The sequence below is a fragment of the Lingula anatina genome, chromosome 10 (assembly GCF_051362555.1).
Source record: "Lingula anatina isolate TDL-2025a chromosome 10, LinAna3.0, whole genome shotgun sequence".
Taxonomy (NCBI): Eukaryota; Metazoa; Brachiopoda; class Lingulata; order Lingulida; family Lingulidae; genus Lingula; species Lingula anatina.
In genome coordinates this window covers 11,818,729-11,889,331 of record NC_141776.1, presented here as the reverse complement: position 1 = coordinate 11,889,331, position 70,603 = coordinate 11,818,729, and the positions used below count along the sequence as shown (strand labels likewise).

Below are 70,603 nucleotides of genomic sequence, written 5' to 3'. Positions count from 1 at the left end.
ATCCATTACTAATATATGGGAAAAAAATCAAAGAAAATGTTTGAAAAAAATCCATTTTAAATGTGAAGTCTGTACATTGCATCACATGAATTACTTGATTCAGCAAATCCGTCCACTGCATTAATAAGGTAATTTTTTTTTAAATCTAAGTAAAAGGGGCAGTTGTGTGATCCAATATGTTTACATCCCAATGGCAGCGCAGTATTTAATTGCAGAATTCAATTCAGATTCGAATAATTGCTACAGTGTGACAGTGTAGCACTCATTGCTGATTTGATTATAGTGAAAATGTCTTAATCACTTTCCCTAACGCTGAAAACATGGGTGTGGGCACTTCATATGTCATGTTTGCTTGCCTAGTTAACGTAAAAGCAGTTCTGAAGGCAGGTTCTAACTATCAGCAGATTGACTTGTGTTTGACAGATACAGGGAAGAAACAATAAAAGATGCTACTCGGACATGATTCACAAAGTCAGTGCTACCCATAAGACATCTGATTTATCACATTCCCTGACCCTGAGAACATAGGTGTAGATACTTCATTTGTCATGTTTGCTTTCCTAGTTACAGAGATACAGAAGTAAAACGGTTTTTCAGTAATGGCGATCCTAATTTGCATATTTAGGAAAATTGCGTAAATCTAATTCTAACAGAAACATCTTTTTTTTTTTTTTTTTTTATTGACATCACAAAACAAAACATACATTTTCACACTAAACACATATTACAACATATATGCAACAGACAAACTAGCATACAGTAGTCTCATTGGACATAAACAGCACAAGGGAGTGACAGAATACGTTGCACAAAATAACAGAAGTAATAGTATACAATACACATAACACAAACTGATTAACATCGTAACATATAAACAAAACAAACCAGATTATTATCATATATGAGTCACACCGGATTCTACATATTACTAACGTACCATTTATACCACAGTCACAATATATATTATTATACCGATTGTCGGGAATAACAGAAAGCATCTCTCACATGATCATACAGAACAAATAAGCGTACAATAGTCTCCACTTAGCTGTGAGCTCAGGTACACATAACAAGTTGCTACACATAACACGAACTGATTAACATATATGGTAACATATAAACAAACAAACCAGTTATTATCATATATAAGTCACACCAGATTCTACATATTACTAACGTACCATTTTTACCACAGTCACAACATATGTTATTATGCCGATTGTCGGGAATAACGGAAAGTATCACTCACTTACATGATCATACAGAACAAATAAGCGTACAATAATCTCCACTCAGCTGTGAACTCAGGTACACATAACAAGTTGCTACACATTACATAACCAACATATAACAAGTATCCATGAACAGTCTGGTGCAACACCAAAGACTGACAGTACAGACTATCGAGATGTGAACTTAGGTACGCAAAGATATTAGACATGCACAATTGGCTATGACTCCAAACAGTAAGAGATTGTCATACATTTACACTCGACACGTATTGTATCATTCTAAGCAAGTCTAAGTATTAAATTGTGCAAGCAAACGTACATGGCCTTAAGGTGGTCCAAATTCTGTACCGAGTCCAGATATTTTTTAGCAAATTCAACAAAAGAAATAAGTAATAATTGTTTGTTTCTGCACCTAAAGCTGTAGATATAGTATTTGATTAACATATTTAGGACATTATACGAATCTTTATTATTTTCATTTTTGTCAAGAATTCCAAATATAAATGTTTTTTTCTCTAAAGTCATATTCAGCTTGTCTTTGATTACATTTAAAAAGGTTTCAGTTACAGAACAATCCCAAAGTACATGAATAATTGTCTCCGTCTCTTTCTCGCACCTTTTACAAAGGGGGGTGTTAACTAAACCAGTTTTTGCAAGATAACTATTTGTCGGTAATATATGTTGATTTATTTTATACTGGAACCATTTAAATTTAGGACTGATAGGAAGGTTGAAAGGCAGTTTATTTATTAGAGACCACTCTTTGTCATTAATATCAAACAATTTATTCCAATTTATTTTGCCCTTTGAAATAGAAGCATTCTTACTAAGAATTTTATAAAAATCTTGGCAGCCCTTCTTACTTTTAAAGAAGATACTTAAATACTCTGGGAGTTTAGGGAGCATTACTTCAGATTCGTTTATATCATGCAATTTCAAGTATCGCTTAATAATGCTTACCACCCCTTGATATTCTAGGAAGTTGGTCTGAATGCCATATCGCTTATTTATTTCTTCTTGTGAAAAAAAGGTAATTGTTTTAGTGTCTTTTATAAAGTCCCTTATTGTAGATATACCTTTATTAAACCAGTGCTTATAGTATATTACCTTACTGTCTACTTTTAGGGCTTCGTTATACCAGACAGGGGTGTCCAAAACGGGCTTGTTTTTCCCCCTTAACTTGTCTTCCTTAACCCTGAGTTCTTTCCATGCAAGTAACACATCCCCCCAGAACCGGTTTCTGCAAACTTTTAGACATTTATTCAAATACTCATTACCACCCACTGACAAAAGTTCAAAATTTAGATATTTAGCTACGATAATTTGCCATTTTTTCCTTTTTGTATAAATACGTCTAATCCATGTTAATTTTAGTGATGATATCAGTGAAGGCAAGTGTGTCATTTTGATACCACCTTCATCGTAATTTTTAATAATTATATCCCGCTTAACTTTATCGATCTTTGAGTTCCACAAAAAGTGGAAGAGGTCACTCTGAAGGTCATTGATAAACCTTTGACTAGGATTCGGTAAGGATATAAACAAGTGATGTTCCTCGACCCTGAAAATATAGGTAAAGACACTTCATTTGTCATATTCCCCTGTCTAGTTCCAGAGGTATTGCAGAAAATAGGAAATCTGGCGGCCATTTTGTTTTTTTGCAAATTAGACCATTAAAAACGCAAAATTTCGCTTGGGAACCGGGTAAATCGGATTCAGCATCCCAAAATTATGCTAATAAGCCTGGTTCCCAACTTTTACCCCAAAATGCCCCTACTATTCATCTTTTGTGGAAATCCCACTAGACTAACATGCATTGTTATACACTGAACAACATTCAAGAAACTCATCAATGACAAGGAGAATAAAGTCCTTTTAATTACATTCATTTTTCTTTCAACATGCAGTCATAGAATAATGAAATTTATTTTACCAGTTTAATCAATTACCCCATTCCTAAATATCTGACATAAATTAATAACTTTAAGTTACTAAAAAGCTTTAAATGTATTCTTAAAGGTCCAGCTCTAATCTAGATTTTAATTTATGTACTAGTATTACCAGCCATTATACACCAGCATCTGCAAAAACATTTCTAAACATTGCAACAGGATATATTTCTTCAAGTTCAAGCCTCACTTCTGGAGCAATGTTATCGTTAAACTCCCTTTTGACTATGCCTTCTGTGTTAGATTCCCTCTGTTCCTTTGTCTCATGTGCTACATCTTCAACTTGAATTTCCTCTTTGAAAGACTGAACTGAAGCCTCAGTCCCATGTGGTTTTTCCTTTCCCAAAGAGTGAAGTGAATCCCCAGTGTGAATCAATTCATGGCGTTTACGCTGATCTTTTACAATAAAGCTCTTTTCACAATACTGGCATTGGTATGGTGTTTCTCCACTGTGAGACCTTCCGTGCTGTATACATCTAGGTTTAAACTGAACACCCTTTTCACAGAATTTGCATTTGAATGGTTTTCCTCTTCTGTGAATCATTTCATGTTGTGTACAGCTACTTCTGACACTAAAACTCATATCACAATACTGGCATTTGAAGGGGTTTTCTCCATGGTGAGTCCTTTCGTGTTGTATACAACTCAGTGCGATACTAAATCTCTTTTCACAATATTGGCATTTGAATGGTTTTTTTCTCATTTGGTTCACTTCAGGTTGCATATCACTCTGATTAACATTAAACATCTTTTCAAAATACTGATATTTGAACGGTCTTGCTCCATGTTGGGTTATTATTTCAAGAGGCATGGTATATCTCTTCTGGACTATCATTTCAGAATCTATTGTATTGTGAATCTGAAAAAAAAAATAATATCAAAATTTTACATCATGTAAATGTATGTTGTTGCTAGACAAATAAGCTGTATCAGAATTCTTACCATGATTGTTCCATCTGCATTACACACAAAAATGTTTGCAAAAATTTTGAGTGAATGCGTGTTTAGAATTAACAAATTTTCAAAAAATAAAATCTCTGTGCATGAGTTGACAGGTAATATGAACTTTAAACCAGTCTGGCTAAATTGAGCAATATGCCACAATACAGTGCAATACACTTGTATTAATTATTTATTTATTTATTTATTGCGGTTCAAGTACATTTTTTACAATGACTATGACCTAACAGTATACATTATATAATCATATAACTAAAATTACAATAATAAACTATAAGTCCAGTCACAAGAAAACACAGAAAACGGTCATTCTCAACAAAATAAGGTGATAAAAAAGCAAAATATTTGACTAGATTATTGATGTCATTGATATAACTAACACACTGGCGCTACTTCTAATATTGTCGGGTCGACAGCCATGTTGGCTTGTGGCTCTTCTTGACAATATTACAGGCCAAGAAAAGCCACTAACCAACTTGGCGTCTGACCCAATGATAAAGAAAATGTGCAAATTTGTTAAGTTTTTAACTTTTATCAAGGCTATAATTATTTTGTAATATATTTCGCTCTCATATCAGCCAATTTTGTTTAGAATGACAGTTTCCGGTGTTTTCTTGTGACTGGACTTGTTTTTTCAAGCGTATTGCACTGTATGGCGGCGTATTGCACAATTTAGCCAGACCCACTTTAGACCAAAGGCTTTAGGCGCTCGCTAGCAGTGCAATCTAAAAGAGATATACGCAATTGATTACTACTTGATCATTTATAAATTCAAATTTTTGAAGATAGATACACAAAAGAAGATGAATTATCTATGTGGTTATCATTTATAAACCAACAAAATACAACAAAACTCTATGTTTACAGTAAAGAATTTGAAGCAGAGCAGCTAACATAGTTTTTCACACATTCCTACCCATCGTGTCAGCTGAACGTTCTTAATTCCCACTGACAAGATAAAGTAACCTAACATTTGCAGGTGTGACAGCTGACATATTTTTTCACACCTGTGCAGTTTACCTGTGTCATTCTGGAAAAGCCAGGTATGTGGACAAAAGGGCAAAGATATTGGATTGATAGTACCGGCCACTACATTTCACACCTCTACAACTTACCTCACTACTTCCGCAGCTGTATTTCATTGTAAAAATTTGACACTACTATCATGTTAACATATTCAAGTTTTCACCCACAGGACCAAATAATTCGACAACGTACCTCTGCTACGAACTGTTTTTGGGCTCTAGCAGCTGCTCTCTTCTTCCTTTCGACGACCGCATCATGCACACGTCCTGCAGGTAAGTCTCTCGTCGGCAGCGCTCTGGCATTTACTGTTGCATTTTGGTACTCCGAAAAATCGAATATACTGGGTACAGCATCATCTCTTAGTTTTCTTCGTGCTTTTCCACCACACAATTCAGCTTGCAGGTCACGTAAGAAGCATTCGGGCTCGAAGTGTTCACTACAAACCCTTGCGTGTTTTGACACTGAGCTTGGATTTTTGAACTTCAGAGAATTGAGCCAAAGTTTACGTTTTGCGGCATTTGCAGGCAGGACAAAATAGCAGATGTCTTTCTTTTCGTAACCAACATTACGGCACCCGGGTGCAACACAACTTTGCGGCATTTTGTTTCACTGACACCTGGATGTTTAGTCACCTACAGTATCTACATATACTGTCGGAAGCTACTCCGCTGGTTACGTCACTAGAAACTGACAAATCAGAATTTCCTCATCTAAATCTCCTGTTTTCTCTCTAAAACTTAAAAAGAACAATTTTTGACGTTGATTTAAAGTTTTATATTGTAAAAAAGAATAAAAGCAGCGAACGTTCTTCAGTGTTCCTAGAGCAAGTGATCCTTTAAAACAGCGGCGTTTGAAAATTTTCAACAACGACCGGTGGATGGCTTCACCCCTGTGTAAGTCCTTTTGTGTATTACCCAGTTGTTTCTGTTGGTAAATCTATCACAAAACCTGCATTTGCATTGTTGATCTCCAGTACGTGTATGGAATTCTCTGTACGTCTACTCCTGGCTCCACGGTCATACTCCCACGCCGGAAGTACACGACCCCTTTTTCGCGTGTCGTAATCAAAACAAGTGGCGACCAATGTCGGAGGCACATTCGGCTATCACTTTGATTGGGTATAAACCTACAACCTATGATGGACCTCGGCGTTAGGTTCTTAGGCAATAACGTGGGTGTGCGATTGGCAGCTGGTAAACGATTGTCTTTTTTATGTGAGGCTTGTCTTGCAGTATTATCTTTTGGGTGTTAGGTGTATCGTTGTTTTCATTTTCAAATTGCGGCGAAATTTTGCTGTGCTGTGTATTATTTCCTTGCCAGTGCTTGTGTTGAGAGGAGTTTTAAGAGAGAAACACATCGGTTAGGTAGTATTTTCGGTTAAGGGTTTATGCTTTAGAGCCACTTCTCGTACAGCGAGCTATTTGCGTATACTCATGTAGCGATTTGGGGTGAGTGCAGAAAAATCACCAGCCAGACCAGGAATCGAACCCGGGACCCCTCGCTTACAGGGCGAGTGCTCTTACCTACAGAGCTACCCGGCCGGTTCTACCTGCCCCTGGCACTACACTCCTCCCCCTCAAATGCCGAAAGACGCGAGCCCTATCTCGCAACACCGCTGCCACCATTGTAGCGATTTGGGGTGAGTGCAGAAAAACCACCAGCCAGACCAGGAATCGAACCCGGGACCCCTCGCTTACAGGGCGAGTGCTCTTACCTACTAAGCTACCCGGCCGGTTCTACCTGCCCCTGGCACTACACTCAGATGGTGTTTGACTGTATTCCTGTTTTTCTTCCAGCTGGTAGTAGTAATGGTAGTGGTGGTGTTTGGGGGGGGGGGGGGGGGGGATCAGCTCAGTAAATACATTAAATCTCACGATTGATCAGCAACTGGTTCCGTATAGAAACTGGTTCCGAAAATACATTGCTTGAGGTCACTAGGCCTAATTTCAAGGGGATTGAACTCCCATTTTGAAAGTACATGCATCAAGTAGAGCCAGAGATTTTGACACTTTGCCTGTTTTACACCAGAACATCTTAAGCAATAACATGTGCACACGTATATCACATTTTAATATAAAATATAACACAGATGCTAAGCTAACTTATGTCCTGATTTTGGAAACCCCTCTGATTTGCACACACAAACGGGGCAAAAGTAATTCTAGGCTGAGAGTTGCATGCTCATGTATATCTCTCTTCTCAATGTATACACACATACTTTTGACTTGGGAGTTCAACCCCCCCCCCCCCCCCCCCCCCCTTCACATTTATCTACTTCTATTCCAGACTGGTATCATATTTATAAAAATAATTCTGGTTGGGAGTTCAACCCCTTCTTTTTATTCCACATCTATTTAAGCCTGGTATGATATTTATAAAAAATAACTCTGGCTTAAGAGTTTAATCCCCTTCACTTTCATCCACTTGTCTTCCAGACTGATATGGTGTAGTATATAATATAAACAGTGTTCCGGTATGGGAGTGCAGGGCCTGTGGCAGTTACTGCAGACTGCAGGGAGACCTGTGACACTAGAGTCTCTGGAGGGACAGGTCCTAGCAGTGGGTATCCTTGAAAATTAACACAGGGATATATGGTGATACTTTAAGTTATAAAACTTTGCATAGGTTAATTAACTGATATCTCATTTATGATTGTGAACAAACAGAAATTTTGAAAGTTGTTCAGTATTTGGTATACATGAGAACGTTGATCCTGAAAATCTAAAGCAGATGTCATTTTTGTTCTTCTTTATATTCTTTTCTGCACATTTTGTTTTATCTGTAATTTAATTAATGAATTTATTGATAGATTTATCTTCTGCAGCAGTATGACTACCCAATTTTTTATTTTAAATCCACAAGTCCTAACAACAACAACAACATCAATAATAATAATATTAATAATAATAATAGATATTAAACATGTTCCATAGGCTAAGTAATAAAGTTAAAGTAACAATTATCATGATCATTATGATAATTGTATAAAAAGCAATAGTAGCAGTACCATAAGGTGCCTTGACTGCAGTCCACAGATGTGAGTATTTGGTTAAACCAGAGTGTGAAGGGGATGAGGGACAAACATGGCAGTCCTCTCCCTAATGCCCACCTCATCACGCTCTTCAACAGGATCTGTAAGCTGCTCTACTACAGGATAAAGCCTGTCTTTGTGTTTGATGGGGGTGTGCCTGCCCTGAAGAAGCAAACCCTGGTAAGTGATATATATATATGAATTCTGAAATTTATCCTGAATGGTAAAAAAGTGAAATAAATAAAAGCCTATTCAGCCATTGTATATTATGTAATTTGAAATACATAAAACAGAAGTGCCACTTATCTTATGAGTTGAAGTAACTGTCAGATTTATATTTTCTTTATAGAATGTGACCTTTAAATGACATGACTTGAGATGTTTGAAATATTAAAAATTGAAAAAAAAATTTTATCCCCAGGCTGCCAGGAGACAAAGAAAAGAACAGGCAGAAAAAGAAACTGGGAAAACATCACAAAAAATCCTCACAAATTTCCTGAAGAGACAAGCAGTTCAGGCAGCTATGGGGAGGGGAGGAGAGAAAGCCACTGTGCCAGAAATCCCTGCTAAGCCTTCCACTTCAAAAGAAGCTGACATGTACCAATTGCCACCTTTACCTGAACAAGACAGGTAGATTTTTATGGACCCATCAAGCAAAATTGGCCCAATACTAATTTCAAGTTAATTTTCTCAGGCTAAATAATGTGTGTGAAGTGAATTTTTGCTGATTTAACATAATATTGTTACATTTAGTGACATATTACACCTGTGGTCAAAACAGGAATTATTGTAGAGTGTCCCTTTATTTTATTGTTCTTTTTTATGATTTTTTACACATTGTTCTTCATTATTGTTTTTTACCCATTAAACTGTATTATCTTTAAGGGGTCTACAAAAGGTTATAGATTTTCAGGAGAGACAATTGCCAGGAGTTCTTGATGAACTTCAAAGAACCGCACTTGATGACAGTATGACAGTGTTTACATCCCCCCTCCCACTCTCTCTCTCTCTCTCTCTCGCCCTGTCTGTTACATTTATTTTGACATGCGTTTTAGTTCAGAAGCAGTAGAAGAAGAAGAACCTGATCCATGGGAAGAAAGGATGCTTCAGAGGGACATAATAATGGTGAGTGCCTAACTCTTAGGCTGCATTCACAACTAAAGTTGATCCGTGAACTAACTGATCCAAGGACCAAATATGGCTGACACACTTGAAAGTAGTCGCATAATCCCCTTATAGGCAGTAAATAGATTCCCCGTGAAAATTGAGAGGTAACCTTTGAAGCGAGTCTGCCATATTTGATTCCTGGATCCACAGATCAACTTTGGTTGTAAATGAGTAACAAAATAAAGATGATCAGTGCCTTCCTTTATAAATTTGAAGTCTTGTTTCTGTTAAGTTCAGGCTATACTGTTAATAGCATTTGTGAAATCTGCTGGATTAAACATCAATAATCATCTGCATTTTTTGATTAATATTCAACATTACAGAGTGAATATCAAGACTTTGGTAATGTTGACATTGACAGTGAGGAGTTCAGAAGTTTTCCTCCTGAAGTCCAACACGAGATACTGACAGAGATTAAAGAGACTAAGAAAAGAGTGGGTTGGTCACAGTTTGATGAATTACCACAGGTAAGTAGTGAAAGTCTTTAATAAATGGTTTTTAGTCTGTTTCTCTAAAGAGACCCACAGCTTGATGAATTATCAAAAACGTTTTGGATGCCTTTTGAAAAGTTTCTCATTCCCATTCTGAGTTCTCATAACAATATTATATTATTGTAAGTGTCCTGATTTTACCTGGAAAGCAATATCAGTTTGTATTATTATAAATTGTAAATTTTGTTATGTCTCTGTCTAATTATTTAGATGCTTGTAGTCACATTCCATGGCAATCAGACATCAGAAAATGTCAGATTGACATCAAGATGTATCTTTATCTCACAAATGTAATTAGTTTCTGACAGATAAAAATTTGTGATATGAACAATATATCGTCAACAATCTGTCATTCTGATGAAGTTATTTGTACCACCAGCGTTAGCGCTGGCGGTACACATGGTTTCGGTCCCGTCCGGATCGTTCCGCCGGCTCCGCCGGCTCCGTTGGCTCCGCCGGCTCCGCCGGACGGCTACCGTTACCGCTTCTCCTCCTAGGCGGTAAGGCCCCCCGTACCCATCTCTTGGATTTAGGTCACCTATAATCTCAACTCGTTCCACGTAAAATTTGGGCTTTGTCGGTATTGGGGTCTGGGTGTGGCACTCATTGAAATGCACCCTTGTCCAAAAATGGCAAAATTAAATGCTAATTATCTACCCTACGGAAGGGGTTATGGGAAAAATTTCTACAGAAGGCTTTCCAAAAGTCATATGTGTAGATTTCAAATATGCCCTTGGATTTGACCTTTGACCTTTACTTCAAGGTCAAACGGGCCAAAATTTTCAAAAAAATTAAATTTTTTACGAAAAAAATTTTTTTTGCCCTGTTATTCAGACACCACACAGACTTAACCAATAATATTATTGGAAAGCGTTACCCTTCAGGTCATCCTTCATCTCCGTGAATTTGGGGTCAATCAGTGCATTTTCACCGGAGAAGCGGCCATAAGATGGCGAAACTGAAAACTGTCTCTAATTCGGGAACCGTTAATGCTAGAGACCCATTCTTTTTTGCATTTTGTAGAGCATGTAAAGCCCAACACTGGAGGTGGTCTCCGTTTTTTTGTATTCCGTACGGTTTTCAAGTTATGCTGTATCAGAAAGTTCATATTGGTGGTGAAAGCAAAATGTGCAGTACGGTAATGGATAATAAATTTTGAACTCTGGAAAAATAAAACATAAGGCTTGGCAAAGCAGACAACTTGTGGTCAAAAATGACATTATTTCATCAAATTTGAACTTCTGGAACTTCAGAGCACCTCCCATTTCAAGAATTTTGACCAAAATGACCTTTGCTTTATTTTAATTAATTTTTGCTGTAGGAAATTTATGGCACATTAAGGTAATTCCAAAATTATAACATTTAGTCCCTTATATCTCCAAAACTGGCAGAGATAGGTCCATAGTTACTATTGAAGTTGAATAGGAAGTCATATACTGGCAATCTTACTGTGACCTTGAAATTGACCTTTGACCTACTTTTCACCATGAACTTTGCAAATTTTGCAAATTTTGCTTCCCTTTTATCTCCAAAACTGGCAGAGATAGGTCCATAGTTACTATTGAAGTTGAATAGGAAGTCATATACTGGCAATCTAAATGTGACCTTGAAATTGACCTTTGACCTACTTTTCACCATGAATTGAACTTTGCAAATTTTGCTTCCCTTTTATCTCCAAAACTGGCAGAGATAGGTCCATAGTTACTATTGAAGTTGAATAGGAAGTCTTATACTGGCAATCTAAATGTGACCTTGAAATTGACCTTTGACCTACTTTTCACCATGAATTGAACTTTGCAAATTTTGCTTCCCTTTTATCTCCAAAACTGGCAGAGATAGGTCCATAGTTTCTATTGAACTTGAATATGAAGTCAAATACTGACAATCTAAATGTGACCTTGAAATTGACCTTTGACCTACTTTTCACCTTGAACTGAACTTTGCAAATTTTGCTTCCCTTTTATCTCCAAAACTGGCAGAGATAGGTCCATAATTACTATTGAACTTGAATAGGTCGTCATATACTGGCAATCTTACTGTGACCTTGAAATTGACCTTTGACCTACTTTTCATCATGAACTGAACTTTGCAAATTTTGCTTCCCTTTTATCTCCAAAACTGGCAGAGATAGGTCCATAGTTTCTATTGAAGTTGAATAGGAAGTCATATACTGGCAATCTTACTGTTACCTTCAAATTGACCATTGACCTACTTTTCACCATGAATTGAACTTTGCAAATTTTGCTTCCCTTTTATCTCCAAAACTGGCAGAGATAGGTCCATAGTTATTATTGAAGTTGAATAGGAAGTCATATACTGGCAATCTAAATGTGACCTTGAAATTGACCTTTGACCTACTTTTCACCATAAATTGAACTTTGCAAATTTTGCTTCCCTTTTATCTCCAAAACTGGCAGAGATAGGTCCATAGTTACTATTGTATTGAATAGGAAGTCATATACCGGCAATCTTACTGTGACCTTCAAATTGACCTTTAACCTACTTTTCACCATGAATTGAACTTTGCAAATTTTGCTTCCCTTTTATCTCCAAAACTGGCAGAGATAGGTCCATAGTTACTATTGAAGTTGAATAGGAAGTGATACACTGGCAATCTAAATGTGACCTTAAAACTGACCTTTGACCTACTTTTCACCATGAACTGAACTTTGTTAATTTTGCTTCCTTTTTATCTCCAAATTTACGCTGTATCAAAAAGTACATATTGGTGGTGAAAGCAAAATGTGCAGTACGGTAATGGATAATTAATTTTGAACTCCAGAAAAACAAAACATAAGGCTTGGCAAAGCAGGCAACTTGTGGTCAAAAATGACATTGTTTCATCAAATTAGAACATCTGGAACCTCAGAGCACCTCCCATTTCAAGAATTTTGACCAAAATGACCTTTTCTTTATTTTGATTAATTTTTTCTGTAGGAAATTTATGGCACATTATGGTAACTCCAAAATTATAACATTTAGTCCCTTATATCTCCAAAACTGGCAGAGATAGGTCCATAGTTACTATTGAAGTTGAATAGGAAGTCATATACTGGCAATCTTACTGTGACCTTGAAATTGACCTTTGACCTACTTTTCACCATGAACTGAACTTTGCAAATTTTGCTTCCCTTTTATCTCCAAAACTGGCAGAGATAGGTCCATAGTTACTATTGAACTTGAATATGAAGTCATATACTGACAATCTAAATGTGACCTTGAAATTGACCTTTGACCTACTTTTCACCATGAACTGAACTTTGCAAATTTTGCTTCCCTTTTATCTCCAAAACTGGCAGAGATAGGTCCATAATTACTATTGAACTTGAATGGGAAGTCATATACTGGCAATCTTACTGTGACCTTGAAATTGACCTTTGACCTACTTTTCATCACATGAACTTTGCAAATTTTGCTTCCCTTTTATCTCCAAAACTGGCAGAGATAGGTCCATAGTTACTATTGAGGTTGAATAGGAAGTCATATACTGGCAATCTTACTGTGACCTTGAAATTGACCTTTGACCTACTTTTCACCATAAATTGAACTTTGCAAACTTTGCTTCCCTTTTATCTCCAAAACTGGCAGAGATAGGTCCATAGTTACTGTTGTATTGAATAGGAAGTCATACTGGCAATCTGAATGTGACCTTGAAATTGACCTTTGACCTACTTTTCACCATGAACTGAACTTTGCAAATTTTGCTTCCCTTTCATCTCCAAATTTACGCTGTATCAAAAAGTACATATTGGTGGTGAAAGCAAAATGTGCAGTACGGTAATGGATAATTAATTTTGAACTCCAGAAAAATAAAACATAAGGCTTGGCAAAGCAGGCAACTTATGGTCAAAAATGACATTATTTCATCAAATTAGAACATCTGGAACTTCAGAGCACCTCCCATTTCAAGAATTTTGACCAAAATGACCTTTTCTTTATTTTAATTAATTTTTTCTGTAGGAAATTTATGGCACATTATGGTAACTGCAAAATTATAACATTTAGTCCCTTATATCTCCAAAACTGGCTGAGATAGGTCCATAGTTACTATTGAAGTTGAATAGAAAGTCATATACTGACCATTTTTAATTATATTTTTTTGTATATTTTGAGAACTCCTGTTGATTGCATTTTATAGAGCTTGTCAAGCACAAGACTGGTGATGGTGTCCCTTTTTGGAGGGGGGGGGGTCCATACGAATGCGCTTACTCCAGCTGGTGGTACAATATCCGGAGGCGGTATCGCCTCTCTGATCCTCTAGTTCAACTTTGTACAATGTCAGCCATACATTTCTCTTTTTGCATAATGCTTAGGACTCTGATCAGTTCTCTGGCTTCCAAATAGCTAAGATTGTCCGTCAGAACAAGCTGTCACAACGCATCGAAGATGTCCGCAAAGAAATGAACCATCAGGCACTGGGCAGTATGGGTCCCAGCCTGACCCAAGGTCACCCTGTGACCCAAATCACCTCACATCGCATTGTATCCGAGGACACGTCTCATGCCATTCTCATTAAAGGATTATCCAATCAGAAACCATCTGCTGAGACTGCTGGGACTTCTTCTTCCAATATGGCGGATGTTTACAGTGTTGATGACTTTGGTACTCTATCAGATGAGTCCGATTTCGAGGAAGAACCTTTAATGCTCCAGCTGAAAAGGAAAACTGAATATTTGGGCAAAACTGAGCAGAAAGTTTCACTGATTGATTTAACAAAGAAAGTAGAAACCAGAGAGGAGTGCATTGTGATTGATGATGAGGGAGACATGCCAATTCCTTATAATACTGGCTCAGGGAGAAGGACTGCAGAAAAAAACTCTACAGTGGAAGCAATTCAGTCCTCTGCTTTGATGGATCTCACATCAAGCACTTCTCTTTCAGACAGCACACTATCCAGTAAAAACACCAGGAATAATGATCTTTTTCTGGACCAAAGTGAAGCAAATAAAACAGAATCTATCAGCATAAATGAACCAGTAAAACAAAGTAACTATATGACAGTTGATAATAACCTATCAGAAAAACATGTGAAAGTTAAAGATGGGAAAGAACAATCTAAAAGAGAGATCATTGGGCCAGTTCACAAAACCAGAAACGACTCTGGTGAGTCAGACTGTGTTGATTTAACTGTGAACAATAGCAATGCTGATGAAAATGGTGGTCATAGAATTTTGGAGAAGCATCATGAGGTGTCTGCACATGTAAAATCTACTTGTGATTCTGAGAAAAGTGTTACTGTAACAGCACAGGGAGAAGCAGATTTTAGGACTGAAAAGGGAGGGTTTGTTTTGGTTGATGCAGAAGAGGAAGACAAGAAAAGTGAAGATGTTTATCCCCAGATTCCCATAGGTCAGTCACAGACTTCACTCTCAGATCAGTTGTTTAATGAATATGACAACAAAGTTGAAGCCTCAAAAACTTCACCAGCTGATAAATCAGGGCACAATCAAAAGGTCCAGTTAAAGGATCAGCCTGTCTTGGACAACACCCCTGGTGTCAGTTTCACAGGTCCCAGCACTGGGACAAGGACTGTGCCAAATTCAACAATAAATGCCACAGCGTCTGGAAAATCAATAAATGGCCTCTCCTCTGAAGTGATTACAGAAGCCACTGAAGATATTGACACCTGTGCTGAAGCCACATTGGAAACTGAAAAGAAAAGAAAGCATGATAATGGTGATGGTGATGCTCCCATTTCAAGCGTGCCAGAAAAGAAGATAAAAGTTGAAAGCTGTCTGTCAGGTACAGTGGAATAACATACCTGGGTTTACTAACACTCTAAATTTTACCCATATGCTGAACACTTTCCAATTTTTTATGAGCAAAAGTATATTGGTGAAAAAAGATAAATTGTTAATTTTGAGGTGTTTCTGAATTTGAAGAGACTTTTAAATTAAATGTGCTTTCAGCGCAAGATTGAACTGTTGATGCACATGAGCTATATCCGTTTTATTTTCATGAACAGATTTTTATTTTTTTATTAAAAGATAACAAGAAAGATACAATAGCAATAACAATCGACCCCAGTGCACCACCCCCTGATGAGGATGACCTGTTTCCAGCGAGTATATTTACAACGGTAAAGACACCAGCACCAACATTCCAATCAACTGACAGGGAAGTAGAAGACTGGAAAATACGGGAAGAGCACTTGGACAGTGTGAATGCAAATCAGGGCTCTCACTTTTCACAGGTATTGGTAAAGGCATTTAAAAGCAAAAAAGTGGAGCTAAGAATTAGTCCATATTTTTTAGAGCAAGGAAGGACTGTTCATGGAATATGATTATAATGTATTATATAAGAAATTATTTACATTGGCATGATATATATCGGTGCTTTTATAATGCAAATACTGAGTTTTAGTCATAATGAAAATGATAACAATTTTAGGTATTATTATTTTATTATTCTTTTTATTTATTGATAGGCTGAGTTGGAAGATTTGGACCAAGAGCTGATATTTGAGGAGAGAAACCTGAGGAAGACCAAAGGACAACAGGAGAGACTGGCAGCTACAGTGACAGAGAAGATGCAAGCAGAGGCACAGGTGATTGTTGGCTGCTTTGATGACCGCTAGTGTGTGTGTGTGTATGTGCACGTGTGTGAAAATAATAAAAAAATAAATCTGCTAATATGTATATGAAAATTATGTATCAGAAATGGTATTCTGTCTGTGTGTGTGTGTGCATGCGCGCATGTGTGTGTGCATGAGAGAGAGAAAGATCATGAAAGACGAAGGAAAAAGCAAGAGCTATTAACAACACAAGCAATGTAAAAACTGCTGCATATTAAATAGAAGTAGGTGTGTTAGTTGCTTGGTGGAATAGGAGATTCTATCATAAAACAAAGTTTAACTATTCTGAAGCAAGTTTCCATGCATTGTGCACAATGTTGGGAGCCAACAAAAAGAATGACCATGACAGATATTTAGTATTTTCTATGAATACAGAACTATTTTCCATTTACTAACTTCATTTCTATTGTAATATATTTAGTATATGTTTTATTACAGGAACTCCTTCAACTGTTTGGAATCCCCTATGTAGTGAGCCCCATGGAGGCCGAGGCCCAGTGCGCCCAGCTTGACCAGCTAAACTTGACCAGCGGGTCCATCACGGATGACAGCGACATCTGGCTGTTTGGTGGACGCAGGGTCTACAAGAACTTTTTCAACCAGAACAAGCATGTTGAGAGATATAAGATTGAGGATATAGAAAAACATGTTGGTAAGACTTATATGGGGTGTGAAAGAACCTTATGCTTGAACAAAAGGACAAAAAAAGAATTAAGATGATAATAAGGGGTGTCTTATGAAGTTTTATTTATAATTTATGTTTTTAAAATAATTATAGATGCTCTATAAACATTGTATTCAACTAAACTTTAGGATAAATTTGAATTTGATTTTTAAAGATAAAGGACTTATAACATATTTTAAGCCAATTCGGATTATATTACATTTACCACTTATGGCCCAGTCACAATGTCGGCGATCTGTCGGGGATTAGTTTTGGCCGGGGGTCGTCATAGGTCATCGGAGATTATGTCTGGGATGCCCAAAATGGGTGAAAAATCTTGCGAGCAATCTTAAAATTTTAAGTTCAAAGTTGGGGACCGCAACGGGTGTGGCGATGTCTAAAAAATCTGCGACAACCTGGAGACAAGTCCGGAGAGCGCCTCCAACGGGTGCAAAATCGTGAGATCTGTCTCAAGATTTTGTTCAAATTTCCCGGGTTTTACCCATCCCTGACGCATCGCAACTGATTTGTGACTGGCCACTTAGCTGAAATACACCACAATAGAATGAACTTACTGAAATCTTTTACAATGATCTTAGGTCTGGATCGTAGGCGGTGTATCTGTGTGGCGCTGGTATGTGGCAGTGATTACACTGAAGGCCTACAGGGGGCAGGACCTGTCACTGCCATGGAGATCCTGAGTGAATTTCCTGGAGAAGATGTGGATGCTTTGGTTGCCTTCAGGTAATTGATTTTATGTAGATTTTATTATTCAGTGAATCAATCATCACACAGTCTCATTACCAAAGTTGGCCAAACTGAGGGCTTAAACTGAAGAAAACTAAGTATAGATAGTTTGTTATCTTTTCAAAAAGATAAATTAACAAATTCAACATAATAAATTAATGAAAAATCAATATAAATAAATGAGTGAGCTAGTAAATAAAAAATTTATAGATACACTAATGATATGAATAAGATTTGGAATAAAAATTATAAAAAAATTAAAAATCACGATGAGAAATATATTTGATGGGAGTTGATTGGAAGCTGGTGTGTTTTTTCTAATTGAAACCCTCTTTTTAATTGTTTTGAAATGTTTAGGGAGTGGTGGCAGGCAGTACAAAATCGGCCAAAACCTTCAGCTGGTGAAAGTAAGACAAAAAGCAAGCTGAAGAAACTTCAAATTAGAGCAGGTAAAAGAAATAAAGATTTACCTTATTGTTTTCTTCTTGAATTATATTGTTTGATGAGTCTGGGTAACTGATAGCTAAATTTTCTGCATACCAACCATACACCAATTACTGCACTTGTATACCAGCCATACTTGTATACCAGCCATACTTGTATACCAGCCATACTTGTATACCAGCCATACTTGCAAACTCATGCATGCACATAAACAGGTAAACAGAGACACTGGCATCCATTCTCTCTCTCTCTCTCTCTCTCTCTCTCTCCACACACTCACAGAGATAGGGCACTATTTCTAGCTCTATTTCTCTTTCATACACTCACACATGCACCTCTCTCACAAAAAAAAAAGAAAAGAAAAACAGTGGCACATTTAAACACAGGTATTTAGGTTCACTATCTCTGATTAGAAAACATGTTTGTCAACCTCCAGGTTTCCCCAGTTCAACCGTGATCGAGGCTTACCTTCAGCCCACAGTAGAGGATTCCAGAGAACGCTTCAGTTGGGGACGACCTGACCTTGACCTACTTAGAGAATATCCTTTTGCTTCGATATGCAATAATGTTTTTAAATTAGTAATTATTGATAGCAAAAGGTGTTTTTATTTCTTTCTTTCTTTCTTTCTTTCTTTCTTTCTTTCTTTCAAATTGCCTGCTTACCTGGTAAAAATAATCAAATTTGTGAAATTTTTTTTTTTACCAATATTGCCCTTGTGTGTAATTAGGTCATGTTTTTAGTCAAGTAAGGCCAACCGTACTTTCTCCTAATAGGACCCATCTTAGTAGACTGGCTGATAATGATTAGCTCACAGAAACCATCAATTCCAAGTTTTTTTTCTTTTTCTTTCTCTTGTTTAATCTTTCTATCATTGCTTTTGAGTGCAATAAAATAACTTTTCTTTGTTGGGTTAATCAGTATGAAAATGAATATAAAATAAATAATATAAGTATGGTATGTACTGCTGATATTTACAGCTGGACATAGGAGGATACTGTTTAATATGTTAAAATCTTTGACTGAGTGTGCCACATTTGGGTCCGAGAGGTGTGGCTGGACCAGAAAGAAGGTGGATGAAATGCTGCTCCCTGTGATGAAACAATTAAATAACACCACTGTGAGTAAAGACTCTCTACTGTTTTAAAACTTAATTGGTGTCTCACATTTAAAAAAATCTTCAAAGGTTTCATTGTCAAATTTATTTTATTAACTGAGAATTTGTTTATGGTTGAAAATGTCAGTAGTCTTAATTTTGATTGCACTCTTTTTACTAAGCTTTTATACCTTCATTTTACTTTATATTTTACAATTTAAAAAAAAATTTTCTTGTTATATTTATTTCCTGACTGAATCTCTTAAAAAGTTCTCCTTCAAGCAGCTTTCTGATTAAATATGAATATCATGGTGCTTACAAAAATTATTTAAATTGTATTATGTTTTCATTCAGAGCCAAAACAGGCTGGATAAATACTTCACTGTGGATTTGTCTGAGAAGAGGACTGTAAAGAGCAAAAGATTAGCCAGGGCCATTGACTTGTTTCACAACCCCTCACAAGCAGACAAGGAAGATAAATCAGGCAAAAGCAATGGAAAGACCAAAGGCAAGAAGAAAATGAAGAATGAAAGTAGGTCAAGGTCTGAGAAAGGTCAAAGAACTTCTACAGGTCAGAGTTCTAAATCTAAGGGAGTGAAAGAATCCCCAGAACATGAACTTAATTTTTCAGAGCCGAGTTCGGAAGAGGATGAGGAGGACAAAGCAAAATTGACTGCAAAAAACAGAAAAATTGACAACAAACAAATTCAAGCCAAGGAAAAGGGACAGAATGTGCAATCTACAAGCAGTGTCAAAGGTAGCAGTAGTAGTAGTACTGTATTACCTCAGAAAAAGTCCAAAGGTAAAAGTGACAGTATGACGAAAAGTAAGAAAACATCCAATAAATCCTGCAAAAAGCAGAAAAATAAAAGTATTGTGCCATCACTGGAAAGGAGAACCGGCCCTTCTAGAACCTCTAAAGCTAAGGCTACTGGAAAGATTGAATCTTTGCAGTTGTCAGAGTCTGATAGTTCTCAATCAGATTGATTTTTTACCCTCAGTAAATTTGAATTTTGTTGTTACAGATTAAGGTAAATGATTTTTCCCAATGGAAATTCTTTATGGGAATCAATAAAGCAATAAAACATGACAAATAATAGTGATTATGATAAAATATGTAAAAGACAAATGGGTTTGTAAGTGATTTATAGCATGAGCTTCAGTATATTATGTTTTGTATTTTTCTGATAGCTGGGAAATTAACTGTGGCCAGTACTGTATATGACACATTTGAGTAAGTGTTGTTGCATGAATTTCGGTCCATGATGTAGTATATGATATACCTTGCATTTTTCCTTGTAATGACAGTAACATGTGTTTTTGAATCATTTATATTTTTCCACTGTCAATCATTATGTAGAGGATAGCTTGTGTGGCAGCCCGGGTCCGACTAGACAATATTGTAAAATTATTTATTTAAAAAGATTGCTTCAAAATCGAATTGAAATTTATTTATTAAGACAAGTTGGTATATTTTACCAATTTTGTGATTTGAACTGGTGGTCTTTCTCATATTTTTATTATTCCATATGCTATATTGTATCCCTTTATGCTGAAAGAATATTTACAACTGTTGCATAAATTATTTTGAAATTTACATATGATTGTGTCAGTGTTTTATTATGTCTATAATTGTAAAATTATCATTATTATAAATTTATAATTAGGAATTTTAAAATCACATTTATTGTCATTGCCACACTTTTTGAAATTAGACATTGTTTATTAATTTTCTTATTTTTGTAATACACAAACACATTAGAAATACTTTTATTTTCATAAGTGTCTTCACCATGCTTAAGGTTAACAATCTCTAGAGCACTGTGCTAAAAACACTAAACCACTGGTCTTTGATGTGTTACCAGAAAGAAAACAGAAACAAAGTTTTTAATTGTTTGCATTTACACCAGATCCAAAAGAAAAAAAAAAAGAAAAAAACTTTCTTTTAATTGAAGAATAATGTAAAGTCACAGTTGGGCTACATATTACATACCATTTGGTTGTGTAATATTCATTTTCTTCTGACCTGTTAAATCACTGCCTTGGGCCAGTGGTTTCTTATGCAGTCACGTACCTTGCCTGCCTAAACTAATATTTAAAACTATCTGGCTTTACCACAAAGACAGCTACAAGTTAAGTAATACCTATATTTTAAAATAACTTGTTCATGATACATTACACGGTGAATTAAAACGTGGCAAATGCGGTAGAGTAGTGGTCAATGGACCGAGAAAATGACCAATTGACCATGACAGTCACTCTGACTACGGGATATTTCTTTGCCCCAGGCTACTGTTACAGTAGTACTTATAACTTTGTAGTTCTACTGAAATTTGAAGGGTCTCATACAAACTGAAATGCATAACTGAAAGGCTAACAGAGATTATTTGCGTAGGCATGTGAAAAAATGTTGAACAGTAATTTTTGGCTTAATATAGCTATGTATTTTCATGATTATTTGGACTGAAACCTCACTCTAAATGTACCAACATGTATCCTTGTGCCTACCTGATTCTAAGAGGTATTCTTATAACAAGTGGGGACTTTCTTTATGGAGTCACAGAATTCTGAGATTGTAAATTAAAATCTGACAGATGCCGAGATTTATCAATTTGAAGATTTAATGTGTGGTCCAATGCCAAATTTGTACAGATTTTGTATTATCTGCTTATTTATTTCCTTAGTCTACTAAAAGGTTGTGATAAGTTATAAAAGTTCCATGTTTTGTTTGAGATCTTAATAAAAACTACTGAAACAGACTTCTTATACACCTGTGGGTTTTGCATGCTGAGCATGGATGTGTATTTACAATAATAATATTTATTTTTGATGGACCCGTCCTGTACAGTTATTTGACTCCCAGACATTTGATCTCATTTGGTTTTCATTCTATGCCTGATTTGCTGACCAGTGGGCAGTTTATTTAATTGAAGAATAATATTTTACCTAAACAAAATGCTTTCTTCTTTGCCTATATACGTATTCATGCTGCAGATTGTGCTGTGTTAATGAATGTTTTAAATTTTAATAGGATTCTGAAATTATGAAATTGAGAATATTAAGAAATGCAGAGAAATGTATCTTAAGTTTGGAATATTTAGTGATACTTTATTTTGAAAAGACATTTCTGTTTATAGACATTGGTTTCAATGTCATGTGGCTTGAATTATGTACGTATGAATAATCACTGACAGATCTAAGATTTTGGTAGGTGGGAGGGAGGTCACAATGATATACAAAAATATAACATTTTTGGAAGAAAACAATTTTACAATTATGTAGGGCATGTTGATAAAAACGCCTGGTTTTGTCTTGTTTTGATTACGAGTTGTACTTTTTTTTGTTTGAGGGTGGGGAAGGGGTCCTCTGAAACTGAAGAGGGGGGCATGTGCCACTCGGCTGATGAGTTTCACATTGGTAAGTATTTTATAAATGTTTTGTTAATTCAGCTTTCCTGTCAACAGCAGAAATATTTCTACACCTGTTTATAATTGATCACTGACCAAATACAAAGAGTTTCGTAGTGAAAAACATATTTAGGGGATGATTTAATCCCTAGATAGCAGATCAAATTTAATGGTATCACAATTTACCCAGTTTTGTGAATTTAAAGATTGATCTAAAGCTGATTCAGTTACCATAAAATATTATGCAAATTATTATTGTCAGGAAAGGAGCAGCACCTATTAAATTTATGAATAATGAGTTTTTCATGTTGGACGTCACTTCTCCACTGGAGAGAAATGTAACAAGTGACTGTTTTAAGAATTAAATGCTTTTTCTTCTTGAATGTTATTCTTGAATTGTGACATTTGTGAAAGGCATGTGAATAGAAGTGTGTCTCTTTCAAGCTGACCACGCAAGCATATCCCTAGCTGCATGTAATTGAAAAGTATGACTCCGTTTCATGCTTTAACGACTCTCTTTCATAACAGCAATAATAAACCCTGGCGATTTGTATACAAATATTATATGTGTAATTGCTATTCACAGCATGTTTGGTTTATGTTTCCTTTCAGCAGACGACAATGCTGGTTGCTATGGTAACTGGGATATGGACAAATGAAGAAAAGGTGGCAGTAGTGCACTTGTAGCTGTGGTCAGTAGAGTGGAATAGAACTGGTTACCCCATATCGACACACGAGGCAGACGGATCACCGGAGTAAAATATATCAACTGATTTTCTCTCATAAAGGTAAGTGACACTTGTAGTTTTAAATGGATATAGTTTTGTAATGTTTAAGTTTGAATTTTATTTTAATTTTGTGAGTTATCAGTTCTGAAAATTTGATAATGTGAATAAGTTTTGTCACAATCTCAGGAAGATGATAATTTCAACACTGCTAGGGGTTGTAATACGTACAGCATACTGGACTTTTTGCTTGAGTAATGAAAGGTTTTTTTTAAAGCTAAGTGATTCTTAACAGTGCCTAAACCCCTTTCTTATAAATAAATAAGGCTTCCATGTAAATTATAATACAAATGTGTCCACACTTAGCCATGAATGCTTGAGGGGGGGGGGGGGCATTTTGATGTGAGGTAAAGATGAGGGTGTTCCTAGATTTTTAAGAAATGTAATTAGATTCAAAATGATTTTTTAATTCTTGTTAGTTATACTTAATTTTCTAAGACTACCTGTAGATATAAATTCACTATATATATATATGTATATATATTGCAATAAGGAATTGAACAAGCCTGAGTATAAATGCCAAGATATTTGCAGTTCAACTCCTAAAATAACAAGCAGTGCCAATGTTCCATTCATTTACTATTTTACTTGGTGATTTTGACTTTCATGGCACATGTTATAAATAAATGAAATACCACCTAGACGGAAACTTGACACATGTAACGTCTAAACAGGAATTTGAGTGTTTGGGAGGAGGGATCAGTTCTAGGAGAAGGTTATGAATTTTTTCTTTGATATACATGTAAGTTGGGGCATTGAGGATTTTTTAATGTGGTTTTTATAGTGTGAGGATGATGTTCATTTATCACGGATTGTTAGCATTGAAATTCAAAGAAGTTTATATATTGGATAAAGTAAAGGGGGGTATGTTATTGTAAAGTGATTAGAGATTTAAAGGCTAAGAAATCTTTTTTCTTGCTGTGCATACATGTACATTGTGGGTTTATGTCTCGACTTCTTAGAAATCTGATTTGTACCATTAGGGTAGACTCCTAATTATTTTCATTTTCTTTCTGTCTTTTTAAAATGGGTTTGAAAATCATAATTACATATGATTTAGCATCAAATACAAGCAGTTTGAGAAAACACATATACACAGTTTACTTGTAATTGTCAATGATCATTTTGTAGATAATTTTTTTTCATTTTTTCAAAAGAATTGTAACTCTTCATAAAGTTCTTTTTTTTTACATTATTAAAATTTGCAATATATTCAATTGCTACTTTGATAGAAAATATATAATATCACCGCAGTCATATAGTGTGAGTGTGAATTATATGTAGCTTATTATAGGCTATAAGTTGACTTTGGACTCTCATGATTTCTGAAAGAGAAAGGGACAGACAGAGTAAACAGTCTGTGAACTAAATTTGGCAATACTGGGGGATTTGAGTCGAATGTTTCTGTGTGTGTGTGTGTGTGTGTGTGTGTGTGTATGTGTTTGCGGAAAATTTTGGTTTTTGTTGAAAAAAGGAAAGGGCTGTAAGTCGTGGGCTCTGCTCTTATACATATAACTGTTGTACATGTATGCATTGAGTAGCCATTGTAAAGCTATTGTTACAAAAACTCAGAAAGGAGAAGAGGTCATTTTGGGTATGTTTTTAGGTGAACAAGAGACAAAAACATTGATATTTCATTTCATAAAGTGAGCAAATATTTTTGAACCTTACTCTTAGAACATACAGGGATTGCAAAACGTATTTTGGCCTGAAGGAAAAATGATGTAGAAAGTGCCAAATAGACACCCTGAGCTTCAGAGATAACTTGACACTAACCTCTTCACTATAGCCTATCTTCATCGTGTCAAGTTAGAGGTAACTTGTGAAGAGGTTAGTGTCGGTGCAAATAGATGGAAACTTTTTGTTTTAACAAGTTTTCTTATAACAAATTATTTTCTGACAGTATTAAAACTGCAATATTTTTTAAAGTTCTGATAAAAACATTTTTCACACGTAAATTGACTCAGAAAAAAAAGAAGAAAAAACTTGAGTAGAAAGACACCTCTCGTTTCAAGTCAATATTTAATTGCCCTATTTTACTTGACTTTTACAGATGAAGACAGTTTTTATGCAGCAAATTATCTCATATATCCAGTCAACAACATGATACGATGTGATAAAGACATTTAGGTTAAGACGCTACCATTGCTGAAAGGTCTTGAGCTTTATTTATTCATTTGTAACCAGGGACATAGACAAGATGATCTTGAGGGGTGTTTGATTTTGAAACCACCTCAGTAACTGTTAGTGCTACCGAATCTGATCTCTTCCTGTAGTTTCTCATGCAGTCCCATAAAGCTTAAGATATCAGCCTTCCATTGGTAATATTTTAATATTTTTTCTCACAAAAAAGCATCTTTAGTATTTGAAATCCCACTCAGTGAGGGTTTGATCCCCCCCCCCCCCCCCAAACTTTCAAAACTGCCTTGGAAACCGCCCGGGGTGCATATTATGCAGCATTACAAGTGATAAGTAGTTACATGATATTAAACCAATGACGGGCTTTACTATGTACAGAAACAGGTGTGTGCGTAGAGCAGCTCATTGAGGTTACGTTTGTTTTCATGTGTTACTTGCGTGATAGCAATGTTAAAAAATTTTAAGATCTATACTGATATCTTGTACTTCTAGGGTCCTTTTTACAGCAATAAAGAATTGACTGGGTTTTGGAAGTCAAAGGAAGGATTCTGTCACACATTTTCTATATGCTACATGTTGAAGGTGAGATTTTCTTTATTTATTAAATCTGTTACAGGGTAATGGCTCCATCTTTTCAATTGGGGAAAAATCAATCTTTCCTATACATAACTTTGGAATCATTAAAAAACATACTCTTTATAGCAGTATTGGTACTTTTACTATATAGAACTGAACGATTTGGTAGAGTGCCTTTCAATTTTGTTGCTACAACTTAATAGTATTGTTGTTATTTGAATAATTTATGACTTCAAAAAATACACTATATGCAAATTTCACAATTTTCCCAATTGAAAACATCCAGTCATTACTGAAGTTATAATGCCATTACCCTTCAAACTCTCTTTCTCATACTTGAATGCAATTCATGGACACAGCTAGGACTCTTCTCCTCCCTCTCCAGTAAAATCTGGCTGTTGAATTCCATTAAAGTTCTGCAGTTAAATGTCAAAGTCCATAAAGATGATGTTTTTAAAGTGTTTTTTTTTTATAAATGTGTTCACAGAGTGTTCAGACAGAGTGATTTAATACAGGAAATTTGGGTCTTAAATTCACATCATCATTGACCTGAAATTACAGGTTTAATTGAGAATCTGACTTGTTACAGTTTGTTCATCGGAAAACAAAAGTTGGACCAATTCTCAGTCTAAGATATTACTAGTCTCAATGCAGCTGTGTTGATAGAGTAATGTCAGTTGATATAGATCACAAAGAAAAAAGAGAAAGTTAAATGCCATCCATTAAATCAAGCTGAATGTCGTAACTGGGTGGGGATTATATTTCCAGATGGCAATCAAGTTGCTTTTAAAGAGCTTTTTCCACCATATCAAGATGCGTTGTTGTAAGAAACTGTTCAAGAATGACTTTATCATTAATCATTGTTCATACAATTTTCACAGTCAGGATTTGTCGTGCAGCTGTAACAGGTGCTGATACATTTGTAGCGAGCCCTTTAACAGCTTGTTGTAACATAGCTTTTGACATTGAAATATCAGTAGGAGTTAACTTACTGGTTCTGAATATATTTACTTCTTCCAGATGTTTACTGAAAAATTTAACAACTAGCAAGTTCAGATGGCCATGACAGCACCACCAGGACAAGCAGATAGAAAACAGGGATCGGGATTTGTAACTCAGCACATTAACCACAGCATGGCCCCAAGTACTAGCAGTTCCAGACCTACTCGGGTGAGTACTCAATTGTATACAAAAGCCATACAGATTGTATAAGCAATGCCTTATTAAATATTTACAACTGACAACTGGATAATTTTACCAGCTTATCTGCATTATTAATATTAACAATATTTAATTTTATAAAGAAAATGTTTTGCAAACATTAACAAAAGGCTTTACTTATTTATTTATTTATTTATTTATTTATTTATTTATTTATTTATTTATTTATTTATTTTTGCTGCTTTGGTTGCCTGTTATGTAAGATCAGTCATTATTTGTGACATGATTAATATTAATTTCTCTTGATGTAAATACTGGTATATGGTAATCATATTTTTTTGAGTTTTCAAGCTTTTGCATAATGCTTGTTTGCTATTTAAAAAGATAATAAAATTAATTTGGTGTTATTGACCACTCTACTTTTCAGCTCAATGTGTTTGGTTTGATTTTTCAGTGAACCAGTGCTGCTTGCTTTGCTAAGTTTTTTTCTAGGTAATTAAGTGATTAATTTATTTGTAAGTAGACATTAGTAAATTTAGCTGCTTTAGCTGGTTTGGCTTCTTTAGACCTTTTTGCAAGCTGGCACTTTGATATGCACATAGCTTATTTTTATTTATGTATCATTCTTTATTTCCACTTATACCACTAGCTAGACTAACATAATATGAACCGTAGAATAGGTATAGAACAATATATTTGAGATAGAGCAGTGCACTGAATAAGTAATAACATTTGATTAAATTTTTGATATATATTAAGATTAAATAACTGGTCATTAACTGATTATAAGTTTTGAATGATTACATGTAACAAGGAGACAACGATGAAAAATAAAGTGAGTTTTCAGAAATCATCACAAAGGCTGCAAAAGGCAATGCAAGCCCAAGCTTTTCACAAAGGTTATATATACCGAGTTTAGATAATACACCTGTAGAATGATATTCTAGTATATTTTTCCATTGTGTCATTTTTTTATTAGCAATACTCATCAATCATTAGTTTCTAGAATATAGATTGTGTTAGTTGAGATGATATGTCACACCCAGTCACAATGCTCACCTTTCACTTTATTGGCATCTTTTCTGTTTTTATACATATACATTTCTTATCAAAATTCATGATACGAATCTGTATGTATATGAAGTAACAGTTTAATGTAGCTGGAGAAACAATAACTGTTTACAGTACAGACCTAAACTTTAACTTATAAAATATGGTAGGTTAAAGGACAATAATCATATAAAAATCCATTTCTCGAATTCTGAAGATCCAGCACTTAATCTTTACACTACAGTTATGTTTTAATCGATTCCCGTCATTTAAAAATTATAAAAACAATCTATTAGTAGACAAAAAGCGTTTTAGTAAACCTCACCTCAATATGCATAAACGAAGCAACAGATCTAGGTCACGTGGTACTGTGACGACAATCACGATAAAGGTCTATGAGACTCAACTGAGCTGCATGGTGCATACTGTACAGACGGAGAAGTTAAGGAAAGTTGTGTTGAACGGAGTTGAGGAATTTTCGTTATGCCTCGGTGTGTTGCCGTGGGATTCACCAAAAATGCAGTTCTCTTTGACAATCTTTCTTTGTCTGTGACGGTCTTCCGTGACTTACTAACTTCGGTGACAATAGTTGCGATGCTCTAGATCATGGTCACCTCAGGTGGTTTAGATCATATCAAGAGCTGGTAGTCTTTCAGATTAACTGTCATCAGTTGGCAAACTTACTGATTGCTGATGCATTTTAAATGCATTGTAGTTGACCAAAAGCTCGTTTACAACAAACCTGTTAATTATGCACCGCTGCACTTCCCAACCCAGGTAAAAACAGGTATCAAAATCATCTTGGTGGGCTTTCATATTTTTCAAAATATCTCATTTATTTCATGGGGTGATTTTATTGGTATTTGTAAATGACGTTTAATATCAATATTAAAACAATTGAGTTCAAACACCGTCGCGAACATTAATAAAAGTAATTGCTCTCAGGGTAACTTGAAGCATGCGTATGCCCAGGCATTACTTCCGTGGAAGAAAACGTGTTGAAGAACAAACAGAAAAAAAGAGCGGTATATTAAAGAAAAAAATAGGAACTTATGTACTAAAATGGTTCGTAATCCTAATTCGTTTATGCTTTGAGGATTTGTTTCTGAATGTTATTTCATCTGAAGTATAAAATAATTTAAAAGATTTATCATTTTATACCTTGAAATACAAGTCCTGCGTCTGTACACAAAACTTTTTGCAAATTTGTATGCTTTGTCAAACCCAAAAACATGTAGCAGATCAAGGTAAAAGAGCATTGTTTGCTATAAGTAGCATGGGAAAAATCATTACTTGAATGTTTACTAAATGTGCAGTTTTACATACGTGAGTATAAAAAATAAAAAAATTCCAAGCACGCACAGCAAAATGTAGACTAACGCAAAACATCAAGAACAGCGTAATCTCAGCAAATGTGCACCATATAGTAGCTTAATTTCCATTAATAATAAAATCATCATTTAAGTCAAAAATTTTCTGTCGATTTAATAAATGTTCTAATTTATCCAGAACGGTATATTTATTTAAGAGGAGGCTAACTGAAATATAGTTTTATTATTTGTTTATTTTGTATTTGAAAATTGCCCATGTCACCCTGTTAATTAGAAGGTCTAAGCTGGATCAAGTCCATGCTAAAATTCCTATGAAGCTGTGCAGGAAAAATTCTTCCTTTGTTTCTCTAGCTCCTCAATAAACCCGGTGTTCAGATTTTATCTAGTACCCCCAGGTCCGAGGGAGCTGCTCTTTGAAACTAAAGCACAGGTAGATTTTTACCTGAGATAAATATCGCCAGCCATTTAACCCTCTAATTAAGAGGTAAAGGAAGTTCCAGTTAGATGGATGATTAAGATGGGACTTGTAAAGGTAACGGGCATCGTTTACCTCAGTTTAAGAAAAGTATCCAAGACGGAGTGTCAGCGGTTTAATAAAATTAATTGAATTTCACAAATAACATGGTCCTCATATGCAATAATCCACAGTACCCTTTACTCATTCAAATGCAGTGTTTTATACAACTTGGGATAACCATAATTAAACGCTCGTTAAAGAATTGACTAGACGGGAATGGTTTTACACAGCTTCATGAGGATTTAGATCCCTCGGGTAAGAGATTTGAATGAGTATTAACTTTTATCAGAAGCCAGAGAAGTCATCTTACAGGTAGACAATGCAGCTCAGTTTGACAGCTAAGCACGCTCTGTTCTCCAGTGGCTCGATTGTCGTCATCGGACCACGTGACCACGTAGCTCATTAACTCCCAGGCCGAGCAAATAGGACGTTTTTTAAAGCCAAAAATTTACAAAATGAGCTTTTAATTTGTGTATTTGGATAAAGATATCGTTAGTTGGGCATGTTTTCTGAAGAATATGTTCCATTGAGGCCATTCTGACGGTATGAAGCAAATCCTTTAATGTTTATATGAAGAGACATTTTAAATGAGACACAATGCTAAATCTCTCCCATTATATAACATGAATACAGTCTATTTCTTAACAGTGTAATGCAAACAGAACCGTAGACTCATGTATGTACATGTAAGTTGTATTCTTTCCAAAGTAATTCTTTAGTTATCTGGTTTATAAAAATCTCTTGGCCAAAATAAATTTTCTAATCATTGAAAAAAAAAAAAAAGATTTTTATGATAATGCATAGAAAATATATATATAAAGATTTGATCATTATTTCCAGAGGCAAAACAAAATGGCAGGTGTGATATTTGACAGGGTCAACCTGCAGGAGTTGAAGGATGGTATTGACAGCCTGTTTGTGGTGCTGGGAGAGATCATGGAGATGGCTCAGACAGATATCAAAGCTACAAGTGAGCCACATCAGTTCCTTATGGATAAACTGCATGACGTAGTGAGTACTCTCCCCTCCCCCCACCATCCATCTCTCACTTCCTCTCTCTCTCTCTTTCTCTCTCTTGCTTTGTATAAGAGTTAACTCATCTAATTAATTAATTAATTAATACTAATGATTATTAATTAATTAATTTATTTATTTTATATACCAACTGTATATACCAATTTTTTCTTACTACAGCATGAGGATCACTGGTCCAGTATCCGTACCAAATTCCTCAGAGAAGAGTACATAGGCTATCACCATGGCAACTTTACAAAAGAGGAGACTCATGACCCTGGCAAGATGTTTCTAGATTTTATCCAGCAGGTAGAGTTCTGTCGGGAGGCAGTGCATGAAAAGGTTGAAGAGGAGCTGAACAGAGAGAAAGAGCTCAAGATGGAAATCAGAAAGTTATTAGGTATTTTGTTTTAAACCAGGGGTGGATCCAGAGCTATTTTATGACAGTCTTCCAAACTATCTTTGTTGATCCATCCTCCATTTTTGACTGTCTTTGACAGAAAAAATAGATACCCATCAGTGTAAACTTGAATATCTGACCATCTTCCTGAAGACCCAGAAGACGGCCTCAATCTGCCCCTGTTAAATGGTTAGATCTTGCACAGTAAAATTTTGTGGGTATGGCAAATAGGGAGATTACATAGTAGGTGATTAAGGTGTCTCCCAGTGCCTATGTTTACCAGACACCTCCGAGTTGCAGCACTGAGAGGGTTATTTTTTACATCAGTGTGAGCAAGGAAGGTGTGATTGTAATTCTGCAGTGCCATCATTTTGATCTTTTAAGATGAATGATACTGACTGTTTAAGCATCTTTTATGGAAAAGTTAACTTTTCAAAGCATGTCATAGGTTTTAGCTTAAAAAATGGTGCACAATATCAATGCTTGACAAACATGTACATGGCATGTGTGGGCATGAACTATATACCATAGATATGAATACTCCCTGATCCTGATGTTGTTATTAATTGCCCAGGTTTCTTTTATACTGAGAATTTTCAGGGTTATAATGGAGAATAATTAACTCACTTTTTTCAGAAAAAAATGCAGAAGTTGAGGCAGAAATCAGAGACACAAAATGGAAGCACAGCCAAGATGTCATAGAACTCAAAGCTCTACAGAAAAAATACGAACACCTGGAAGAAGTGGTGAAGAAAAAGACAACAGATGTACAAGAGTAAGACAATATTATTTGTAAATGTGAAACTTTATAAATTGAATTCACTTTCATTGTTTTTTGATAGAAACATAGTGCTGAAAATGCAGGGATATAAATTTGTTGTAAAATGTCCCATTTTAACATATGTACAGGTTGCAGAGAGCTGGAAATGTCCAATTATGGCAGAAAGAGAAGGGAAGACTTTTAGAAAAAGTCTCAGAAAGGTGGGTATTGCTAGTTTTTCCCATAATTGCAGTAATTTACAGGGCCTGGCTTCAAAACTGGGATATTTAAATAAGAATAATAAAAATAGTTTATCAATTTTTGAGGATAGTAAAGCAAACGAAAAAAAATTTTTATTAGATTTCAAGCATTTTAAAAATTGATAAAACTTTGGATTTTTCAAAAAAAAAAAAAAAAAGAAGAAAGAAAGTAATGATAACCCTGCAATTTAGTTATTTTAATGCATTTAAATCATTCAATCATGTATTTGCAGATGAGAAACTTAAAAAAAAGTTATAGATGCATGATGCTGTTTGTTTTAGATTCTTTATTTTTTCAAATGAGTTCATATTAAGTCAGTATTTGTTTCATACTTATTTAGAGAAAAGAAGCTGGAGACAGAGATGATTGAACTAAAACGAGAAAATTCTTCATTGCTGAGACAGCTCCAGGTATTAAATTACTGTATCACACTCAATTTGATAGTTAATTCATAATGAATAATTTTGAAATAAGCCTGAAAAGAAATACATGTACATGTACTTACCATGGATGTAAAATTATAATGAAAGTAATAAAACAATAAGAATTGAATGTTTAAAAATATGTTCACTGATGTATCATTTTCATTTATTATATACATTTGTATGCTGCAAAATATTTAGCACTCTTTTCAAGACAATCTTATTAAGGCAATCAGTTGCTCAGGGATGAGATTTTTCCAACTATCAGTGGATTTCAAACATTTTAGAAGCCAAAAATAGCATTGGCCTAGGCAGCCCCCAGGACCCCACACCATATATTGACTTTTTTCACTGAATTCCCGTCTCATCCCTGAATGTTATAAAACCTTTCTAAAAGAAGACATATTTTACTTGCAGAATGCAGATGCAGAGTTTAAGAAATATAAAATGGCAGAAGACAAGAAGAAAGCGTCTGGTGGAGATGGTAAATGTTTGTCTTTAAAAGAGGGTTAAATTGAAGCTGCATCATCAGCTACAGTGGCGAAGTGTCAGAGGGGTCCATGACCTGCCCTTCGTTTTCTGAAAAATATCACACCAATGGTCCCCTCTTGAAATTACAATATTGACTAGCTGAAAGTGACATAGTTCTATAGCATACCCAATGGTACTGTTGGCCCACTTAAATACCAAAATTTTTCAGAGCCCTTCACTGGGCCACAAACTCCACGCCAAGGGAGAGGGGGGGGCAGTAGGGTGTCGGCTTCGCACCCATGGACCCCCCTTCAAAAAATCCTGGATCCCCCCCTGAGCTAGATGACGGTGAAAAAGGGAGTCTCTGAAATCTTGTAATTTCTATCTATAATTGGACTAATTATGGCAAAATAATATACTGTTAAAATTGATATTGATTGATAGATAACCAGCCAAAGTTTAGCCTGTTTTTTAAACAATTTTATCTGTTTAGTATTAAATGACTAGTAATAACAGAGGCACTTGATCATAATTATGGACCTATGAAGGTTTTGAGAAGAGCATGTTTAACACATACTAGTACCTTGAGCATGTCCCAGTTTTCTTTTTTCTTCTTCTTGTTATTACTACATGTAGTGTTTGTAAATTATTTAATGGAATTTCATACAATTTCAGAGGCAGAACAGGAAACTGAAGAATTGAAAAGACTTTTATTTACATTACAAAAGGTAACTTAATCGAAGATGTTTTATACTTTTATTAACATAATGATTATACAGTGTTCATAATTGTGGTAGATGTGCAATGGTTGTGCATCATAATTCTGCTGTTTTGACATCCAATTTTTTTTTTGGTGATAAATTGTGACATTTTTTTCTTACAGGATGTTCAGAGAACAGAGAGCGAACTTTTTAAGCAACAAAAACACATAATAGGGATTATACAAGGGTTCAAAAAGGATTTCAAGTAAGATATCTTTTTTAGAATTTTTTTAGAATTTTTTATAATTTTTGCTATCTTCAGTATTGCAGCTGTCATATTCAACTTTTAATTTCATTATTATTATTATTATTATTATTATTATTATTATTATTATTATTATTATTATTATTATATGTCAAAGAGATTTCTTTGGTTTTTGAAAAATTTTAAAAACCTTTTATCAGTTGATTTTATATGGTAACTAGCAATTATACATGTTGATATTTAACTCAAATAGGTTTTTAAACTACTTGTTTTGCAGAATAATTGTCTTTATTGTTTTCGACCTGTTAACATTATTTCAACAGTCTTGATATTCAGACATTGATAGATTCCCTTGTATCGTTTTCAGAGTTTTAATAGAGAGATTCATGTCAGAGAATGGCGGCATCCTTCCCGCAGATGTTCTTAGTCGCCGTGACATTGATGTGATGAGGCAGAGGCTAGAGAGAGTCATAAGTGCTACTGCTGAAGGGAGGCTGTCGTATCTGTTAGCTGAGTTACCAACACATTATATGGGAATAGACAGGGTAAGGCCCCATGCCTATCAGTGAATGTGGATCTATCCAACTCTGCAGGGATTCTTGCTGAGTGCAGTCAACTTAACTGAATGACATGCCTCCTGGTATTGAGTAGAATACAAAAAAAGAAAAAAGAAAAAAAAACTGGTTGGAAACAAGAAGAGGCGTGTCATTCAGTTTAGTTGACTGTACTCAGCGAGAGTCCCCCACAGAGTTGAATTGATCTCTGTAGACAGATGGTTTCAATCCGAATGGAATCTAAGGTTATGCTATAGCCGGAGGGGTGGGGGTACAAAAGTCACATGCCCCCCCCCCCCTTATCTTTTGAGGTACATGTACCCCGTCTCCCTCTAAAAAACACAATGTGACAAGTGAAGGAGACAACTTTAACCGAAAATATTTTGAGCTATTTTAATACATTGTTACCTAGATATCATTATAATAATAATAATATAAAGATTTCACATTTTATCTATTTATCAGATTTTATCGACTACATGTAGCTCTAACTTGTAATTATCATTGAATATGATGACTGGACTTTTTTCTGGAAATTATATATTTTATTGTATATAAATTAAAATTTATTTACAGGATATAAAGGTACCTACTAGTGTAAAAAAGATGACTCCTCAAGAAAGGTAAGTAATTGCGTTTCAGGTTGCTCTGTGTTTGCTACAAATCTACACTGCATACTGACATTGATATATTCAAGATTTCAGATGAATCAGATTGAATTTTCTGAGACAGTATTAGTGCCTTTAAAATTTTATGACAGTGAATGAAACAATGCACAAGTATAGTGCAATTAATATATACCAGGGCATATTGTTACTGTTTAAAATGTTTGAAAAATTATATATAAAATTTACATAAAGAACATCTACAGGGTATGTTTAATTTGATTTACTGGGAACTTATTTACTGGAACATGTGTATGTATAAAAATCTTTCGTGATGGCCATTGTAAAATGCATTAGCACCGGTATTATCATTTATCATTTGATGTGATGTAAGGAGGCATTATGAGAAGCATCGTAGTTTTTATTTAATTTTATATAATGTGAAGATTCATGGGAAGAACCGCCATGTACAGAGTAGCACTTGTTTCTAACCCAAATATATATCTCGTTTTTTAGATTGAACCAACTCCTGGGCACAAAGGCTTCCATTTTGACTCCAGGTCTGAAGGCAGCGCAACCGCTGCCACCTATTGCCAAAAACAAAGAGGCAGAAAAAGACACAAAATCTGACAAATCCACTGAGCAAAGCAGGGACTCCGAGAACCCACAGTTGGTTGATCCAAAGACAGGAAAACTGAAGTCAATAACTGTGATTAAACATTTCCCCTTCATGGCCATGAGTTATGTAAGTACAGGCCCACCCAGATGAAAAAATTCCTTTAGCTTCCTATATGATGTCCTATATAGCTATAATAATAATAATAATAGGAAACTGGTCCAAAATCCAATAGGATCCTGCATGACAGTATGGCTTTTATATAGGAATCCTATAGGATATGCAATAGAATTCCTACAGAGTCTTAAAGGATTCCTATAGAGTCTCATCAAGTTCTGTATAGTGTGCCCTGTAGGATATTTTCAAAAGGGCAAGGGATGGTGGTAGGGGGGATTTATTATTGAAAAAAATATTATTGACCCTTGGTAAGAGAACATCATTTCATGTTAACATGAACTTTTTTGTTTTTAAGATTCAGGACCAGTGGGAACAATTCAAAAAGTATGATACAAGTGGTGATGGAGAACTGGACATCACAGAGGTAAGATACTAACACTTACCAATAAAATTCATTTAAATATATTATTTCAATATTGATTCCTAACAATTTTTCCCTTTTCATCTTTTTTCAATGTCATTTTTTCATCACCATTATCACGCTGGCGGTACTCATGGTTTTAGTCCCGACCCGTCTCGTACAGCTCCGCCGGTTCCGCCGGCTCCTGCGGCTCCTGCGGCTCCGCAGGATGACATGGGATACAAGTCACCGTTACCACTTCTCCTCTTAGACCGCAAGGACCTGTGTCCCCATCTCTTGGATTTAGGTCACATATAATCTCAACTTGAACACCCAGGTTTTTTTGTCTCAGTTGGTGCATTGACCTGGGCGTGACGCTTCTTGAAACGCACCCTTCTCAAAATTTTTGAAAATTCAATGCTAAATATCTCCCAAACCGATGGAATTATGGGAAAAATTTCTACAGATGGCTGACTGAAAGTCATATGTGAGGATTTCAAATATGCCCTTGGATTTGACCTTTGACCTTTATTTCAAGGTCAAACGGGCCAAAATTTTCTAAAAATAGGAATTTTTTGCGAGAAAATTTTTATTTCAGCCGATTTTCAGAAACTAAACAGATCTTACCTATAATATTATGGGCAGGTGTCACCCTTAGGGTCATCTTTCATTTTCGTGAGTTTGGGGTCAATCGGTGCATTTTCATGGTAGCAGCGGCCATTAGATGCTGAAACTGAAAACTCTCTCTAATTCTGGTACCTTTAATGCTAGAGACCTTTTGTTTTATGCATTTTGTAGAACTTGTCAAGGGCAACACTGGGGGTGGTGTCTATTTTTTTGTTTTCAATACGGCTTAGGCATTGCACTATATCAAAAAGTTCAACATCCTAAATTCAGTGGTAAAAATAAAATGTGAAATACTCAAAAATTAGAGATATGCCCATAGTTACTTTTGAACTTGAATAGGAAGTCATATACTGGTAATCTAACTGTGACCTTGAAATTGACCTTTGACCTTCTTTTCATGATGAACTGCACTTTGCAAGTTTTCTGATCTTTATATCTCCATAACTGGCAAAGATACACCCATAGTTACTATTGAACTTGAATAGGAAGTCATATAATGGCAATCTTACTGTGATCCTGAAATTGACATTTGACCTAATTTTCACCATGAACTGAACTTTGCAAATTTTCCAGCCCTTATATCTCTAAAACTGGCAGAGATAAATCCATAGTTACTGTTGAACTTGAGTGGGAAGTCATATACTGGCAATCTAACTGTGACCTTGAAATTGACCTTTGACCTACTTTTCACCATGAACTGAACTTTGAAAAATTTCTCTCCATTATATCTCGAAAACTGGCAGTGATAAGCCCATAGTTACTATTGAACCTAAATAGGAAGTCATATACTGGCAATCTAACTGTGACCTTGAAATTGACCTTTGACCTACTTTTTATGATGAACTGTACTTTGCATGTTTTCTGGCCTTTACATTTCCAAAATTGGCAAGGAAATGCCCATAGTTACTATTGAACTTGAATAGAAAGTCATATACTGTGACCTTGAAATTGACCTACTTTTTCATCATGAACTGAACTTTGCATATTTTCTTGCCCCTCACATCTTCAAAACTAGCAGAGATATGCCCAGTGTTGCCCCTAGGTTTTCTCTTTTGTCAGCATATATGCAACACTGATAACTCATTTCAAGGAAAACCAATAGGCCTATTGTCCAGAAAATCACAGGAGTGATCAATGTTAGGAAAATACAGGCCAATTGGAAAATCCGCTTGATTGGACCATTTTTATGTTATCTATTTTTTTTCATACTTTGAGAATTCTTGTTTATTGCATAGAGCTTGTCAAGGACAAGACTGGTTGTGGTGTCCCTTTTTTTTTGGGGGGGGGGGGTTCAATTCGAATGCGCTTACTCCAGCTGGTAGTACAATATCCGGAGGCGGTATCGCCTCTCTGATGCTCTAGTTATTATTATTATTAATGGAAAGAGTCCAAATATCTGAATTACTTACTTGAATATTTGTGACTTGCTTTTTTTGAGATAAATATGGATAAATGTTATTTTGTAAGGTGTTTTAAATTATCATTCAAGATTATAATACTATGCAGCAGCATTTCAGATAATAATAAAGGTACAAAACAAACAAACAAACAAAAACATTATAATTGCTTTCACCATGCCATCATATCTGCTTACAAATGAATACTGATTTATAATAAATCACTACTGTACATAATGATCCTGTCATATATCATTTTTTTGACACACCCATGTTTAGTTTCACTAATTTATATTTTTTCTTTGATTCTTTCATTTTTTTGTGATACTTTCCTATCTGTAGATTATGCAGGCCATTATGCCAATCGTGGGAGAGGATTTTACTGCAGAGCAAGTTCAGGTAAACCTTGACATTTTCACAGGAAAGATACTACTACTACAGCATGGACTCTTCCTAACTCTTACACTTTTACTGGACATATAGTGCAATGGTAATACAGTATATAATCTTCATAACTTAGATGTTTAGGGGTCACAAAACTTGTTTGAGATACGTGAAGTTTTGAGCTGGGCAATGGGCATATTAGCTACAAAGAGGAATATATAATACATCAGAATTTTTGGAGAGAAATGATATTTTAAATTGTGATTTGTAATGTGTTGAGTTATGCGGACCCAAGCTGTATTTGGTACACAGGTAGTTCTCATCTTCAGATGTCTACACTATAATTCAGTTAACTATGCTAAGTAAATTAATACTAACAACTCAATTGTTTTTTTTTTTTCTTAAATAAGCCCTTTAGGAAATTATTTGAACGATCGATAAACTTAGCAAACTTTTCATTGAACTTTACTAACAACTCAGTCATTTTGATCACATTAGCCTTTTAAGCAAACTATTTGAATGGTAGAAAAACTTATTTTGTATTTCAATGCAGGAAGCCATTCATGAAATTGACCTTGATCAAACCAACACAATTGACTTCTACGAATACCTGCTCATCTCCAACCTACTGATCAATAAAACTGGTGAGTATAAATTTGAAAGAAGAAAAATTTGTGAAGCGAAGTGCAGAATATATCCATGAATCCATCTGAATTAACATATAATGATTAAATTAATAATTAATTTATGCAAAATCCACAGTAGAACTGCGTGGGGTCCATGGGCCCTGGTCTAAGACTAGAAATTGATTTCTGCCACAATACCCTCTGTTCATATGATATAAGGATAACCAGGTCCCATCTTACTACTGCAGTTGCTTGTTTTAAATAATTTGCATTTGTATCTTTTCTACTTCCAGGCAAAGCGCATATCTTTAGAAGTGGCATAGCACAGGAGAAAGCTAAGATAGTCTCTAAAACATGCTCAATACAGTAGACTCTGATAGTAGTCTTTCTTTTCTTTAACAATCCTCACTTAACGTAAAGGTAAAAGGACAAAGGTATTAGGTGATGATGAATAGGTAATGATGATAATAATTAAAGATTAGTAAATTTAGTTAAATACATAGGATTTCCCCTACATTTTTTTCTTCCCTCAAAAACGTGAAAAGGGTGTTGATCTACTACTAATTTAGGTTATTTTAGCAACTCACAAGCAGAAAAAGGAAAAAGCCATGTTTGCAAAATCTTGCTTAAGACGGTTTTGAGCAGTTCAGTTCTGTTTCATAAACGGTATTTTCTGAATGAGTGAGTGCAGTCAACATTTTCTTGAATCAAATGTGCTTCATATTGTATTTTTATAAGTAAACATTTAGTGTATATAAGAACTGGTGTTATATACTGCAGTCTCCATGACCAGACTGTTTATCTGTTTTGCTAGGTATTGTAAATACACGAAGATATGGGGGAAGATACAGCCTTTTTTTCACTACTGAAATGTGTATAATGAAGTCTTGTGTCATTTTTGTTGTCTGTTAATATGGTACAAAAATTTTGATTAATTTATTGTTTTGCTTCATAATGACTGTTGATTGATATATCAATGTGGCTTTTTGCAGTATTGCCATTTTTGTTTTTAGCTCTCCGGACTCGATTCAAATAAATGATTTCATATCAATCAATGACCGTTCTTTCCATTCATTTTCAAAAGAAAGTGTAACTTCTAGCAGAATACATTTCAATTGCAGATCCCTTTTTCTGAAAAAGTGGAGTGAATTTATCCGCTCGTCCTTTGGAGACTCAGGGTTGATGATGGTAGCGTTTTGAATATATCGAAGTCTTTGTTGACATACAGACCAAACGTAACATACTTCTTTGAAGAAAACAACTTTGGCGCCGCATAAGCCGTGCCTAATCTGTTGCATAATTTACATTTATCCTAAAATGCGGGTAGCCCCACATCACCTACACAATTAAATGGGGTTCCAGGAATTTGAAAACGTAGGAGGGGGAGGGAAGGGGGGGGGGCTAGGGTGTTTTTGATTTGCTTTTTCAGCAAACATACAACAGAAGATGAGGGTAGTTTTCCAATAATAGTAACTCTTTATAGTGCACAGGAATGGAAAATTACTTGATTTTGTTTGGATATAAATATTTTTTTTTGAGGGGGGAGGGGGGGGGAGCGGGGAGGAAATAGCTAACAAAAGGGTATAATGAGAAGTTAAGGGAGGTGTACGTGCCTGATTTGCTTTCCCCAGGCTCCATCAATGCGACACAGTCTTCCTTTATTTGTCTATCGACATAATTTTACAGTTGAAATTAGCTGGTGTGGACAATTTTCTAGGGGACTTTTTGTTATAAAGTAATACGTATGAAATAAATCATGCAATAATCAACTTGTACGACCGATAAAAAGTTATATTGTCAATGAATCTCACACGCGCATATTATTGCATTGGTTTAATCGTTTAATGAAGCATACACATGGAATTTATCGCGAGATTATATGTTCCTTTTTAAACTCGACGTAATTATAAAAAATTAAAGAACAGTGGCAGATTTAGCGGGGTGTCAGGGGTTTCCTGACCCCCTCCTTCGATTTCTGAAAGAAATCACATCAGCGGTCCCCTCTCCAAATTAGAATTTTGACTTGCTGAATCATAGCTCTTAACTGTACCAATTGGCACCGTGCGCCCTCTAAGATATGGAGGCCATTCAACGGACCCTAAACCCCACGTGAGTGTGTGTGTGTGTGTGTGTGTGGGGGGGGGGGGGGGGGGGGGGGGGGGGGGGGGCGGGGGCGGCTTAGCATCTGTTTTCAAACTTTTTGATCCATCAAACTTATCTCATTCGTTTGAAATACGCAGCATTTCATCGCTGAATTTCGACGAGGGTCCCATTGGGGTGGTAGTGATCACAGTTCACGGGAAATAAAATCACCAATTCTCAAATCACAGTAAATTAGACTTTTTACATGTCTCACTGATAATGACTTGGGGAAGAAAAAAAAGGCGAAGAAGTGTCACGTGTCACGGGAATGGGGTACTTCACAAATCATGCCAAATAATATGAACGTTTCACGCATCTCGGGAAATAAAAAGTGGCTTTCACGTGAAACGAAAATTCCCAATGGGACCCTCTTCGACGACTGGCGCAGAAAACATATTGAGATGGAGAGTTGGGTTGCGGCCTGCTACAAGAAGGACGTGCACACGTCATACAGACTGAATGTTTATGTCAAATGAGATGCCGATACAGGTGCAGCAGGGGGTGGTTTCAAAGTCAGCGGCACGCGATTGGTTCCTGCGTCCACTTCGGCTCTTTTGATTGGGTGCGTCGTCTACTGCCTACCACCAATCAAAAGCAGGCAGTCAACATCACCTTCAGATGTTCCATAAGATAGCTATCCGAGTGCCTTGAGAAGCATATCTCTGTGAGGTTCGACTGGAATCGGCTGCAACGTTTTATTCAAAGTGCTTTCAGTTGGAAAGGAGTTTCGGTGAGGTTTATTTATCAGCGTCAGTTTACCATACACTCTTTGTAGCGTTTACCCTTATTGTTATTGCTTCAGCGACAAACTAGGTATAGTACTACCCAGGGCAACAAATTGATTTTTCACAAGATATTCACAGTTATGTTTTTGCATAAATAGACGGTCATTTCATTCTGTGCATTTTTCAAGATTTCCCTATAATATCTGTCACACTGGTAGAGGGTAGAATATAGTACGAGGGGAATGTACATGTATATTATCAGTTTCCTTTCATTTGTATAGACTAGCTAGTCGGTTCATGTAGATAGGCACATTCTGCCCATTGTTCTTAACGCGTTTGATTATTTATTTCTTCTAGGTTATTTTATGTAGTTATATGTTCTTTTTATGACATTGTAGGGAACATGTCCCCGGCATATGCTGGTTTGATTGCCGCGCTTTGTCTGGCAACCTTTGCGATAGACGGCTCTCAAGCATTGTGTTGCCACTCAACTAAAGGCTTTTGCCTCAACTGCAAAAGGGTAATATTTGACTCTTGTATTTCATTTTCATTCAAGTGTTGTTTCATAACGATATAGACGCACAATCAGTATTGAAATTTTCTAAAACTTTGCACATGTTTTGATGCATGATAAGTAAACATTTTGCTACAGGTTCTACATTGTGTAAAACATATCACTCGCCTACGCCAAATGCTAGTTAAGGATACTTATTAGGTTTATTCGTCCATGGGTTTTTTTTTTCGTACATCCAATTATTCAGTAATGATTTTTGCTGATTAAAAAAAACTGAAAAATATAGAATATTAGCGTTTATATTTCTCATTACTAAGCATAAGTATAGACTTTTTGGAGTGTTTATCGTGAATTTAACACCTTTCTTTTTTGAATTGAGAAAGCAATCGGTATGGGACGTAACTCCGTCCCTAAATAAGATATTATGCAAAAGATTGACATAGGTGACAACTAGTGTATGGGTTTTAATCCCTTGTCATCATTTTAGTTTAAATGTTTTTAAGAGTTGTGAGCCCGTAGTTACAGATTTTCATTTAACAAATGCATTGTTTTGTTTAGCGATAGCATAAGGCTTTTAAGAAAATTCACTGGCATAGATTTGATGTACTACCTACTGTTATTAAATGGACGTTGGAACGGTGTTTGTGGGTGCTTAGGAAAAAGAAAGATTTCAGAAACCGATTTTGCCATTTGTAACCCAAAATTGGAACAATGACGCCATCAGTATGATGTCGTTTGTGTAAATGCTATGGAATTAAATCGGTGAGCACTGAATATCTATAATATCCGAGAATTTGTATGTAAGACAGTAAATAAAAAGTTTCTGGCTAACCCTGACAGTACTCTTAACCCGGACAAGTAATATATTGTACATTTATTTTCTCACTGGCCATTATTTTTACTTGGGTCCGGCGGGTTTTTAGGCCCTGGTGTTCAGAAGGACTTGTAGACTTGTGTTTTAAACACAAAACAGTTCAAGGAAACATGTTTTAAAATGTCCATTCCCTATACTTCAGTGGCAAGATTCGTGTGGAAAAGGGGGTTGTAACCCATATGGCTGCTACTGTGTTGGTGGGTGTTATGATAGCTGCAACCCAAAAATCGTTATGGGGTAAGTTATACCGATTTCTAACTACTGCGTATTTTGTTACGTACACTCCTGCCGCCAAATGATCTTATTCATACGTTTGTTTTGTGGGAAAGACATATCGAAAAGGTTTTCACAATTTTTATTAAAATTCCGATAAAGCAGTCATTTTTGGAGGGAAAGAAGATGTCACTTTTATACCTTCATCGGAATCTCCTGGACTCCTGGGGTTTTGGTATTTTCTTCTCCATTATTAAAACATACAGTCGTAAAATAGCTTTCCTGTTTCAAATGCAGTGTGGATTACGTGTTTCTTTTGTAATTTCCTTTTTTTAACCTCACCGCAGCTGATGGTATACCGTTTTAGTTCTTATGATAAACCCAGCTTTTAAACTATTGTAACCAATCGACAAGGTTAAAATTATCGTCACTGTGCGATCAGTATCAGAGAGAAATTCTTGCGATATTTTATTAACCCCTTTCCAAATTTATTGAATTTATCCTTCCAGGATCTTTAGTTGGAGGTGCATTTGCTACGCAGGTCGAAGGGATGTCAGTGCCCCCAACGCCAATGCCGAACCGCACCCAGCCAATGTTTTTAAGACAATTGATACGGACAGGTGAGAGAGTTATTATCATGTGAATTATTTGAAGTTTTGTAGAAGTCACTTTCTAGTACACGTGCGTGCTTGGTTTGTTTTCAATGAGCTGACAATACTGTGAATAGTTTTAATAGAACCATGTACCGGTAATATATATTATCTAATATACCTCATCTAATGGTACAATTCTGTAGCTTTAGGCCGAAGTGGAGCAAAGTGATCAAGTTGAAAGATATAAATGTAGAGATTTCTCATTTACACCATCAATGTTCCTTATGAAGGGGATTACTGATAATATAAATATAATTAATATGTCATTATATATGTACATTTTGGTTGTAGCTGTCCGTAACATAAGTAAATAGTGATAAGAGTTTAGTTATTTTACTTGCCGCAGTAAGATGAACTCTTAAGAGATTTATCCTTATCATGGTTATGTGTATATTTTACAAATAAATCTGACCATAAGTTTGTTATTATTATTTATTCATTCATTCATTTATTTATTTATTTATTTATTTATTTATTTATTTTGTGAAAGTGGTGCGTTTCACATATTAAAATCCTTTTAGTGACGGCTACATTTCTATGGACGAGCATAAGAGGGCCTTAAGGGACACCGGTGTTGATCTCGAGGCAACATTTCATGCCATGGACGTGGAAAAGGATGGCAAGATTGCTCCCGGCGAGTTTGACTCCGATCTGAAATAGAGCATGTTACTGGTAGATGCAAGACGAACCAGTCTCGTAGCAAGAACAGCTTTATTCAGTTGTATTTGATTTTTTAGATTTTTTCTTTTCTTTTGTTTTCAATTCTGCCAAAAATGATGCATTCTTGTGCAATTAAAAGTGCTTTCCGGAACAAAACCTTAATGAATTTGTTTTTCGTATTCTTTCAATAATCCACATTCCACAATTAAGGAAAAAGTGTTCAAATTTTCGGGAAACTAGAACGTTTGCTAAGTGCAGGTCTAACCCTCATCGCTTGACTTTAGTGTAAATCTTATAATGGATATATACGTCATTTTTGTAGTTAAGTGTATGATTCAAAACGAAATGTGCGCGATTCAGTATAAGTTTTTACAAATTAGTACGTTATTTACGTTTTTTTATTGACTGAACTTAAAAGCCCATGTGACGGATAAGCATGGCTTCTCAAACTTTGATGTCCCATAAAACTTTTGTTTTGTGCAGTACACACGTGTAAATTATGCTACATTAAAATGATGCCAAAGTGAAATAAAACATCACCATCTCTTTTATCTTTCAATTATTCAAACAATATAATTAACAACATATAATCTTTGGGTATTCAACCAGCTGGGCGCACAGCTTTTAAACCTAAACCGCCGACTTCATTTTGTGTATGGTTTAAAACTAATTTTCTCTGCTGTTAGACATAATTTATCAGGCATTGTTGGGCATTAATCTTGTTATTAAGTATCACAACGGCCATGACCCTAGTGAGTGATATAGAATGTATTAATGTTCTAACGCATAACTGGAATGCTGAATGCAGTTAAGGATACGTTTGAACCGAGCGTGTATTCCCAGTAACGGACATTAAGCAGCTTCTACTTGTTTCGTTTACGACTCCAATAAAGTCGATGTGGCACTGGATAAACAGAATTAATCACTCGTTCAGCCATGATAGAGCTTTGAAACTGCACCTTCAAAAATTTTGATAGTTAATTGACCTACTTATCCGACTTACCCCTGTATTTATCTTCCCTGTTAATACACAATATTGTTTTTATTTAATTTTCATTTTTTTGAAATGCTTGCGCTTTTTTTTCTCAGCACACTTTTATATAAAGAAATAGAATATTAATGATAAAAATTACAGTTCATAATATTGTCGTCTTTATTTATATTCCTTGAATTTTACCGAGAAAAGAACCAACGCCAGTCTCATGATGGTCACGTGACCGGTCAATCAGGTGTCAATGCATTAAATATAATATTTTATTTCAAAGTCAAGGTCTTTCCTTCTCCGTATTAGGCCTTGCATTTCTCGTAAGACCCATTTTTCTTCAGATTCTTTCTCATTTTTCGTAAATGCTGCTTTAAGGTTGCTAGATCAGAAACGACGATTGTTCCGATGATGACGCAAATTATCACTATCCCGAAGGTTCCTATTACTCCAGCAAATGGCGCCTCCAAGCGGATGTTCCCATGACTACGTGATGACGCAGGAAGACGAAGACTGGTGTCTGAATTGAATAGTTAATGAAGTTTGTCAATGATAATATCTTCCCCAGGAAGCACGAAAAAGAGGCTCAAAACGTATACATTAAATATTAATTGACTTCGAATAAACTTGCAAAACTAAGACAAATATTTATATCATGAAGTGGAAAAGTTTGCTCTATACTTAGCTATCTGTTATATAGCATTTCAACTACTCTAAAACCAATCAACTGATGCCAAATGCCAGGCAACAATTATTTAACATTAGTTAAAAGTGAGCAGTTGCAAGGAAGAAAGATCTACATTGTTTGTCGCTAAGGAAAAATCCACATATCCTCACATACTGGAACAGCCAATAAAGTCTGGGATCCATCTTTTCTTGGAAACACAACGGACGCGTCGACTTACGCCACCATCGGGAAACACGGAGCCGTTTAGGCAGGAATACCTCACCCAATTGTTGTACTGAATAAGTTCTGATCTGCTGACATGAGTAATATCGGTAACACCGCTTGGAATTGTACAAACAATCACTGAAATATGAAACACATGTGCATCTGCATACGTACATTGGTATCTAATCTAATATTAAATATTAATTTTAACCAAACCATTGAAATCTGATCATCAAAGCAAATATCAAGGTTGCGCTTTTAAGACAATTTTCGCTCTATGTTCCAGTAACAGGTGTAAAAATCAAACCAAATCAAGAAAACCGTGAAAAAGAATAATAACGCTAGAGCTAGCACATATAGGCCTATCTGTTTGAGGAGCGAAAACTGCTCACCGATAAATGCTAAATTCTCAAATACTTTATTTACGAAAATACACTAATACACACTACGTTCCCAATACATCTACATGTAAACAAGCCTATACCTTTTGCAATGACAATAAAAAATCAGGTAATCAAAATCGAAATCGTACAATAGGCTATAAGGTGCCATATTGTACGATCAACATCTAAATCATTCACTAAAATTGAAAAAAAAAAGAAGCAATTTAATGCATTGATAATGATTATTTTCAAGGAAAAGTGAAAATCAAGCTTAATCATTCCCTAAACCTAAATGAAATAACAACAGAAGATGACATGAATGTATTAAGAAACACCATCTACCGGTAGGCTAAAAGAGGTTCGTAGCCAGCAATTTCTGAAGGGGTTCTTTTTCTAAAAATGTGGACCTTTTACCATAAAACCTTCGTGTACTTTGATAAAATTTTACCCAGAGGGGTCCTTTTCCGACAAAAGGGGGTACTTTCGGACCCCCGCCCGAACCCCCCTGTCTACGGGGCTGTCCTACGGACCATCGCAGATAGCCCAAAAGTATACTCACGTTCACATTGGATGGAATTTGAGAAATTCCAAGTCCCGTTTACCATACACAAAATGCTGTGGGGCGTGTTTGGATTCACAAACGTGTATCCCTCATCACAGGAATACACTATCAACGGCCCCACGGCAGTGCTGGTACGACGGTATTGCCCGTTCTGAACCAGGGGAACGCTAGGGCACTGGGGAGGAGGCTGGCTAGACGTAGTAATTGTCTCTCTGTCGTCGATGGCATTTGCGGGCGGGTCATTTCTTACCCCTGGCGTTTGGATATTTGTAGTCGATGTCTCGCCGTAGCCGAAAACGTCCATCCATGGCGCAGTCACTGTAGACAAGTGAGATGAGTCGCCGCCGTTTAAGATGATGGCCAAGTTAGGAACCGGGCCACCATCAATAGCAGAATTAATGACAGACAAGGAGGAAATGTCACTGGTGGTTAAAAATGACACTGAGTCAGATTTGTGGGGTTCATCGGTAGGCCTACTTGTAAAGTCATTTGACATCGAGGCTGAGACACTGGCGACATCTGATGGATCTCTCTTTGTCAGAGACTCTAAAATCGAAGTGTGGACAAAACCACCTGTTGGTGATTTTGAAAAGTAACTGGGTCCGATGCTAGCGGAGACACTCAGTACCGTTAACGATGCACTGTAAGTGTCAGTGGCAAAGTCTTTTCTGAACTGCATTGTCTCCTGAGTATTGGAAGCAAAACTAGATGGCGCTGTTGAGGTCCTGGTGGGCAAATTAAACTCTGGGGTAAGAGTTGCCAATGGTGTTGGGATAAATTCCAAACTCTCCCCAGTATTAGTAAGAGGCACTCCTGACGCTGAAAAAAACCTGGACGAAGTCGTGAAACTGCCGGTCGTACCAAACCCAGATTCGTTGCTGTCATAAGAAATGCTAGATGACGTCAACGCAGAAGGTGACACGTACCCGTAGCTGGCAGTCGTAGCAGTAGCAAGATCGGATGAGCTGTTGTCTTCATTTCGTGTTTGTACTGTTGGATAACGAATCAAATCAATTTTTGTGAAATCCAATTCAATTTTAAAGCTTCGTCATTTAATAGCAGTCATTTTGAATATTAGCTTTGGACACAATGCGAAACTGGCGAAATTCACTGGGACTCCTGTCCTAAAAGTGTTTTACTGATAAAATAAAGCTCTAAAATAGTATATTCACAGTGTAATTTTTAAGTACAAACGGACACTACTACCCCGTTTGTGTAAAAGACATCACTGAGAATAAAAATGGAGTCATTCGACTCTCTAGTCAGAGTCCAGCACCCCTTGACCCTCATGGAGTTAATTTGACTCCTATATAAGGGTCAAATTACCCCACTACCAGAGTCTTTAGACTTTCTTATCAGAGTCAATCACCCCCTGGCTCTCATGGAGTCAATCTGACTCTAAAATCAGAGTCAGACGGCGTGAAGAGAACAGTTTTCATCATCCTTTGTCAGTATAAACATTACTTTATTGGCCATAGTTGGATTTATGCACGAACAAGTGGTTTTCTGTGTGCTTTTGCATACAGAACTCGTGCACTTATTACTGCCCCAGGCTTTCAGTTGCCCACACCCTTTATGTGATATGTTGGTAAACAGGTCAGCAGGTTTTGCTTCCAGGTTGTAGGTTTGACCCGCCAATGCATGTCACTGGGGAGGTATGCTCGCTCATTGATATATATATATATATATATATATATATATATATATATATATATATATATATATGCCATATTGTTTATTACCAGATTTGCTGTTCTATCATCGCCTTATGCGACCGGATGGCCTTGTGGTGAGAGTGTCCGCCGCCGGAGCGGTAGGACATGGGTTAAAACCTTACCGGGGACAGACCGGTCTTTAATAAATGGTACCTGCTATCTCCCCGCTTGGCACCATTTTTTCATAATGAGCCAAGGAGTCAAAAATTCCTTAATATGGGGTCATGATGACTCTTTTGTAGAGATAAATCAAGGATGAAGGGATGTGTGAATGGAGTCAATTGTGACCCTTCTCTGGGGTCTGGGATGGCGGTACTCCATCGGAGTCAACTTGACTCCAATTGGGAGTTATTTTAGGCACCACTGCTGGACTCCAAGTTTGGAGTCACTTGGACTCCGATTTTATTCTCAGTGATGTCTTTGGCTTCTCAAAAGTACATTTTCACTGTATGTGAATCGGAATCTATAGTCTAAAACTCAATGGACAGATGACCAATAAATACCTGTACAAGGAAAATTAAAAGAACCAACATCCCGTTTACTGTTGCTTCATTTCTATTAAGCTACGTAAAACATTTAAAAGAAGTCTGTACCTATAGTAAACGTTGCCGAAAAGCCGTCTCCGTGGTTCGCCGATTCATAGTCATTTGAAAAAAAGAAGACCAACAGAGAGGAAGCATTCACAACAGCTGGTGTATTGTGCTGGCATATTCGAGTTAGGTTTCGTATTTCCCCCGATGCGTCCCATATCTTAAAGATCAAAGGCAAAAAAGTATACCAAATATAATTATAAAAGGCAACATTTTGGGTAGGGCCTACAAGATATGCACAGCAACCTACTCTGCATTTGTAGAGTTATATTATTTGATAAGAAAATAGAGAACTATATTTTGTACCATAATGAAATAAATTTTGAATTTGGTTAAACTTGAATGCTTTTAATTGTTTATCACGCAGAAAACATGGATCCCGGATAGCCTACGGTGTACATACCAGTAAAATGGAATCGGGGTCACGTGATCAAGAGGCCACGCGCCATAACGGCGTCCTGTCACTGAGGTCGATATTTCTCAGACCTGGACCAAAATGAGTGAAATATCGAAATGTTAAAAAAGAATTAAATCTTTTGGTTACCTCTACGTAGTCCGGACAAGGATGAAAGTAGCCATAGTCCAAATTTACGCGTGTAAATTCAAGAACTACGGTTTCGTCTGCTCTGGTGGTTGATATTTCGTACACACAATTGCTGTTCTTAGGGTAGGGCGATGGATGACCAGGAGACGAAATATGACCAGACACGTCCACATATTTACCTCCGCAGTCTGCATTGAAAAATATGAAATTTTGACAGGTGTGACAGGAACGGTGGTTTGGGAATGGAAGTCCGCGGTCCCATATGATAAGTACAGGTTATGGTTTGCCGGAGGATTGGGGCTGGTATATATGGAACGAATAGCACCTGTAGAAACTAACAGATAACAGACTATGGTTCCTAGCGGACTACCATTCCTGTCACACTGCCATATCGACCACAGTATTTTTATCACATGAAGCAAACTATTCGCGCGTCATACTGTACGGTAGGCCTGCATGTAGCGTGCGTGCGTGTGTGTGTGTGTGTGTGTGTGTGTGTGTGTGTGTGTTAATTGACACATGTACCGTTAATAAATAAAACAGAACTGTGTACACGAATTGGGACTGTCGACACACTTTACCCGTTTTAGACGCTTTTGCATTGCTTTCTTTGCTTCAAAATTTATTGCTACACTGCAATACAAGCTACTCACCATTAGTCGTTGTAATGTCTGCGGAGAATCCATCCCTCCGTACGGCTCTGTCCGAATGAAATAGCAACCGAATGCCAGTGTTACTCATCATAGTCAGCGCTGCTTTGAAGCCGCAGAAGTAGCCCATGAACTTGTCATACGTGTAGTCATAAAACTGCAACATAAGAAGTATATGACGTGTAAAATGACTAAAAGGTGTAAAAAGAAAAAACCCAACACAACATCGTATGGTAGACACTACGCTGATGCAAATGTCATGTAGTCCTGATAGAAGGGTTGAAAGGAAAAATGAAACGGATAATGAAGACCCTTTCCTCCCCCCCCCCATTAATTTTTTCAAAAACCTATGTGGACTACTGACAGTTCTGTGCCTCAGCCATCACAGCCTACGGTCTTAATTTAAATGGGTACCCCGTGCGTTAAATATAACAAATTTTATCGTGTGCAAAAGTTATTTTGAAATAATGTGGAATATTCATTTAATGATATTAAATTACCCGCCCCAATATTCGTATCGCTTAGAATGAATAAAATGAACCTAAATAAAAATATGAGTCACAACCTTTAGATAATCATATAAACAATCGTCATCTGCTTCTAGCTCAAACGTGGAGAAGACCAGCCGTATGGCAGACCCATTGGACAGCGGCTTGAAGACGTACACACAGTCCACGTCTACCGGGTAGCGATTAGGGAAATCTGGAGAACTGATTTGTAGCGCCCCCTCGGGTACGATCTCATTACAGGTGTCTACAAAATAAAGGAATAAGCAACATAAATATATATTTGGAACTCTTCAAGCCAAACCACAGAGATAAGTTCAGACAATCAATTTATCGTTGATAATTTATTATATAATAGATATACGCATAATGAGAATTGAAAGTATTTTTTTGTGAGGATTGCAAGTATTGGCTATCATATACTTGGTGGAATGGCAAGTGCTGTGCGTGTCCGCTTGTGGGTACGATTGTACCATTTAGTCAATCCTTTCAACAACTCGATCATCTTTTTATTCGATCACAAATCTGGGTGTATATTCTATGGAAAGATGTAAACGTATCAGGGTTTATGGATACGAAGTTGCGGTATAGCCTACCATTAAGAATAATAAAGTCTGCCTCGAATCCGTAAGAAGCCCCCTGGGAGTTGGTTCTTAATACCACCTCGAACCCCCAGCCATGAGTTTGGAATATTTCATAGTATCCGCACATAGTGAACTTCCGCCATCCTGTTTTGACGGATGTCACCTAAGGGAATGGGAAAACGGACCGATTATGTCAGCTTAAAAAGCAAATGCCCGTCTCAAGTTAATATGTATATAACATGTCAGTTAAACGCTGCAGCTGGGCCAATGGTTTCAGGTGTTCTTTCAACAGGACTGAACGTATAAGTATGTACGATGCTATTTTGCTGATTATGAATAATTAGCCATTGCATGCCCACCTCTTGTATTCATATTCTTGAATACATAAGTTTATATATACTTAAATGAGATCTTACTTAAAAGCGCCATTTACATGTACAGTGTGTAAGTAATTAGGCCCTAGTCATTCAGTCAGCATGCGAAAATCATTTGATTAAACGTGTGGAAACCATAACAAAACCTATCTCTGACCCATAAGAACCCATCTCTGACCCATAAGAACGCACAACATGATTAACTGGGACCCATTCAAAACCCAGGATAAGGACACCTTGACCCATGTGAACCCCACGAAAAAGCCCACACGAGCCCCGTGTATGGAGAGCTTATGTTATGCCTATTTGAAAAAAAAAATACATTACATGTATACTTACACTCATGTAGTCGTAACAGAGGGTCCAAAAATAAGAGAACGTAAGCGACATCATGTAGATATCTGGAGGCGGAAGAATTCGGGCTGTGCATTTTATGTTGTTTGGGTAATATTGTGGGTAGTTCGGAGAAATAATGGTGCCGTTAGACGATATAAAGGTCGCGTTGCAAGCTACATGAAGAATGAAAAAGAAATTTACAAGGTTAGTGCTTTCTTAGACAAACTTTCCAAACAAAAACGTTTTTGTTGGAAATGTATACCTTAATAGTAAGTTCTTGACATGAACCGATATAAATATTTCTATAGATCTAAATTAATGAAGAAAGCGAAAGAAAGTGAAAGTCATAAGTTGATATTTTTGCATAGAACTAATTTTTTTCTAGAACAGGCTCGCGGGTCAAACCTCACCGTCTGAGGAGGCGCATGCCTCCTTCCTGTAGTGAGAGCAGCAGTTTGTTTGAAAGATGGCGCCACAGTTGTCAACGGCGTCATGGAAAATACACACCGCCATCTTATGGTGAAAATCGGCAGAAACACATCTAGAGTAGGTTAAACAGACTTTACATTAACAAAGTTAAAGGTATCGTCTCATAACCAAATACATATACACTTTGGAAGCAAAGCCACCAAAATACTTTCACACAGGTTTGCCCTACATACAAAAAGGTAGTTTTGTAGTTTCATTTCCAATCACAAAACGTAATTGCCCTACTGTACATGTATTAAATTCTCACTTCGATGGATATATACTAGTCAAAGTATGAGGCATCTTAATGATTGTGGTAAATAGACAAATAGATAGAAGTCAAGATAGATAGATGAATAATCAATTAATAAATGTTTTAACATAAAGTTAAATAAGCGCTTACGTGTGGTCTTGTCGGCATGCGTCCAGACAAAGGTATTCGGTATTAAGGTCGCCATCTTGTTTCATACCCCCTGGCGCCGCATATCCTGTATAGGTAGTGTATTGTGTTGCTAAAGACAATGATTGAAATGTTGATACTAAATAAAAACAACCTATTTAATGTGGGTGTCTGCCAGTTCTGTCAGTACACGTTCAAATTAAAACGAAATTCGCCAACTCATTTTTCTCCGTAAAAGATCGCAGAAACGGTTTAATCCGAACCTTTGACGTGCGTATTTTGATTAAAATAATAATTGAAAAATAAATAATAATAATAATAATAATAATAATAATAATAATAATAATAATAATAACACAACTTACAATAATGACAATTATGATTATGGTGAAACATCAAAATGAGAACGGATAAAAATATCGCATACACACATTTACGTACTGTATGTTAATATCCATTTTATTTTACAAATAGACAGACTTTTCCGGCTCGTTCTAAAATAAAATCTGTTAAATGTAAACATTGACTAAATCGACCAGACATTGACCGGCAAATACACCGCGGCGCGATCACAAAGGCGTGACGTTATGCATTTGTCGATAAATTGCCCGGAGGGGTGAGGCGTTTGCCTTAGCAGGTAATTAGGTCGATATCTCAAGGGTGCCAAGTTCGTGGATATCCGACAGTAAGAACGTAAGATGGTATCATGCCTCGTTGTACGAATATTCCAATTCTGTACACAGGAAAATGATCATTTGTATTTGTTCTATTTCTGTCTTAACCTTCAACGTTTCTTTGATACCGGGACAATCAGCTTTGCAAACATCACACAATGCAATGTATTTCAGATTTGAAATTGAATTTGGCAGTCAAGTTACTCAAATCAAGGGAGAATACCAACGGAAATGGGGAGGGGGTGGGTCTAATCCCCTAATCCCCAAATCCCCTAATCACCAAATTATTCCACACCTAAACCCGTTTAGGCCTACAGGATTGCAATCTACTGGTAGCCCTTCACAGGTTTTTTGAGTTGTAAGTTTTAAGTTTTTGAATCAGTCACGTGGTGGGAGTGGAGACAGCTAGGTCAATTTCATTCGTAATGGTAAAACCAAATTAAAAACTCGAAGTCAGGTTTATTGATCCTAATTTTATCAGCGGTCATTGGAAGGATATACATGTAGGGCTACATGTACATTGTACGTTAGTTAATGGGAAAAGCGTTGACATTTTGAGGAAAGCACATTCGTTTGCTATAAAAGGTTTAACACACATGGTATGTCTTTTTAACACCCGCTTAAAAGCATTTATCAAAAAGCAGTGACAGATAGCGTAGGGAACTTTACCAGTGGTACCGGCTACGATAACCTGGCTCACCGAAGACATCAGAAATACGATCAATGCCAAGGCCATAGCATCGCTCTCGGGTTGAAATTGGAACCCAATACGTGCGCGCTACGAAATTGAAATAAAAAATATTAATCATATAATGTTATACAACTGAAGGCAATGACTTCCGTTTTCGTTTCTATGGTTTTGGTGCTAAATATGGTCACGAGAAATCATTTATAATGCTTTGAAGATCCATCATAAATCACCATGTTGATCTCGTTCAAGAAATAAATTAATTAAATTGTAAGCGCGTCTATAAAGATAAACTATAATTGGTTTAAAGCCCCCGAGCTTTAGGCATGTGTGCCTTCTTCAGGGAATAAAAAACAAGGCTTTATATATTTATTTATTTATTTATTCATTAGTTCTTGAAGACGACACACCAGCCTAAAGCTCGGGCGCTTTCATTTATAGTTGATCTTAACAGTTGCGTTTTCAGTCTTATTTATTTATAATTCTAGTGATGCACACATACTTTGAAATGCACTAAAACACAAAAAATACGTTGAAGAATTTTAGATACATTTATAATAACTCAAGTACGACCCTACATAAAAAGCATGCAGTTTCAGTATGAAAAAATTAGTTATTAAATTAACAACTATAAACTAAATCCTGGATTTATTAACTGAGGATATATATAAGGCCTACACCAGATTCAAACAGAGACAGTGGAAAATTATTTATATTAAAAAATAATAAGATAAATTACAGTTACTTACCTTGTCGGAAGGTGAAAAATATGTAAGCGAAGCAGTGCTTTGCCAAAATGAGTCCAAATTAGCGAACACGCAGATTACTGTTTTTATTTTCAGGTTTCTATTCTTTGGAACCTTCCACCCCCATAAACGAGGCTAGAAACCAATACCTTTATATCCCCACAGTCACTCCGTGAGAAAGTAAAATTGATCCTAAGTAACACATTAAGAACAAAAACCTGTTTGCGTTAATATTTGATCCAACATTTGTTGACTTTTTTTAACAAATGTTTATTTTATTCCGCTTCCATGTAACGGAAGAAGCCCTTGGTTTGGCTTGCAAATTGTTCTCAAGGAAGTAAGTTTTTACGTTTAACAACGTGCATCCGGTCTCTAAGAAGTCACCTGATAACAAGGGTAGTCCAGATCTAAAACACATGTATCGATTTTAATAGAGCTGTTGTTTGATGAAACCTTTTTTTTATTCGCGATAGGTTAAATCTTATACATAGCAAACAAGAATAACTGGAATATGCAGCAGTCTATTTATATACATGTTTGGAGTAAAACAAAATGCACCGCATTTCAGACTATTTGTCAAAAAATGTCCTTTGCAAGTCAGTGAAATTGTACGTAGCATTACGTATAACTATTTTGATAAAATATGATCATCATTGATCACGTCGTAAAATTCCATCTTAAATATCATTATGATATATTTTCTTTAAATCTACACAAACGGCTGCACTGCTGTGGCCCTATAGGCCTATACATGTGTACGCATGTCACGCGGAGAAAAAAATAGTGCTTTTGCATCCGAGTAGTCAAAGTGGTGAGAACTTTCTATAAGATACCATATATACTCACCTGTTTTGTTTTCAGTAGGATATGTACAATAACCATATCAAGAAGTCAAGAAGATTGCTACAATTAACACCACGTACACACTGTATTTCATACCAAAAGTATACCCGTACTGAGTAGGTAATAAAACATATAAAACATATGGTATAATACAAGTATATACAACTCTCTCTCTCTCTCTCTCTTTATATATATATATATATATATATATATATATATATATATATATATATATATATATATATATGCTTGACGTTCGTTTACATTTAAAGCACAAACGTGTTATGCTTAAATGGATGCAACCTGAGAGGAAACTAGACAATTCTTGCTTAACAATGGAATTCACACATGTTAAAGACACATATGCAAAACTAAAAAGTGGCATTTGGTCTGCTGAGTTGCAAAGATTCGACTTCATCTGTAACTTAAACAATGCCCTTTCCCATCACTATGTCACCAATTACATGTACACGAACCAAATTTGCTCTCCTATAAAACAAAGATACTCTTTATAATACACAAAATACCCTATATAAGCTTAGTGCCTTGAATTGTTGTCAAATATTAACTCCATCTGTTTTCTATAATGCAGGCAACGAAAGTCAATGGCAACTTTTCTCTATTTAGTTTGTTTGCTTACTGTTTTTATTTCCATCATCATTTTTGCTTTTGCTTTTTTGTATAATGCATATTCTCGATTTAGTATTTGGATATGATCTTTTGACATTTAACTGTTAGTGAAAGCTAATATCACTGTCCGTGAAAGTATCCCTGTGGATCATTTAGACCCCGTCAGCGTTCCCTAAAAACGAAATTGCATGTACATACATGCTTTGCCAAATCCCTTCATTTAGTTGAACTTTTCTTGTTTGTATGATTTCCTATAAATGCTAGTCGGTCGTTTAAGTCTAAAGTTTCTTCTCATGTGTCTCAGATGCTGTTTTATTGTGGCAATATCAGTCGCAACGATAAAAGCAATAATGGTGCCAATTATTGCTAGCCCAAAGGTTCCTATGAATCCAGCCAGTGGCGCCTCCATGCGGGGGTTTCCAAGACGACGGGATGATTTAGGAAGACCTAAACTGGTGTCTGGAAAAAGGTAAAGACTCATTCAGGAAACATAATTAAATAAAAATAATAATAATAATTATTATTATTATTATTATAAATACAAAACTGAAATTTGTCAAAGAAACTAATCATTCTGTTAATTATATACTGTATATATATATATATATATATATATATATATATATATATATATAGCGCAATGCATGTTTTAGCATATAAAAAATAAGACCAGTGGCATCTAAAATAACAACCGTCTATGTACTGTATGCACTTTCACATATCTTTGTTTGTCTTCCACAACACGATAGGCATATAGTGTTTATTTAAGGCAGACCTTTTTAAAAGAACGTGGGATCGGTGTTGCCCCCCAAAAATATAAGATTAATTACGCACTGCTGCAGCCAATAAAGTCTGGGATCCACCTTGTCTTAGATACACAACGGACGCGTCGATTAACGTCACCATCGGGGAAAACGAAGCCGTTTAAGCAGGAATATGCTACCCATTTATTGTACAGAATAATTTCGGGTTTGCTGACAATAGTAATCTCGGTAACATCGCTTGGAATTGTACAAACTATCACTGAAATAAAAGACGAACGTGATAAGTGTGCTTCAGAAACATAATTTTCATAATAAAGTGTTTACTAACTGATGAATGAAACTTTTGGATAATATAGACATGCCCTTTCAATGTGGAAAATGGTCACAATAGTTCACAATAGTAGAAAGAATTCAACTTTATCTGCTTTGTTCACAACCGTTTAAAAACTATTATCTGTACAATATTATGGAGTTTATGTTTCTAATTGTGATTGAAAATCTAGAACAAGACTTGCTTGTACATGTAAATCGTAGTTTTGTCAATGGTTTTAGATATAGTATACCTGGGTGGTTAACAGAAAGTGTTGAAATTTCCAAGGAAAATAAAATGTTGCTATGCAAAGGTCCAGCGACCATTATATAGCTTCAAAATCCGCCCAAGCCGTACTTACGTTCACACTGGACGTTGGAGGTGCTCCACGTCCCGTTGTTCAGGCACTCAATGCCACTGGAAGTTGACGTACTGACCAGCTCATAGCCCTCATCACAGGTGTATTCTACCACAGTCCCAATGGCAGTGCTGTTAGTGTTGTGAGACGCATGGGGTATCTCCGGTACACGTGGACATTCTGAAGGAACGCTGGTCGTATAAGTGTTTGGAATCGTTGTATTGCCCTCACCAATTGTCGGTGCGGTAGTGGTACTGTTTTCTGTTGACAGGTGGGTGAAATTATTCGATGTTTCAGTGTGGCTGAAAACGCCAGTCGCTGCCGTTGCTGCAGTAGACATTGTAGACAAGATGTCACTCTCTAAGACACTAGGAAGTGTGTGAATCGAGCTGTGGTCAACAGATAAAGCAACAGAAACGTCAGTCGCTGCCTTTGTTGCAGTGGATACTGTAGACAAGATCTCGCTGTCTAAGAAGCTAGGATGTGTTTGAATTGAGCTGTGGTCAACAGATAAAGCAACAGGAACGCCAGTCGCTGCCGTTGTTGCAGTGGACATTCTAGACAAGATGTCGCTGTCTAAGAAGCTAGGATGTGTTTGAATTGAGCTGTGGTCAACAGATAAAGCAACAGAAACGCCAGTCGCTGCCGTTGTTGCAGTGGACATTCTAGACAAGATGTCGCTGTCTAAGAAGCTAGGATGTGTTTGAATCGAGCTTTGGTCAACAGATAAAGCAACTGAAACGTCAGTCGCTGCCGTTGTTGCAGTGGATACTGTAGACAAGATCTCGCTGTCTAAGAAGCTAGGATGTGTTTGAATTGAGCTGTGGTCAACAGATAAAGCAACAGGAACGCCAGTCGCTGCCGATGTTGCAGTGGATATTGGAGACAACATGTCACTGTCTAAGAAGCTAGGAAGTATTTGAATCGAGCTGTGGTCAACAGATAAAGCAACAGAAACGTCAGTCGCTGCTGTCGTTGCAGTGGATGCTGTTGTCAAGATGTCGTTCTCCAAGACGCTAGGAAGCGTTTGAATTGAGCTGTGGCCGACAGATGAATCAACATTGGTTACGGTGGTGATGACAAATACACCTAACGACTGGAATGTGCTAGTTGCGACTGAAGATACAGCATGGCTCAGAACTCTCGTCGACATCGAGGGCGATGCCATGGATGGACCGTTGGTAGAGCCGCTGTTGGATGAGACGCGAGACTGTGCAATTGCTTGCGAGTAGCTAGTTGTAGCAATATCTGGGATTGATAACACAGCATTAGTGCGAAAGCTTGGTATTTCCAGAAAAATCGAATCTGACACGGAGTCGAACGTTTCGATGACCATTGGTTGTGAAGTGCTCATACGAGAATCAGCGCTGGTCACAGCTGGCATATATAGGCTCGATTCAACTTGGAATGTGGTCTCTGTCCAGCTAGGCGATACCATAGATGAATCGAGGATTTTCGTAGGGGTAGCCGAGGCGCTAATTTGTGTACCGTCATTTTGGGCGCCGATGTATGTGCTGCCAGTGTACTGAACCGAAGTTTCGACGTTTTGGATAAATGGAACACTGGTGCTGTAGGTCTCTGGGATGGCAGTGGTGTCGCCACAAGGTATAGTGTTGGGTGAACTCTCCGTTGAATATATGCTTTCGTCATTGATAACAAAAGCGGTATGCAAACTTGCCTCGGAAAAGCCAGTGTTCGAAATAATTGCGCTGGAACTTTCATCCCTATCACGGAGGCGTGCGCTGTTGGCGTGAACAATGTTGGCGTCAAGGACATTTTGTGTTTTTTGCACTGTTGGACAGAAAACAAAGCAAGCACACGCATATATTTAAATACATGTGGGAATACGCATGTTTTTACAGTAAAACTTAATCGCATTTAACAACAGGTAAAACGATTTACTGTCCAAGCACTTTAAAGGAGCACACGGTTAAGCATTACAAAACTGCCTCCTTATATAGCTCTGTGTTATGGGCGTATTTATCGCGTTAAACACGGGTTCTACCGTCGGGAGCCGTTCAATTAGGAATCACATGTATCGAAAATTATATTTCTATCTTTAATTACAATTAAAACCTAATGAAAAAATGAAGTTTTATTTGTGTATTCATATTATCATTTGCAAGTACGTACTTATACGGTGCCAAGATACAGCTATTTAACACACCTAATGCCTGCACATACGAAAGTATACACATACACCAATAGTACGACACACACATGCATGCTTACGTACCCATGGAAAATGTGGCCGAAAACCCATTTCTCTCAGCCAGCTTATTATGATCGGCGTAGAATAAGATCCACAAAGAGGAAGCATTCACAACACTAGGAATCCTGTTTTTACACGCTTCTGCTAGTAGAGTGCCGACTTGAGATTGTTCTCTCACCTTGATTGTCAATGGAAAAGGACTATAAAAAGCTTCGGTGAAATAGGTATTCTGTTCTATCGAATGTGGTTGAATAGTGGTTGATAAGTTAAAGGGATAATAACTCTTCGTATGAGATCTATATTTCACATTAAAAACAACTCATAGAAATATAACATATTCTGTTTTACCACAAAAACGGCAGTTACAGTTATTATTCTGATATCTGAGCTTGTCATTAGACCACGTGACCTCCACAGATGGCTATACTCTGTAATAATCTCTTAAGAGATTAAAACATAAAACCAAACTTTTTAGAAAAAAACCAGGGACTAACTTTGAATGTAGAAATGGATTCGTTAACCATTGGTAAGTATGGGAAGATTGTCGTTTACTCTAGGAAAATTCATTTTTTGGCCAAAACAAACAGTTATTATCCCTTTAATCGTTGCTAGAGGTACCCACCTTTCAGAGTTCACGAATCAGTCATGTGGCCAAGGTGTTTTGCCAAAGGGTCGAAACGTCTTGTATCATAAGGGAATCGATAATTGATTAAAAACAATTTACTTCATGATATAACACATTCGCAATCACGGAAGAGAATCCAAAATTAGAAACAAAAGTTCCGGTAAAGTAATTAATATAGATAATTGAAGGTACACCCCTTTCGGATGACAGAAATAGGAAACCCGGTGACGACTCCAAAATTGTAGAAATTCCTTGGGCCTCATTTAAGTCATTTCGCTCTTTTGATCTCTTCCACTAAAAACAGTCACTACACCCTTGGAAAATTTTAGTTGAGGCCAATCCCAGGTCTGAGCATTATGTAACCTTCCTACCCGGAGAACATATTCGTGTTCAGGGCCACTATGAAAAGTAATATAGTCCCTGCATTTAGTTTTATCATACTTCCTATTAATCACGTACGTTACAGTTAGTTCCTTTATTATTCCTATAAATTAACACATTTAGTTAAAGTTATTGGGCACGCAGGACTTAGAACGATTCTCTATAAAAAGAGGGCTTCTCAGTTAGTGAGAGAGAGACTCCGGGAGATCGTCGTGACAGTCCCTGCCTGCGTGCCAGTTTGTAGTCGGTGAATAAAGATTTACATGAGCTACAATTCAAGTCGTTCTGTGTTGCTACTCACTCAGAAATAAGTTACAAGGACATGATATCCAAATTATATTTGCTGTAAAAATGGCGTTAATGTCTACTCCATTTAGTATATAGTAGCAGGGCTAATGAATGAAATAGATGACAAACACAATGTAGGCAGATTGATTTGATTGAACAGTTAAGGTCGCTTTTATTTATACCAAAATCCCTAAAGATAACTAATTGGTCATGGAATCAAAACGATAATCCGAAATGATTGACAAGAATACATAAGAGCCCTGAAGTGTAGTGACTAAAATTTTATGGTAAGCAGATGCACATAAAGGTATTTTGTGGGGTCGCAAAAGGCCAAAATGCAAAACATAACTTATTTATGAATACCAAATATATAGTTTGACAGCTAAACAATTGAAAAACAATACCTTAGTGTCGGGTGATATGTCAAAATTGAACATAAAAAACTGTCAAATAACGCAATAATAAAATATAACATAAGAAAATAAACAGAGGCTTTGATAAAGAAACCTTGTTTAGAATTGTTCGTACAACATCAAAGAATGCAGAATAATACAAATTCTATCAAAACATGTACTATTTTTACCTGAACGTAATCTTGGCAGGGTGAATTTCTGTTATAATCCAAATCTACATGTGTAAATTCAAGCACCACTGTTTGATCTGTTCTGGTAGTTGATATTTCAAACACACAAAAACAGTTGGCTTCGTAGGCTGACGGGTAGCCGGGAGATGAAATGTTTCCAGACAGGTCAATGTATGTACCGCCGCAATCTGAAAAGAAAAAAATGAAGGTTGTTGACTGAAGTTCATATGTAGTTGGCGATTGTCGGTTTTAGATGAGAGAGATGCTTTAGCACAAAAGGTATATACATTGAGCGTTAGACGCTTATGCAGCAACAAAATGACATATTTCAGCTTTGGCAAGAGAGTATAGGAAACTGATGAATTTTAATTGAGCTTTAAACACGGCGGGGAAAGTCTGTTAATGGACCACGTAAGTTCACGAAGAAATACTAGAAATAAAGATCGTATTTGGACACGTGTCTGCAGCAAATCGTAATGTACTGCCTTGGTGTAGGCCAAGTGGGGTTTTAAGGTCCTATGGGTCACTCATAACAGGTTGACCATGACAGGGGGAAGTAAAGATATCGAGAAAAACAGAAGAAAAGCATAGCTGATGCAGCCCTATGACAAGGTGTGTGTGTCTAAGAATCGGTTTTAGAAATTTGCCCTTAACTATTGTCATCCGAATAAGTCAACTCCAATAAAACGACCATTGGTACATGTATAAAACATAACCTTTCCATTTATTCCCTAATTAAAACAGACTCAATGTTTCATTCTACTAATTCAACCTGGAGCAAAGTAGACTAAAAATTGAACTTAAAGTTGGAACCTACTTAAAGTGAAAACAACTGTTCTAAGATAAAGGACTAACCGCTGTTGGCCTCAATGGTGGCATGAAATCCTCGCTTCGTTACCGAATTATCCGAAATGAACAATAAACGAATCCCTGTGTTGGTCAGCATTGTCAGACCAGTCCTAAAACCGCATAGACCAACCATGCTCTTGTCATAAGTGTAGTCAAACCACTGAAATAAAAATGAATTGTAATGAGTTGTTCTGGCACCAGGCCCGTCGAGCATATATATATAGCTAGCCGTGTGACCAGCCCATCGGGTCACTGACACTCATTTCTCAGTAGCGGTAACGGCGGTTCGTCGATGTATTTAACTACTTCGCAAGTTTTGTGTTAGGTTGTTCATTTTCCATAACGAAATGATTTTTAGTATTTGCTTGATTTTTACTATGCTCAGATATAAAAAATTTACACTCATTATTTGTATCAAAATTGAATCGCAGACTTTATTTACCTGTGATCATTCACAAATAATAAATCTTAAAAGTTGATCCAGATATCATTGCTCACCTTCAACATATCATATATGCAACCACTGACAGATTCAATATCAAAGGTTGAAAACCGGAGTCTGATTGAGGACCCGTTAGTCAGAGGCTTGATGACGTACACACAGTTCACGCTAACTGGGTAATTACTTGGATAATTTGGAGAAGCGACTTGAAGCACCCCCTCCGGCACTACCTCGTCACAGTCGGCTGCAATACAAAACTATGTTTCTTTTCGCGAACCATGTTTATTTGTCTGTCAGTCAGTCAGTCTGTCCATCAATCTCTCTCTCTCTCTCTCTCTCTCTCTCTCTCTCTCTCTCTCTCTCTCTCTATATATATATATATATATGTTGCAGGCCAGATTGAAATCCAGGCTGGTGTAAAATCGACCATAGTCAAATTTTATTTTCAAATGCTATGTTTGTTTTCGCAAATTCTTCCTGAAATGTAACAACTAGATTATATAGGATACACGCCATCTTTTGTACTCATGGCCACTATAATGAAGTGGGCACCTGAAAGACAACATCATAAGAAGTGAATGGAAAAAAGCAGGACTCTCGCCTGGGTATGAGGTTAAAAACATATATATGTCATAAACAATTAAATAGTCAGGATTACATTTGTCACCTGATTTAAATCTTCCTAAGTCAAATTGGAATTTTGATCCTGAATAAGCCCAATTAAAATCTGAAAATAAAATTTGACTATGGTCGATTTTACACCAGCCTGGATTTCAATCTGGCCTGCAACATATATATATATATATATATATATATATATATATATATATATATATATATAATACCCCAAATAAAATGTCAGCATCAAACTTGTACGTGTGAGATAATACACTGTCACCCGAGCGATATATGCCATAACATCTCGGGGGTCAGCGAGAAGTGTTCATGGCATATATCGCGAGAGGGTGACAGTGTATTATTTGACATACATACCGAGAAAAAAATATAGTCATATCATCCTTAAACACCCCTTAAACCGAATAAAGTGACCATATATCACGCTCTAGAGATGTTATTTGAAATAACCTCGTCCACGTGCGCTGGTCACCTCCCGCCAAATTCTTATGTAATGTCTGACCAATTTGGTCAATTTTTGCTAAATACTTGTCGTGGACGTTCAACTGGCGTGAAAAGTATTTAATCAATCGTCGACACTGACCATTTTTATTTTTTAAATTGAATTAATTGAATGACCGAGCACGTCTCAGCTGAGCCACACCTAGCTGGGACTGCTGCAGAAAAAAGGTCCCAAGGCAAAACCTCTACTTTTAAGTGACATTTCTGATAACAAGGAGCGTCGGACCGGAATATAGTCAAACTGATTTTTCACAAGTGCAAAGGAGAAAGAAATTTACTTTTTGGTGATATTTCTGTCAACGAGGCAGTTTCGGAATATAATCAAAATCAGACGGATGTTTATTACAAGTTCACGGGAGTAATAATTCTAGTTTTTATTGTTATTTCTGACGACGAGGTGGTTACGGAATATAGTCATAATCAAACAGATGTTTATTTCAAGTCCACAAGAGTAATAATTCTACGTTTTGGTGACATTTTTTACTTCGAGGCGGTTTAGGAATATACATGTGCTGGTTTTCAGAGCATTCATGTGCTACATGTAATTACAAGTTCAAAGGGGGTATATATTTGATTTTTACCGATATATCTGATAAAGAGGAAGAATGAACAGCTTAAAAACAAAAGGTAAATAACACAACCCTCGTTAAAATGTTATAGATTTACAAATAATTTGTATGCACATGTGGCTTAAATGTAAACTAATTCCCGTTTTCAAACCATACCCATATGATATGACTTAGTGTAATAAAATTATAAATAATAATTGTTAAACGTGAAAGGTTTATGCTAATTTTTTAAGAGCGTGAGATATTTTAAATTTGTCTACTGGTAGGTATATAACGCAGGTAACGTCACCATTCTCTTAATGCCAAATAATAATTGTTAAATGTGAAAAGTTTATGCTAATTTTTTTAAGAGTGTGAGAGATTTTAAATTTGTCTACTGGTAGGTATATAACGCAAGCAACGTCACTATTCTCACTATTCTCCTCGATCTTCACTGAAGCTTGGCTAAATGGACAGGCTTCAGTGATCATCATATCGCCACGGTCACATAACACAGGCCCGTAGTCAGCAATTTCAGAAGGGGGGTTCGTTTTTTGAAAAATTGGACCTTTTACCATAAAATTCTCAAGTACATAGCTCACATTTGACCCAGAGTGGACCTTTTCCCAGCAAAAAGGGTGGTTCTTTCGAACCCCCCGAACCCCCTGGCTACGGGCCTGTAACATCCCTAGGTATGTATCGTTAAGTACGCACACATTATGCAAAACATACCATTCAAAGTGTTAAATGTGACTGAGAATCCAGTAGAAGAGCTGCTTGAGTCGGTTTCGAAAATCACCTCATAACCAAGTGCATGGATATCGTTGATATTGTAGACTCCACATAGACGTAAATACCTAAACCCGGTCAGTGTGTTGACCTGAGATGGAGAGATAAGAAAACTGAGTCCAAGCTAGGCCTCAAATTCTGTTATATATTTTTCTTTCTTTCTTTTTCTCCGCCAGTCGGCTATGCTGAAATATCTTGAAATACACCTATACTTAGTAATGCATGACATTTGATAAGGATGAAACGTAGTGAAATCGGTTTCCATTTAATAATAATAACAACAACAACAACTCTGTTATATACATAAAATGTATTGAATGCATACATATAAAAATAATTTTTGAAATTAAGGAAAATTCAACCTATTAAAATGAAAATTAAAATGGACATAAAAAAGCTTTTAAAAACTGGTCCAAGATTACTGAAACCAAACCCACACGTCACTGTTTGTACTCACAGTGACGTAGTCATTACAGTAGGTCCTAAACTGTGTGAACTTGAGGGACATCAAGTAGATGCCAGGCGCCGGAAGTACCCGATACGTACACAAGATGTCGCTGGGATAGAAGGATGGGTATTGAGGGGAAGTGAGCGTGCCGCTGGACGAGATATATGTTGCGTTGCATGCTACAATTCAATGGAATCACATTTTGTTATAATAATATAATATAATATAATATAATATAATATAATATAATATAATATAATATAATATAATATAATATGATGGTTTTAAGTTACAAGTCAACATCGATCAGGAATATCTCGTTTTTTTTTTTAATTAAATCTAATTAAAATTATTGCGTTCAAAACTGGTAAATGGTAAAAGTAATACTGTCAGTATGAAGAGAAATAAGTCAGCAGTTCGCGTACTGTGGCTGTAGACGGTTCAGTTCCAGTAACATGCACAGTCAATACTCACCGTCTGATGTCGAACAAGGTTCTTTCCTATAGTGTGTGCAGCAGTCCGTTTGATAAATGTCGGCACAGCTGGCGTTGGCAACGTGAAAGCCACACGCTGCCGTCTGGTGATTGAAGTCGGCGGCAATGCACCTGTAGGGGATGACCAGAAAAGGGTAAAATTTGAGTTTATACATTTGGCGTGTTATCCGCAATAAACGAGAAAAGCTGATCATGAGGTTTGAATTTTTCTCCTCTTATGTTTTTTAACTTAAAATGATCTCACCACCCAGGGGAGCATAAATACCAAAAGCAAACAGCGGTAGGTATATATATGTTGCGTTGGTCTAGAAGCCAGCGACACACTACTCATGATGACAAGATCCCGTCTAAAAGTACGAATATATTTTGTTCGGATTTTTTTCTTTTTTTTGGCAAGTACTTACGAGTCACTTTGGCTGCAGGCAAACAGGCACAAGTATTCCGTGTTCAGACTGGTGTTTTGACTGATAGCTCCTGGTGCAGCAGAGCCGACGTATGTGGTGAAATCGGATACTGAAAAAAAAAAAAAACTGACGTTGTCGATGGTGAAGTTGGGAGGAAGAGGGGGGGGGTGAAGGGGGCAAATGAGGATAAGCGTCTCTTGGCTGTTGAGATTACATCTTCTTCTCCCACTCCTCCCTTCATTAATAAATTACTACAAGCGATTTTCTATCTGCGCATTCGTAAACTAAATACTATTACGCTCTGTCAGAGTTCAGCTGAGGGAAGACGTCAGTTATATGCAAAAAAAAAAATGGATAGAAGAAGCCTGAGAAATATCTGTGAATATATATATATATATATATAAAAAGAAATCCATTTGTTGTCCCGATAGAGGACAACATACATGCATAATTCATGTAGTTAAACTTCCATTGTCTACAGTTTTAAAGTTGCCGGTTGAGAGGCGTCTTGAATAGCCTGTGAAAAATGAAACCTATATTTTTGAGTTTGTGATCAGAAAAAAAAATTAGTGAGTGAGATTCAAAGAAGCATGCCGAATCAATAAGGCTCACTCACATAATTGATACTTGAGTAGGCGATGTTTTCTTTATTTGGTAAATCATCATCATTTCTTTAATATTTAACTTGCTTCTTGTATAAACAAAATATCGAACCGTCAAACAACTGTATTTACCCAGCACTGAACAACAACTAGGGTATAGCTTACCTGAGCGGTGGATCAATCCAAGATGGAAAATAAGAAAAATAATCTCTTGCCATTTTGGCGTCTTCAGCAAAGTAATTTTACCTGACATAATGAAACGCAAGATGGGACGAACTGTCAAAAATCTGAAACATAGATGAGAAATTCAATTTAGGTACAACATGTCCTGGCTTTTTTACTTTACAAAATGGAAATGAAAAGGCGACCGAATAAGGAATAACAACTTTTTTTCTTTCTAGTTTTACTGGCAAACAGGGTGAAAAATACTTGTCAGATTAGTAATCTACAGAGCTACAATTTGTTTTTTTAATTGTTTACTCAAAAGCAATGATAGGTCTATTAACTAGACTTAAAGATGCAAACAACAAACAATAATATTTAATATCTGAGTGTTAAGTTTGCCTCCCGACGACAAAAGTGAGAAAAAGACAACAAATCAACCTATGTTACTCCAACATCCTGGAATAAATCTTGATTAAACATGTATACCAAATACCACTAATGATATTCTATTAAACAACAACCTGCGATTAGGCGTGAAGAAAATTCGAGAGAAACAAAAGAAGAAAAACAAAATAAATAAACGAACAAATAAATGATTAAAACCTCCTCACCTTTAGTTCAGATCTCTTTCGCTGAATTCGAACAATTCGTTACAATTAATTGAGCGAGCTCCATTTATCTAACGACATCTGGGAAGACACAGAGCAACCAATGTCCTTAATTACGTTCCTATTCTTTTATTTTTATTTTATTTACTTTTTTTTATTGCATATCTCAACAAAAAATACAAAATTGATAAATAACTTAATAAAAATCACTCTCACTCACTCTCTCACTTACTCACAAAGAGACACTGTCATATATATATATATATATATATATATATATATA

The 70,603-nt window shown here is 36.3% G+C and overlaps 7 protein-coding genes and 1 long non-coding RNA gene across 12 annotated transcripts; 3 read left to right on the top strand and 5 right to left on the bottom strand.

Moving 5' to 3' along the window:
* Positions 1-3,085: 3,085 nt before the first annotated feature.
* Positions 3,086-6,211, bottom strand: LOC106181367 (uncharacterized). The gene is made up of 2 exons (XM_013565738.2): positions 5,360-6,211; positions 3,086-4,040 (listed from the first exon to the last, which is right to left on the bottom strand). The coding sequence occupies exons 1-2, from the start codon at positions 5,765-5,767 to the stop codon at positions 3,300-3,302; spliced, it is 1,149 nt and encodes a 382-aa protein (XP_013421192.2). The 5' UTR covers positions 5,768-6,211; the 3' UTR covers positions 3,086-3,299.
* A 15-nt stretch (positions 6,212-6,226) lies between these two features.
* LOC106181342 (DNA excision repair protein ERCC-5) lies at positions 6,227-26,292 on the top strand. 5 transcript variants are annotated; one of them, XM_086997155.1, is made up of 18 exons: positions 6,406-6,531; positions 7,603-7,730; positions 8,203-8,378; positions 8,620-8,828; positions 9,254-9,323; positions 9,689-9,832; positions 14,170-15,598; positions 15,844-16,049; positions 16,284-16,403; positions 16,869-17,082; positions 17,694-17,838; positions 18,199-18,290; positions 18,722-18,826; positions 19,321-19,403; positions 19,734-19,911; positions 22,729-22,796; positions 23,399-23,574; positions 26,203-26,292. In XM_086997155.1, exons 2-17 carry the CDS (start codon positions 7,643-7,645, stop codon positions 23,471-23,473), a joined length of 3,402 nt encoding a protein of 1,133 aa, XP_086853281.1. In that variant the 5' UTR covers positions 6,406-6,531; positions 7,603-7,642; the 3' UTR covers positions 23,474-23,574; positions 26,203-26,292. The 5 variants fall into 5 exon arrangements, with proteins under 5 accessions (XP_086853278.1, XP_086853280.1, XP_086853279.1 ...); XM_086997152.1 differs by lacking the exons at positions 6,406-6,531; positions 22,729-22,796; positions 23,399-23,574; positions 26,203-26,292 and adding an exon at positions 6,227-6,360 and having other exon boundaries at positions 19,734-22,138; XM_086997154.1 differs by lacking the exons at positions 6,406-6,531; positions 22,729-22,796; positions 23,399-23,574; positions 26,203-26,292 and adding an exon at positions 6,245-6,338 and having other exon boundaries at positions 19,734-22,138.
* A 1,012-nt stretch (positions 26,293-27,304) lies between these two features.
* Positions 27,305-41,012, top strand: LOC106181378 (uncharacterized). Its single transcript, XM_013565757.2, has 17 exons — positions 27,305-27,456; positions 27,902-27,939; positions 31,186-31,356; positions 31,540-31,759; positions 32,396-32,534; positions 32,669-32,740; positions 33,121-33,190; positions 33,620-33,686; positions 34,349-34,401; positions 34,557-34,639; positions 35,007-35,184; positions 35,770-35,816; positions 36,315-36,543; positions 36,887-36,955; positions 39,298-39,354; positions 39,893-39,983; positions 40,259-41,012. Exons 3-17 carry the CDS (start codon positions 31,198-31,200, stop codon positions 40,333-40,335), a joined length of 1,611 nt encoding a protein of 536 aa, XP_013421211.1. The 5' UTR covers positions 27,305-27,456; positions 27,902-27,939; positions 31,186-31,197; the 3' UTR covers positions 40,336-41,012.
* Positions 41,013-42,365: 1,353 nt separating this feature from the next.
* LOC147759598 (uncharacterized) lies at positions 42,366-45,902 on the top strand. Its single transcript, XM_086997882.1, has 5 exons — positions 42,366-42,837; positions 43,231-43,352; positions 44,363-44,457; positions 44,943-45,053; positions 45,608-45,902. Exons 2-5 carry the CDS (start codon positions 43,236-43,238, stop codon positions 45,744-45,746), a joined length of 462 nt encoding a protein of 153 aa, XP_086854008.1. The 5' UTR covers positions 42,366-42,837; positions 43,231-43,235; the 3' UTR covers positions 45,747-45,902.
* Positions 45,903-46,799: 897 nt separating this feature from the next.
* On the bottom strand, positions 46,800-51,001 carry LOC147759597 (uncharacterized). The gene is made up of 4 exons (XM_086997720.1): positions 50,874-51,001; positions 48,563-49,555; positions 47,570-47,758; positions 46,800-47,248 (listed from the first exon to the last, which is right to left on the bottom strand). Exons 2-4 carry the CDS (start codon positions 49,242-49,244, stop codon positions 47,034-47,036), a joined length of 1,086 nt encoding a protein of 361 aa, XP_086853846.1. The 5' UTR covers positions 49,245-49,555; positions 50,874-51,001; the 3' UTR covers positions 46,800-47,033.
* An 893-nt stretch (positions 51,002-51,894) lies between these two features.
* On the bottom strand, positions 51,895-54,377 carry LOC147759596 (CUB domain-containing protein 2-like). Its single transcript, XM_086997534.1, has 4 exons — positions 54,270-54,377; positions 53,167-53,317; positions 52,630-52,817; positions 51,895-52,221 (listed from the first exon to the last, which is right to left on the bottom strand). Exons 1-4 carry the CDS (start codon positions 54,375-54,377, stop codon positions 52,060-52,062), a joined length of 609 nt encoding a protein of 202 aa, XP_086853660.1. The 3' UTR covers positions 51,895-52,059.
* Positions 54,378-57,917: 3,540 nt separating this feature from the next.
* On the bottom strand, positions 57,918-67,209 carry LOC112041669 (uncharacterized). The gene is made up of 8 exons (XM_086997533.1): positions 66,119-67,209; positions 65,182-65,369; positions 64,690-64,843; positions 63,835-64,022; positions 61,982-62,186; positions 59,749-61,536; positions 59,148-59,336; positions 57,918-58,772 (listed from the first exon to the last, which is right to left on the bottom strand). The coding sequence occupies exons 2-8, from the start codon at positions 65,188-65,190 to the stop codon at positions 58,534-58,536; spliced, it is 2,772 nt and encodes a 923-aa protein (XP_086853659.1). The 5' UTR covers positions 65,191-65,369; positions 66,119-67,209; the 3' UTR covers positions 57,918-58,533.
* A 269-nt stretch (positions 67,210-67,478) lies between these two features.
* LOC147759595 (uncharacterized) lies at positions 67,479-68,641 on the bottom strand. The gene is made up of 3 exons (XR_015331296.1): positions 68,522-68,641; positions 68,057-68,226; positions 67,479-67,690 (listed from the first exon to the last, which is right to left on the bottom strand). It is a non-coding gene; the product is annotated as an uncharacterized LOC147759595 (long non-coding RNA).
* Positions 68,642-70,603: the final 1,962 nt, after the last annotated feature.

Excerpts from the sequence above, each read along its gene's own strand:
- LOC106181367 (XM_013565738.2), bottom strand. The coding sequence starts at position 5,767 with ATGCCGCAAAGTTGTGTTGCACCCGGGTGCCGTAATGTTGGTTACGAA. Across the intron at positions 4,041-5,359 it reads AAAAACAGTTCGTAGCAGAG|ATTCACAATACAATAGATTC; the intron begins GTACGTTGTCGA and ends TTTTTTTTTCAG.
- LOC106181342 (XM_086997152.1), top strand. The coding sequence starts at position 7,643 with ATGGGAGTGCAGGGCCTGTGGCAGTTACTGCAGACTGCAGGGAGACCT. Across the intron at positions 16,050-16,283 it reads AGGGCTCTCACTTTTCACAG|GCTGAGTTGGAAGATTTGGA; the intron begins GTATTGGTAAAG and ends ATTTATTGATAG. Across the intron at positions 17,083-17,693 it reads GGATATAGAAAAACATGTTG|GTCTGGATCGTAGGCGGTGT; the intron begins GTAAGACTTATA and ends CAATGATCTTAG.
- LOC106181378 (XM_013565757.2), top strand. The coding sequence starts at position 31,198 with ATGGCAGGTGTGATATTTGACAGGGTCAACCTGCAGGAGTTGAAGGAT. Across the intron at positions 31,760-32,395 it reads GGAAATCAGAAAGTTATTAG|AAAAAAATGCAGAAGTTGAG; the intron begins GTATTTTGTTTT and ends CACTTTTTTCAG. Across the intron at positions 35,817-36,314 it reads AAGATGACTCCTCAAGAAAG|ATTGAACCAACTCCTGGGCA; the intron begins GTAAGTAATTGC and ends CTCGTTTTTTAG.
- LOC147759598 (XM_086997882.1), top strand. The coding sequence starts at position 43,236 with ATGTCCCCGGCATATGCTGGTTTGATTGCCGCGCTTTGTCTGGCAACC. Across the intron at positions 44,458-44,942 it reads AACCCAAAAATCGTTATGGG|GATCTTTAGTTGGAGGTGCA; the intron begins GTAAGTTATACC and ends TTATCCTTCCAG. Across the intron at positions 45,054-45,607 it reads AAGACAATTGATACGGACAG|TGACGGCTACATTTCTATGG; the intron begins GTGAGAGAGTTA and ends AAATCCTTTTAG.
- LOC147759597 (XM_086997720.1), bottom strand. The coding sequence starts at position 49,244 with ATGCAGTTCAGAAAAGACTTTGCCACTGACACTTACAGTGCATCGTTA. Across the intron at positions 47,759-48,562 it reads AAATTCCATCCAATGTGAAC|TGATTGTTTGTACAATTCCA; the intron begins GTGAGTATACTT and ends TTCATATTTCAG. Across the intron at positions 47,249-47,569 it reads AGACTTTATTGGCTGTTCCA|ACACCAGTCTTCGTCTTCCT; the intron begins GTATGTGAGGAT and ends TATTCAATTCAG.
- LOC147759596 (XM_086997534.1), bottom strand. The coding sequence starts at position 54,377 with ATGGCGGTGTGTATTTTCCATGACGCCGTTGACAACTGTGGCGCCATC. Across the intron at positions 52,818-53,166 it reads AGACTTTATTATTCTTAATG|ACACCTGTAATGAGATCGTA; the intron begins GTAGGCTATACC and ends TTTATTTTGTAG. Across the intron at positions 52,222-52,629 it reads GTTTATATGATTATCTAAAG|TTTTATGACTACACGTATGA; the intron begins GTTGTGACTCAT and ends CTTATGTTGCAG.
- LOC112041669 (XM_086997533.1), bottom strand. Across the intron at positions 62,187-63,834 it reads CCTGCCAAGATTACGTTCAG|AATACCTATTTCACCGAAGC; the intron begins GTAAAAATAGTA and ends TCGATAGAACAG. Across the intron at positions 58,773-59,147 it reads AGACTTTATTGGCTGCAGCA|ACACCAGTTTAGGTCTTCCT; the intron begins GTGCGTAATTAA and ends ACCTTTTTCCAG.